At 43.8% G+C, this 72,089-nt stretch overlaps 1 protein-coding gene across 2 annotated transcripts; it reads left to right on the top strand.

Moving 5' to 3' along the window:
* The first annotated feature begins 24,478 nt into the window (after positions 1-24,478).
* KCNA4 (potassium voltage-gated channel subfamily A member 4) lies at positions 24,479-60,959 on the top strand. Of its 2 annotated transcripts, none has more exons than XM_023646206.2 (2): positions 24,479-24,930; positions 27,896-60,959. In XM_023646206.2, exon 2 carries the CDS (start codon positions 28,671-28,673, stop codon positions 30,633-30,635), a length of 1,965 nt encoding a protein of 654 aa, XP_023501974.1. In that variant the 5' UTR covers positions 24,479-24,930; positions 27,896-28,670; the 3' UTR covers positions 30,636-60,959. The 2 variants fall into 2 exon arrangements, with proteins under 2 accessions (XP_023501974.1, XP_070129595.1); XM_070273494.1 differs by lacking the exon at positions 24,479-24,930 and adding an exon at positions 25,521-26,625.
* The last annotated feature ends 11,130 nt before the right edge of the window (positions 60,960-72,089 follow it).

The following is a 72,089-nucleotide window of genomic DNA, read 5'->3' as shown; positions in this document are numbered from 1 at the left end:
GTCCGCTCACCACCGTGCCTGGTGTAAGGACCACAGGACCCAGGACACTGACTGCAAAGTTCCAGGAAGAACTTCTCAGTGACATCTCTCGCTCTCGGCATGATGTAAACCCAGAAGTGACAGCTGCCGTTTTGCCACAGCATGAGGAGGACTTACTGAAGAGGGAGCGTGGAGTCTCTGGCTGCACGTGGCAGAGGCTCGATGATCTCCTGGCCCTCTCGGCTGCATTAGTCAGTACACATGTGCACCGGCACTTTATTTTCCTTAAACGGTTTTGAGTTGGGCTTCTCCTTGTGTTTCAAAAGTGCCTGATTAATACGCAAATCACATCAAGTCGGAGAATAACTGTAATCTATAAGGGAAAACACAAGATTCCTTGAAAGCAATTCAAAATATCTGTGGCAAAAAGGTAGTCATGGTGACAGCCTATTTTTAATAGTGGAAACGTTAACTCCATCTCTTAGCCACGTGTCCAGCCTTGTCTGCTGGTAAAGGCTTCCAGGCAGGATCAGACTGTAAGGATGAAATGGAGCCTGCTGTACTCTTCTGCAAGTTTGTGTTTCTGAAAGAGGAATTATTACCATGAGGAAGGCTGCTGTGAAGCCGTAATGGCTTTCAGAGAAGATAACAGCTATGCATCAATTCACCGTTGTAACCAGAAGTTTTTGTCTGTTAAAGACACAATGCATTGGGTCACAGAACGTTTCATAACAGCGCACTAGCCTAGGTGGTGCAGGGCTGTATCGTCTGCTCACAAATGTCGCCGGTGCTCTGAATTCTTTCACTTGAGAGAGACGGCATTCTGTTCATTTACCGGTCTTGTAGGATGAGTGATTGCATCAAACCAACACATGCCGGTTGATCTCCAACACCCACTTCTTGCTGTTGGGAATAGAATAGGTGACATCATTTTGGATCTGAAGGCAGAACCTTGACACAGCCTTATTTTTGCAGGGGCTAGGAAGCTAATAAATTTACTCTGTACTCTTTTTGGATTAAAGAAGGAAGGTATTCTGCTTGCCTAGAAGAAAATCAAAATTACTCTTTAAACATAGTGAATTTAGTTCTTTTGGCTTTTGTACTAGGTGGGTCATGGTATCAAGTGACAGAAGCTACGTCATGCTCGCATAAGCGAAAAGGGGGAACGCATCGGAAGGTTTAGAAACATGAGAATGGACATCTGAACTGCAAGAAACTAAGGGAATCCGTTGGACCTCACCTGACAGCAAAGATGAAAATCTGAATTTTATCAAATGTTTTTCTGACGTTTTAATAATAATTATACCTTTTTTTCTTGCTATCTTTATGACATATTAATAGATATATTGTTAGCTAGAGTAGACTAACTTCTGCAACAAACAGAATGGAAGAGTATAACCGTTCACAGAAAAGTTTATTTTTATGAGACAGAACCAGAAGGATGAATAAGTTAAGGCAATCCTCTTCCACATAACCATTCGGAGGCTCAGATTGACAGATGCTTTACCGTCTTCAAAATATGGGTTTCAGGGTCCTGGGATCATTTCTATTCCAACCACCCAAGTGGGAATGTTACTGAAACTTAAATGGGTTCCCTCCTGGCGAGTAAATCAGACTCTCCACCAGAAATAGGTGTCTCACAAAGTGAAGTGTCTTTGTGCCAAATAGGAGACCCTGAGGAATCATTTCCAGAGTCATGGCATCCTGAACAAAGGGAAGCAGGGACATTTATTTGGGATGGGGAATGAATATTCAAAAGGGAGAAGTGGGTATGCTCTTGCGCTCGCTCAGTTGGAAAAAATGCTTCCACACACACTGGAGGTGATGGTAATAAGGTCTAAGCTCCTCCAGGAGAGATGTTAGCACTAAAAATAAGACAAAGGTCACAGGCGTAGCGCCTGTGGTGAGGCTTGGTCTGGTTCAGGGTGCCTAGTGATGGCATCTCCTTAACATAAGAAAAGGAAAAAGACCAATTTGGAAAAGCAGTTAAATGCTTCCAAAACCACCCTTGAGTTTCCCAGGGCAACTGGTTGGTGACAGAGTCAGTGTTTCTCATAGACTAGAGACGTAGGGATGTAAGGGAAAAAGTGCCCCAGACCACCAAACAGACAACGAATACTTGATTCCATATTATCGTAACAGGGAAGAGAAACTATCGCAACAGGAGGACAGATTGGACTCTCCTGAAAGTAAAGGCAAGAGTTTTTGAGGGCTGGAGTGTGCTGGGGGAACAGTCCTGAAGGAAATGAAGGTTGACCGGTGCCATCAGGCCACCTGTGTTTGTTATTCACCTCTCATCAAAATTGGGCTCCCACCCTCCCACAGAGACTAGGAGAGAGGGCCTCTATTTCTGATAATTATGTTTCAAAGGGATGGCTCCCGGTCCTTGAGAAACACATTGCCTGAGTTGCAGACGATTTGCATCTCAAAGAGGCAGAGAAAGCATTTATAATTCCAAGTTTTCTAAAGTAAACGCTTTAAGAAAAGGGAGTTCAGGGCCCATAGTCAAGAAGCAGCTTGTCCAAAGCTTAGTTGAGCCGAGGGAGTGTCTGAGCCGCCTGGTGGAGGACGTGTGCAGGGGTGTCGTCAGAGGCTGTGGCAATAGGCGGTTCTAAACTCCACAATGAGGGGCTAGTGCCTGAGTTGGGAAACCTTGTGAAAGACTTTGAAATGGACCAAAAAGATTACTATGAGGTGCTTTCTGTAGAAAAGTAGGTGTTTCCCGTGTGTAGCCTGCCTTGTCACCTGATTCCACGGGTTGTGCCTTCCAGGTCTGTGACACAGTTTACAAGCTTTTACAAAGTAAGTTGTAGTCAACGGATAGCAATTCAAGTAAATCTTTCTCATCTCGTGCAAACGGGATCTGGCTGCCGCGGAAACTTCATTTTCCTTTCCCTTCCACCCTGATAGGAAGCCAGTTTTATGTCTACTTCTAAGTTATTTACACCTGCTTATAAATTCATTTCAGTGTTTCTTATTGCTTATAGACATGTGGTTCTTTGAATGATTGCAGCATCTTACTTGTTCCCTATTAATTAATAGTTAATATAATATTTGATATGTGTTCATTTTATATTTACACGAGAGTCTTGACTATACCTGTTTTGAAAACATTTTTCTTTCGTACCTGTAATAGAAGAGAAAGTATAAGTGTAAGAGGTTGAAAAAGTGGAATCAACATGACTGAGTGACAGGGGCCGGCCCAGTGGAGTAGCAATTAAGTTTGTGCACTCTGCTTTGGTGGCCCGGGGTTTGCGGGCTCAGATCCCAGATGCAGACCCAGCACTGCTCATCACGCCATGCTGTGGCGGTGTCCCACATAAAATAGGGGAAGATGGGCACAGATGTTAGCTCAGGGCCTATGTTCCTCGAGCAAAAGAGGAAGACTGGCAACAGGTGTTAGTTCAGGGCCAATTTTCCTCACACATACAAATAAAAAAAGATGCCTGAGTGACGAATGCAAGTGTTAAGAGAGAGGATAAGGATAAGGATGCTGCTGAATTCTGAACCAGGTTCCTGAATGGCTAATTTACTGTAACAGAAGTCAGGGAAGCAGTGAAGACAGTCTGTGTGCCATAGGAGGACGAGGGGCATTTTCTTAGAAATATCGAGTTTGAGAGGAGATTACAACATCCTGGTGAAAATGTGCAGCCGCCCTTTGGAAAGAGGACACTGGGGTTCTCGAGAGAGGTCCCGGCGAGAGCACCCCTGTGGGATTGTCTGCCTGGAGGTGGCCTGGAAGGTGGGTGATGCCCTTGAGGAAGGGCGTACAGGTGGGGACTGAGGGTGGAGGCTCAGGGGTCACCCACATTTAGGGACAGAATGCTAAGTTGAGGCAGCAGAGCAAGACAGATCCTAAAGGGTGAAATGCTTACTCATTCTTTCAAGTGTCGGAACACTTTTAATCTGTCTTCTGTTTCTCTGAGAAGTTTGAAACCTCATAGATTTCTTCTTCGTGTACCCTCTTCTCTTCCATCGCACATGCTGGCCTCTGGCTCTCCAGGACTCGTTTCTCTCCCATGAGAGTTCTGACTCCACCTGTCAGATCACTTGAATCCAAGCACCCATGTGTGAGTCTCACTCAGAGCTGCCGTTTTAAGCTGTGCAAGTAAGCACAAGTGAATTCACTTCTCTGAGCATGTTTTCTCATATGACAAAAGCGGACAACCATGCTTTCTCCATACGGTAATTGTGAGGAATAAGCGAGGTAACATGAGGAGTGTCCAGCACAGCACTGGGCATTGTGGGGCATCAGAATTGGCCATCCTGAAAAGTGTCCCTTTGGCATGAGGATTATTTTGGGGTGGCTACTTTTAAAAACTGCAAACATCGGGGCTGGCCCCATGGCTGAGTGGTTAAGTTCATGAATTCCACCTTGGTGGCCCAGGGTGTCTCTGGTTCGGATTCTAGTTGTGGACATGGCACCACTCATCAAGCCATGCTTATGCAGCGTCCCACACAGCCCAACCAGAGGCATTCACAACTAGAATAAACAGCTATGTACTGGGGGGCTTTGCGGAGAAGAAGAAATAAAAACTACAGACATGGGAGAAGGTCTGAAAAGCAGAAGTTGCCCTTTGTAACAGATATTTCCATTTGTCAGGAAAATCTCCATCTGCACCAGGAAGAAGGGGGATGACCTTATCTCTAGAAACTCTTATCAATGCGGAAGGCAAGGACTTAGATCTGTGAAATAACTTTACTCTTGTTTACTGTGCTTTTCTGGTGATCTCCCATAACTGACTGCCCCACCCCCAACACCCTCCTTTGTCTTTAGCTGAAGATGATATGTAAGGCGACAGCTTTGACCATTCTGGTTGAGTTGCTCAGTTTTCCTGAGTGTCTCCCATGTATACGTGTTATAAAGCTTTGTTTGACTTTCTCCTGTTATTCTGTCTCATGTCAGTTTAGTTTGTAGCCTGGCCAGAAGGACCCAGAGGGTAGAGGAAATGTCTTGCTCCCCTACAGAATCCAGGAAATGTTCTTTGAATCTAAGTCTGAATTGCCAGCTAGGCTGCCCTGCGATGGCAGGATTCATCTGAAACTTTTGCCTATGGCTGAAAGATTTACAATTATACCACATTTATTGGGGAAGGGCTATTTATCACAATGAAAAATTAGGCTTTTTTGTATTCCAAGAGAATTAACTTTCCTCTGAATTTCACTTTCATATTCCTTTTTTCTGTTTTCTTGCCCTCAGTGTGTCCTGGGAAATATTTTCCTCCTTGCTTGTGCCTCATTTCATGATAGGCTGTCATGAGCTTATAAATACAGACCACGGAAACATCAGGAAAATATGGAATTCTAAAAACAGAGTTCAATCAAATTCAGAACTTTGGTTTAATGTGAATCTTTATATCTTTTTTCCATGGAAATTCTGTGTTGTGGGGGGCACAGAGGTGGCTTGCTCCGAGCTCAGGAGTGATTAAGTAATTTATTCTCTGCCTCTATCAGCATCTGCTTTTTTGTTACATTTTATTCATAAGCTTTTCTTAAAAACATACTCGTAATTGGGACGTTTTATGGCTGATTAGGTGCCTCTTTTTGGCTGTTGAGTTCATTTGAAACTTTCTCTAGGAATCAGCCTGAAAATAACGCATCTTTACTTTTAACTTCAAGACACCCCACCAGGTCGGAGGGGAAAGCAGAGCGTCTGCTGGATCCTGTCACGTTCCCGTCCCTTCCCCTACCGTTTCATCAGGATCAAACAGATTCCACAGTCGGCAGCCGCAGAGCGCAGACACCAGATGCGCACATGAAGCTGTGATAGAAGAGAGCTCTGCAGAGGGAGCCAGGCCTGGGGCGGGCGGCCGGCAGCTGAGGAGAGGGTGGCCCCCGTCATCGAAGGGGCGTGAATATGCTGCCAGGGCTCAGAGAGCAGCTCATCCACTAGTGCTGTGGCCCCAGGCCAGTGCCGCACCATTAGATCTCACTGTAAATGGGAGGGTCAAAGGCCTGTTGAGAAAATCTGTGGCTAAGGAGGCAGAACGTAAAGCACTCTCGTAACTGTGAGACTTGTCAGACTCTTGGCTTGTGCTGAGCAGCCTGGCCTCCACGCGTGTCATCCCAGCAACAGCTCTGCGAGGGAGGGGCTGCATCAGCCCCATCCTACAGGTGAGGAAACAGCCCAGAAAAGTCAGGAAAACCGCCGAGGTTTGTAGCTGGTAAATACCGGAGCCAGCATTTAAACCCGGGTGCTTTGGCACCAAAGGCCGCGCCCGATCATTCTGCTGAAAAGTTCATGCTGCCTTTTAAGTGTCCAATTCCTTTACTTATGAACAGTTCTATCCAGCTAGGGCTCAGTGTTGGAGCAACCATTAGAAACAGGCTATGGCATCAGTGAGCTCGTTAAATCCTGTGTTTTAAAAAATTTATTTTAGAGGCTGGCTCCATGGCCAAGTGCTTAAGTTGGCACACTCTGCTTCAGCTGCCCAGGGTTTCACCGGTTCAGATCCTGGGTGCAGACACAGCACCGCTCATCAGGCCATGCTGAGGTGGCATCCCACATAGCACAACCAGAAGGACCTACAACTAGAATATACAACTATGTACTGGGGGCTGTGGGGAGGAGGAGGAGAAAAAGAAGATTGGCAACAGGTATTAGCTCAGGTGCCAATCTTTAAAAGAAAATTTATTTCACGTGTTGATTTTACTGCATTTTTAAGGCACTAAGCTAGTTCTGTGTTCCTCAGCTAGCGGGCCTGGTAAGTCTGGGAATGCGTGTTGATTACTTATAGATGGCATGCAATCAGAATTGTGTTAGAGCCTTCCCTCCCCGCCCTCCTTCCCTTCCCTCCGTCCTTTTATTTAGTGAATATTTATTGTGCTCACTAAGCTCTGGCAGTGGAGCAATGAAAAGCTCCCTGCATTTAAAAAGCTTCCATTCTAAAAAATTAAATAATAAGTAACTACAAGTATTTCAGAGAATGATTAATGGTGTGGAGATCATACAACAGGACACTGTGTTGCTGACTGGGTAGTGGGATTCCTTTAGCTTAGGTGGGCAGGACACGTCAAGGACATTTGGCCAGTGACCTGAATGATAAGGAGAAGCCCATCCCCCAGAGACCCAAGGTCAGGCCTCCCGGGAAGAAGGAGTGGCCAGCACAGAGGGTGGAAAGAGCTTGGTGTACTTCAAGAACCAAAGGCCCATGTGACTGGCCCACTATACAAGGGAAAGAGAGCTGAGGTCAGTGATGGGGGCATGTCCTGGCCACTTAGGACCTGTGGGTCGTAGTAAGGAGGTTGGACATTGTTCTCAATACCTGCGAGAGTCATTTAAACAGGATGGTGATATGACCTGATTGGAGTTTAAACAGATAACTCTGTTATGAGGAGAGAGAACTTAGGGGGACAAGCATAGAAGTAGGGACGGAGGCAAATGAGGAGCTTGTAGGGTGATGTGGGGTAGGGATGATGGTGGCCAGGTGCGAGACCACTCCATTTGTGATGCTGCTTCTAAGAGGGAAAGGGGTAAGCATGGTGGGCAAGCAATGAACCATGTCCACTCCAGATAAGAGAAGGTGAGGCAAAGAGGAGAATCAGAGTTAAGAAGTAAGGAAGAAAATAAACGGCTTTGTCCATTCTAATTGATAGAGATTTTGGTTTATTGTGACAAAAAGGAGGTTTCGTTGTGAATGTGTCAATCTCCCTGGACCCCTATTTCATCTTCCTTCAAGTCCCCACAGTTGCCATGGCTGAGCGCAACAGCGTTACCTTCTTCCTCCTGCCCTGTCCCCGCCCCTCTCGAGGGCTCCACATCACCAGGGTCTAGGGCAACTTACAGGTTAGGAGGACTTGGTGAGAGCTAGATCTGAGACTCAATGCTGAAGCACTTTTAATAAATGAGGTTTCTATTTCCTTTAGAGCCTGGGAAAGATGGATGTTTAAAGATGAGTTATCATCCAGATGATGGAACATTATTCAGCACTAAAAAGAAATGAGCTATCAAGCCATGAAAAGACATGGAGACACATTAGCTGCATGTTACTCAGTGAAAGAAGCCAGTCTGAAAAGGTTACATACTGTATGGTTCCAACTACATGACTTTCTGGAAAAGGCAAAACTACGGAGAGAGTAAAAAGATAGGTGGTTGCCAGGGGTGGAAGGAGGGAGGGAGATGCATAGGCAGCTGACAGAGATTTCTAGGGGAGAGGAAATCCTCTGTATGATACTACAATGATGGATATGTGTCGTTTGTCCTCATTCATAGAATGGACAGCACCAAGACTGAACCCTAAGGTAAACTATGGACTTTGGGTGATTATGACGTCAGTGTACGTTCATCCTTGGTAGCCAATGTCCCATCTGGTGGGGGGTGTTGATAATGGGGGAGGGTGTGCTTGTGTGGGGACAGCGGTACAATGGGAAATCTCTGTGCCTCCCTCTCAATTGTGCTGTCAACCCAAAACTGCTCTAAAAAATGGTCTTAAAAAAATGAACTATCACAACTTTATATTTTTCAATAACAGTTCTGAGCACTCTTAGTATTTTGGGTTTGATACTAACCAAAATACTAAAATGTACTCATTCTACTAAAGAATGGGTCTTGGGAAGAATTTTATCTTATCTGAGGTAAGAGGTCATGTATAAATTACTCCAGGCAGATAATTTCAAGAACATTTTTATGGTGAGCCTACCACGTGCATGGGACAACATTTAAGATTTAGGAAGGATCAAGGCAAAAGCAAGGTTTTCTTTCTTTTAATCAGTGTTAACCTCACTAGCACAATGCCCTAAAGCTTGCTTGTGCTGACTATTTTTGCAAATAAGTTCAACTTGACAGGCCAGTCAAACTTTTGTTTTCTGCATGGTTGTGCTGCAGGAGCAAGGTTGAGTTTATTTGATAGTCCCTTCCAAATTCAGTTAATTAAGTGGAAAAACCTTAGCAAAACCCAACATTTGTTACCACAGTAAAAAGTTTATTTGGACTGCATTTTTCCCTTTTCTGGACTGGTGGTTCTGGCAGTGGGAATCAGCCGTCCAAATTCACCCACGAACACGTTTCTGTGGAAACAGAGCCACAAATAGAAGCGGTGGTTATTGGTTTTCTTCAGGGGCCACCACCTGGTTTCTGCAGAACTCTTGAGAGAATGTGCCAATTTGCATGTGTGTTTTATCTCCTTTTACCCCCTACCCCTCCCATACCCACGTGGGTTTAGATTAATCCAGGCCTTTCTGTTATTTATCAAAAGGCGGGTGGAGTGGCTGGTCGGATGGAGAGCCTGACCTCCGCTCGGTGTGAGTCTCCTGGGCATGGCGGCTTCTGTGCCAGCCTCTTCTGTCTTTCAGGGGCTCCTCCCAGGCTCAGGCAGATCCTCCACCCTTGGCCAGGCCCAAGCGGAGTGCTGCAGCAAAGGTGCCCTTCCTGGCGCTCTCCAGTGCTCCCCAGCTCCCCCAGTGTTGTTCAGGCTCTTATCCTTGCACCTGGGCCCCCCACCTGCCTGTCACGCCTCTCAGCTCGTGTCTCAGCTAACTCCTACCTACCCAACTGGTGCGCTTTAGACGTTTCTTCCTTTAAAAGGTCTTTCCTGACCCTTCCTTAAGACTAAGTTAGACGCGCCTGTTACATATTTCTGTAGCATCTGTAAATGGTGATAATAACATCCGTATTGTATTTTAGAAGATTGTAGAAGGCTTAGGTTAAATAAAGAAGAAGTTTAGCATACTGTGTTAGTTTTCTATGGCTGCTGTAAGAACATACCATATATTTGGGGGTTAAGCGAATAAACAGAAATTTATTCCTTCACCGTTCTGGAGGCCAGAAGTTCGGTATCAAGGGCCTTGCTTGAGGTGAGATCCCGTTCCTTGGCTCTCCCCGCTTCTGGTGGCTGTCAGCAGTCCTCGGCTGGTGGCTGCATCGCTCCCCGCTCTGCCTCGGTTGCCTCCTCTTCTCCGTGGCTCTCTCCTGTGTGTCTCTTATCAGGACCCTTGTCATTAGATTTGGGGCCTTCCTGGATGATCCAGGACGATCTCTTCATCTTGAGATCCTTCACTTCATTACATCTGCAAAGACCTTTTTTCCAAATAAGGTAATATTTACCGGTTCTGGGGATTAGGACAGAAGACATACCTCTTCGGGGGTCATCATTTCAGCCCACTACACATAGTACTGGCTCCTAAACGATATGGGAAGAGCAGCTATTCATAACGATAATGGCTTCTGATAGAGAAATCGGAGCATCCACATCCCCACTGGCTCTCTCAGACCGCGTCTTGAGCCCCGTGTGACGCCAATTCCCACATCACTGACCTCACTCCTCTATTGCTTTCACCTGAGGACCCTTTTGCTGTCCCTACCTTACCCATTCTTTAAGACTCAGCTCAAGCCTTGCTTCCTCTGCAAAGCCTACTGTGACCAACAGGGGTGATAAGAAAAGCCCCTAATGTTTATCAAGAGCTTCCTACGTGCCAGGATGGTGCAAAAAGCATTCATTTCCCTATTGATACCCCACTGTTCCTTCTTCCTTTGACTTACTATAGCATTTATATCTGCACCACCATAAATGCTATTTAATTACACACTGTCAGATATACTAATTGTAGGCTGTGCACGTGGCCTCTGTATACATTCTTTATAATATATACTACTTAGGTACTATTTTACTGCTGCCACCACTACTGTGGCTAACACTCACTGGAGTGCTTACCGTGGGCCAGGAACAGAGATAAGTCCTTAAATTCTCTCTTTTAACCCTCAAAACAATTCTGCAATGTGTGTACTCCCTTTATTCTCACTTTTCAGATGAAGAAAATGAAGTTTAGAGTTAACTGCTTATAGGCTGTAAGTGATAGAATCAGAATTTGAGCCCAAACCATCTAACTTCAGAGACCATAAAAACTTACATATTATCGTATATATTTGCTACATCAGGGTTGGCCTTGTCTCCCCAAGCATTTCTGCATATTTGAAGCTGCTTAAGGCCACACTCCTGCTTTCTGTAGTTGTGTATTGTGATGCTGAGTCCTTGGAATGAAAGTCTCGTCTTGTCTTGTTTTTAAACGCATTGGATGATTTAAAGAGTTCTCTAGCCAGTGGCTATAAATGTGGTCCCCTTAGCACGCAGGTAATCTCTCTAAAGTCCTTTGCAACGCAGATGTAAACTGGTCGAGAATTAGCTCAAAATGGCAAAAACGGCCCCCTCAGTTCACCCCCCTTTTTAAGACTGTCCTCATCCTAGGCAGGGAGTCAAGGAAATCAGCATAAATTATTGTCCTGCTTGATGCTGTAAAGGTCAGTAAATTAGGGAGCAGTAATAGCATCAGTAGGAGGCTGAGGAGGAAAGAGATACAGACGCTGGACGCTGTGCCGAAGCTCTGCCAGCTCTAAGTAGAGGGAGAGAAGGCGGAGGTCCCCCTGGGACTGCTGAATCTGCCCTTCTTCAACAGCGCAGCCGTCGTCCTCCCAGGACCACGGCCACATAAACAGTGACCTGGTAAGACTTCCTGGTCATTAATTTCACTCATTAAAAGCAAAAGAAGATGACAAGATTAAAATTTTTTTTTCTCAAACTATCTCCAATCAGTTTTCTAGTTTACATCAGCTCAGTTGGAAAACAGCTGAATTATGGCTTTGAACACAACACAGAAAAACGCCATTTAGTTTTCTCCAACTTTGATTTCGATTGAATTTGTTAGTATTCAGTTAATTACTTAGGGATGACTTATCTCCTGTTTCCTTTACAATAACAGAATTTATTTAACAAATAAACTTGAAATGATGAAAATGTTTAAATATTATAATAAGAAATATCAAAATTTTCTGTTAAAATTAGCAAACAAATCTGGCAAACAAAAAAGTGAACCCTTGTGCTCTAGACTTCGGTCCGTTCCTGGCCCGTGGTGAGCGCTCGGGGGAATGTAGCCACAGCAGTAGTGACAGAACTGAAATAGTACCTAAGCAGTGTTTTTTCTCTATCGTACTTTCCTTGTTCTTCATTAAATGGGCGTTAGAAATAAGACGATGACCTATTTTCTTATGGCATTTGTTCACTTCTAAATGGCGATGACGATGGGAGTTGACCATTGTTTATGAGAGTTCACCGGGTGAGAACCTGGGCTCGGAACTTTTCCTCTTGATCATCGGTGATGTTCACAAGAGCTTTATGAAGAAGCCACTTTTTTATGCCCAATGAACTGAGAAGAAAATTAAAAATCAGGGAAATTATGTAATTTCCCCAAAGTCGTACAGGTAGTAAAGGCTAGTCAGTATTTGACTCCATGCAGAATATATAAAGCCCACTGCCACATTCACTGCCTCTCCAGTGATGATTGCTGACACTTTGTTCTTTATGAGTAAACAGTTTATGGAACCAACAATATGACAATGCTGAACTCTATCTGAGCCCTTTGCTCATGGAAAGCAATTATGGTTAAGACATCATCCCACCCTTTGAAGACCAGCCTGTGCTGGTGTATTTTAAAGATAAGAGCCAGTTCCATACTTCCTCAGGCCCCCCATAAATTCCAGGATGACTTTCTTGCTTACTTGCCTCTAAGAATCCCAGAGCCCCTTCCTGTCCTTTGAGATATTCCTTATTAACGAATACCCTCCCTGTTGCAATAGTTTTCATAAAAATCTCCTGTCTGGTACATTTGTCTTTCACAGTTGGGTGCTGTAACTCAGATAGGACCAGATCCAGTTCTGGGTTCTCATTCCCCCCACCCAGGTAACGAGGGCTCTTGGAGCCCTTTGCGGTCTGCTCCTGACCAGTGATTGGCCCTGGTGGTGAGTCTGACTCTAGGTCCTGTGCTGTGGACTCAGATCCATGGCTAGCACGGTAAGGATTGATTTTGGTTGTCCTTTAATCCACACTTGATTTCTGGTACCAGCTTCTTTCGGTTCTGGGGTCTGACCGTTTGGTGGTTTCTGTAAAGGAATTAATAGTTTATAGGGATCTTGTCTCTATCGAGTGAAAGACCACAGGACCCTGGTTTGTTAATTTTTTCTGTTTGTCTATTTTGAGTGCAAATCAATTAAGAGCTTGTACCAACTGGGAAGAGAACAGCTCTTTGATACAGACCAGTGAGTTCTGTATTTCTGTGTTTCTGCTTGACCCGTGACCGAAATTCTCGCATTGAAGCAATATACTTTTTCTCTCTGTCTATATGTTTATGTCGGTCATTCAGAAAGGCCTTTCCTCTCATTGTGAGTGTGATATTTCCTACCTGCAGATGGAATTACCAACTTTCACTATAAGATCTCTTTAAGGAGTTCTATTCTGATTGTCTTAGAGGTAAATTATTGCATATATAAATTGAATATCCCTAAAATTCCCAGAAATTAGGGAAATTGAACTACTAAGACTCAGTGTGCTGGATTTAAAAAGTATCCTTACAGAAATTGAATCAGATATGTCTTACGATTTCAAGCTCACATAATTTAGATAAATCTTTGGCAAATGAGAGTTTTTTTATATTTTGGTTTAATAAAAATAGCTGTGTTTTCTCTGATTTACCAGTGAGCAGAAAATACTTTTTTATTCTATTTGCATATTCCAAGGGAAGACTTGCCTCCATCTTTCTTCATGACTCCCACAGGATTCCTGGTTGTGGTTTACCTGCCTCCAAACGCTCAGGCTCCCTTCCTTTGTTTTGAGACTTTCTACGTTAATGAATGTTCTCCCTATTGTACAATCACCCCTTCATTGTCCTGTGCCTTTCACCTTTCACAGAACCTGTCTCTCCAGTTTTTACAACAACCTTACAAAGCAGGGATCATCATCTTCATTTTGCAGATGAGAATGTCACATTTAGAAAACCTAAGAAACTTCCTGAAGATCATATGTCTTGTAATGGATGGATATTTGCTGATTTTAGAGACTGTGCTCTCATCCTGTTACCTATATATCACCATAAACAAGGCAAATTATTTTTTGCGTGTGTCATATTCAATTTAGGAATGAAAGAGTCAATAACTTCCCCCAGGTGAAGACAAGAGTATATCGTATTTTTCTTTAAGCTTAAAACAGGAACCAAAGGTCATCACTTGGCGGATGTGCACTGTCTTGAGCAGGACAATTAGTAGTGTTATTAAATATGTTATTAATACAGGGACACTGTAGAGCTAAGCCTGAGCACGTGACCAGACCACTACCTACATATACATTAGTGGTGGCAGGAGACCACATGAACTGGAGCTCTCCTGAAAGACTGCACCAAAAACTGTGATTGGGTCCTGGATAGAAGGAACCATTTCAGATCGTCACATATCAAGCCCACTCCTCTGTATGTTGATTTTAAACTTTGGTTATTATTTAAAATTGTTAATTGTTTGTAAAGGTTGGTATGTCACCCCTGCTGAAAATTCCAAATTCTTTTGCATTTTTCAGTAAGTTTCTTGCTGCAAACTCTGCAGCTTTCTCACATAAATGCTTCTACACACAGTCTCAGGCCATAATGAACTTTTTAGCTCTAGTCTAGTTTAGTCTCTTTTTCTATTTTTATTTTTTCTTCTGAGTGAACCTGAACAAATAAGCAATCAGGGTACTATTTTGAGGAGCAACCCTTACATTGTCTGCTGTGTAGTATTCTAAATAATTGCTAGAATGCTCCGTCTCTCAGAAATGGCTCTCTTGGGGCTTTTAACAAACATAGAAGAATATGCATGTGCAAAGCTCTTGTAAGAGGAAAGCAATGGATTGATATTGTCTTCAAAATAACTTTAATTTGGATCCAGTCAATTTTATTGCACTCTTGTTCAAATTATCTGCCTTTAAGTATGGAAGGTTTAGTACCCCTAGTAAAATACGGGGAAAAATTCCATCACGCCTTAAAGAAACCTGCTGTTGTTTCGAAAACTGCATCAACAGTTCCCATCTGCAAATGGTTATTTATTACTTAGTTATTTTTAGGGGTTTTTTTTTTGGATGCATCGCTCACAGTAGCCTCTGGGTGCGTTTGCAGAGTTTAATAATTAGCTTTCCCGTTATAGCTTACGCACAACATAGGAGACAACATAGACACGGGGTGCACTCTGGCACGTCGGCGCACATCCACACGCAGACGCACAAACAGGTGAGTGGGCACACCTGCCATCCAGAGTGTATCAGCCGGCGCGATGGTGCAATAATTCCTTAAACACCAGGAACATTAAGTCCTGGGCAGTGATGAAGGACTGCTCTTTGTTCAGGGATCAGGTCTGCTTCTGGGCCATGCCTATGGGCCTATATGCTTTTCAGGAGGCCATGAAATGTTTACTGTCTGAAAATGAAATTATTAGCTCTGAAGTACAGAAAAAAAACCCCATAAAATACTACGAAATTTTAGTGCAACATTGTCTACTAGTCAGCTGCAACTCAATTGTAAAATAGGTTCCATGACCTCGGCTGTGGGCTGTGCAAGCATTCCCAGTGTGCTGGACATGGTGCCGGGAAGATCCCCTGCAAGGAAGAGCAGCGAGGCTTCCCCGGCCCTCACACCAAGCTGGTGCGGTGCCGCAGAATAGAGCGCTGGACTCGGCTTGGCCCCTGCTCAGGAAATCTCATTCCACCCATAGGCTCAGGTGACGGACTTCCCTTTGGGACACAGGTGACTGGATCAGTTAAGCCAGCAACTTGTGACTTGAGTGGTTTGGTTCAAAAAGATGAGCTAAATCAATCAGATTTCTCCTTTCAGAAATTGTAAAGTATGTGAAGAAACTTTAAGTTGAAAGACCATATAATAATGGGGATAAGTCAGCCATTATGGGGCTACCTGAATGGAGATATTGTGGGAAAGCACAGACTCATTGCTGAGAAGGAAGAGAGAGGTGGGGAAGAGATTTTAGATATATACACAGACCTGACTAATCTCTGTTTTTGGTAGTCTTGGTTCTTCAGCTCTTTCCTGGACTCTTGTAACAGCTGACAGTATCCTTACCGTAAGCCCACTGTTGCATATAAGCTGGCTTGAACTACTTTCTATTCCTTGCTACCAAAAGGACCCTTAGTGAAACACAGGTTGTAACAGGAGAGCACACCCTGCCTTTCAGAGGCCAGGCAGCACAGCCTAGGCTGGGGAGAAGCTGGGAACCGCATTTACAAATCAGGGCACCTGGGGATGGCAGTCATCAGGGCTCTTCGCAAATGTGAGTGATATTCAGGTGTGGAACTAGGAACACTTCCTTGGGCCCAGGACTGTCTCTCTACCCCTAGGAGAGCCCCCTCCCACCCATTCCTAGGCACTTACAGGAGTGCCCGAGTCTAGAATTGGAGACCGAGGGAAGGAAGGAGGGCGATGCGTTTCTGGGATCCCAACTTGAAATGTTGGGGAGTGGTCTGCACAATTAGATCACGTTAGGACTCCTATGCGTGAGATGCTGTTTGTTCACCGGGATCCTTTTGGGAAAGTGTCTGCCACCTAACCGCCATCATCCCACATGTTCAACTTTGGGACCACATCTGCTCATACCAGCTAACAGTTTTTCCTTTCTCTGCCACTATCTTCACGTGGCACGCTTTCTTGTTATGTAGGCCTTGCCTCAAACGTCACCTTCTTAGCGAGGCCTTCCTGAATCACCCAGCTAGAGTTGAAATCCCTTTCCTTCACACTTTGTTACCCCAGATTATTTCCCCCACAGCAGCACTGTTGCCTGAAATGCTCTTGTTTACTTATCCAAGAGCATGGACTTGGTCTGTGTTCACCAGGGCTGTTCAGTGCTCACCCTCATGCCGGAGACAGAGGAGATGCTCAATAAAATTGTGTTGAATGAGTGAACAACTAATCCTGTTAACAACATTCTGAGGAGCTAATGTTGTGGAGGAGGGGAAAATTCCCCCTTCCCCTTCTCGTTCTTATAGCTGGTGGAATAATTAAAATGACATAAGGAGAAAACCGAACAAAGTTTGCACACTGGGAACGGCATAAGCATGAAGAATTCCAAAGACAGTCAAGCAAAATGGATATATATGATGCCGACTCAACATAAGGTTGACATAAGGGAAGCCATATTGTAGAAAAGAGACCATATTGTAACTTTGAATGACCTCTAACTAACTAACCCAGCCGGTTGAGCATCCTCCAGGAGATCCACCTGCTCTGTAGATGTTATGATCCCTGCTTGCACAGGTATCTCCCAGCTGTGATAGGATGATAATTTTGTTCTTTTGAGTTCCTTCGGAATGTGATGAACCCCCAACAGAGAGTCTATCTGGGTGGCTACTCCCAGTCTGCAACACCAGAGGGTCAACATTCCTAACCCCTCCCCTGTAACCCACTGGCCTATATAACTGCTTCAAGATTCGGAGTCCCCCTTAAGATGGTTCTTTTCGACATGAGCCGGCCATCTTCCCTCTTGCTAGCTTATCGCTTAATCAAATGCCCTTTCTCTGCCACCACCTTGCCTCTTCACAATTGGCTTCTGTCTCGCAGTGAGCAGACATGCCCTTTATGCAGTGACACAGATGTCACGGAACTAAGGAGAAGGGGACAGGGGGCTGGGCCTTCAAATGGAGAGGAGGCAATTGACAGGAAGATGAAAAGAGTGAATGTTTGGTAAACAAGTGTTTGCTGGGCCATCTAGAGGCAATGGGACACAGAGAGGACTTCGATCTCAGGGGTCTTGCTGGGTCCTCCCTGTCTACCACGTCTAGTTCATCTTACACGATAGCTCTTTCCCGGAACAGCCTTCTATCCTAAATCCTTTCAAGCAGTTAGGGGGAAGCAAAGTTTCTTTCTGAGTCTTTTGTTTCTTAAAAAGAATCAGCCCAAAATAATCCTCAAGCCAAAAAGACACATTTTGGGGCAGCAAATTGTGCTCCCCTACAATGTCATCTATAGCCATTTTACAAGAAGAAAATCTCCAAATTCCATTGGTTTAGGGTGGGTTTTAGATTACAAAGGCCGAATAAAATTCTACTACTATGTCAGCGACTGGCAGGTCGATCACAGCCTTTCTATTCTTTGAAAGAGAACCTGTAAGAACCGTTCCTACCCACCGTGTTGCTGAGTTTCATGTACCATGGCAAAGTTTGCTGGAACGTACAGTTTAAATATCTGTTCCCTAGTTGCGATGGTGTCTTCGTCAGCTCAGGCTGCCACCAAACATCATAACCTGCGTGGCTTAAACAAGAGGGATTTATTTTCTCCTAGTTCTGAAAGTTGGAAAGTCCAGGATCAAGGGGCTAGCAAGGTAGGTTTCATTCTGAGGCCTCTTGGCTTGTATGCAGCTGCCCTCTTGCTGTGTGTGTGAGAGAGAAATACCTCTCTCTCTGGTGTCTCTTTTCCTCTAAGGGCACCAATCCCCTCAGGAGGGCCCCACCCTCATTACCTTGTCTAACCCTAATCTCCTCCCAAAGGCCCTGTCTCCTGGTACCATCACATTGGGGGTTAGGGTTTCAACAGACGAATTGCGGGCGAGGGTGGGGGGGCACATTCAGTCCGTAATGGATGGTTATTACTTTAAAATATATAGTATTCTTATGGTTGTAGAGCACTTTCCTTAACGTTTTCTTGTATAATACACACACAAGCTTGTGAAACAGGACTAATGGAACAGTTCCTGTTTTCACAGATCAGGAAGTTGGGCTCACAGAGGCTGAGTGTCTTGCTGGAGGGTCTGCAGCCAGGATGCCCGGGAGACAATCGCACAACCCCCTTGTCCGATCCTGGCTCCAGCCCCTCACGCAAGCCAAGAGCAGTTGCTTTAGTCAAATGTTTATTTTTTTACCCCAAGGGCTATTGTAAATCATCAGAATTTCACTATAAATATTATTATAAACTTACTTTCAAGTTCAAACCTATATGTGAATTTGGAAAAGGACTCTTTCTAAAAACCATCTAAAGGAAGCTGTCAGTTTTTGCATATGATCCTTGGAGGTGTCAGCCTATGGTCTCTGTGCTGATTTGTGAAGTTGACTGAGAAATGACCTAGAGGGGCTTCTAGCATATAGAGACCCACTGGTGGTGTGTTGTTCTCGGCCGCCACTGATGAGAAGCCGTGAGGTAGCATCCTGGTCACTCATCCTCTCAGCTTTGTTTGTTTTGGCTTTTTGTTCTAAAATCTATCAGCTGACTAATCCCTGGAATTTTGTTTCTACCCATAGCCAGGAGTGGAGAAAAGTGAGCAAAGAGCAGAAATAACCTTGGGGAGCTTTCTTAGCTGATCTGTACCTAGTAGAAATTCTCCTACATGAGGACGTCCCTCCTACAACGATGGCCCTTGTTTTGGAAAGCACGTGCTGGACAAGGTCTTTCTAACACTCACCCGAATCAGAAGTAGTGCTGGTCTGATGAAGAAGAGCTAGTCAGGGCTGTGACGGGTGCTGGCAGCCTGGAGAAGGCACACACACATTCTTAGGCTGCAGAGCCAGGGCCTCTGTAGGCCTTGGTGCTGCCTGTTCCAGGGGGTGAATGATGCCGAACACAATCAAAATGGGGGAGAAGGGGAAGAAGCCAGAATCCCGCCTATCCTGCGGTCATTGACCATATTTAAAGGGGCCTTCAGAGAGTCTGGAACTCATTTTTGGCAGGAAGTATACCATGACCTCTTACTTTTATAAGAAGGTCCATGTTTAGGCACGTGGGAAAAGCTCCTTGACATAAACCATTAGGAGTTAGACAGAAGGCACGGCAGTGGGAGTGTCTGTAGGGACTGAAACACAGTCTACACCCTTCCTAGGTTTACCTCTGCCCAGGCTTGCTTCTGACTGATGGGTGCCGGCAGACAAGGCTGTGGGTGGATTTCTGGCTGCATCGAGGTTGCTATTTCATTTTAGTGAGGCCCCACCACTGCCCTATTTCCTAACCACACATCAGGAAAGCAGAACAGAGAGCTAAAGGGATGCTGCTGCTTCCCCTTGTCATAGTGTATCTGGCACAGTGGCTCTCAGCAGCAGTGTCACCCCACATTGGTGTACCACTGTTAAAGGCGGGGTGCATGGCAAATTCTGAGTGACTTCAATTAAAGATGGACATTCTTGATCTATTTGCGTTTGGAAAACTAAATCTGAGATAATTTAAGGTTATGCCAACTCAATTTCAGTCACTTGGCTTCTGAGACGCATTCATAGACAGAGGAGAAAGGGACACGATTGTAGCCAGGAAGCCTGGGAATGCCTGCAACTCAGTCTCTCAGTGGATGCCGAGGCTGCTAGTCTGGGTTTGCCCAGGGGAGTGTGCTGTGCATGTGAACGGTATCTGTCCTGTGTGTAGAGGTGGAAGAAGGGTTGAGAATCCTTTCATGCAGTGTTTTGTCATAGACCCTAGTTCAAACTCTTGAGCTTTGCACATCTAAGTCCACATCCCTGTTCTTCTTTCCCATTCCATTGGGTCCCCTGTTCCCCTCTTCCATTCCTTTGGATCCTCTGCTCCCTTTTCCAATCCACTGGGTCCCCTGCTCCCCTCTTACATTCCATTGGATCCTCTGCTTATCTTTGCTTCTCCTCACAGGTGCCATTCTTGCTCAGCAAGCCTCTGCCACGTGGCTCCTTCTGCCCGGAGGCCCTTTCTTTATAGCCTCACTTAGGTGCCACTTCTCTGACCCTTGGTGACTGCTGTCAGACCCTGACCACATGAGTGTGTTGAGTCATCTCTCTCCCCCCAGACTGCCGTGTCCAGCCGGGGCAGGCAGCTCCTGTCTCTCTCCCCACTGGGCTGGCACAGGGCTGGGATCGGAGTCAGGAAGTGAGGGGTCAGTCTTTGTCTCCAGAGTCCATGTTTTCTCATGTAATAAGAAGTAAATATGCTTTTCTTATGTCTTCAGACCTGACCCGTACTGGTATGCGTAAGATGGAATGGGAAGTGGTAATGAACAGTCACTGAAAAATCCATGTACATGGAAAAATCGGCTGAGTGACCCACATTTGATAAGGAATTACGGCTGCTCAGAACATCTGCATCCACACATTTGGGAATGGGAGGCCTGGGAGCAAGGCCCTGAGGACTGTTTCACTCTCACATCCTTCAGAACTTTGAAAGTCAGAGAAGTGAGAGGCTGGGCAAGCCAGTGAAAGAGTGATCTTCTAGTGCTCTCCCAACACACGCACTGGACTTTCTGGGTAACTGGAAGCCTTCTTCATCATTCGTCTTTTTAGCGCATCCTTACTCAGTGCCTACTTGGGGTGAGGCTGCACTGGTTGCTTGGGTTACTGCGCCTGTTTTGGGGGTGCTGTCACAAGCTTCTTGGGAGAGAGAGGAGGAGTAAACAAAACACTGCAAATCACTGGGAGCCACAGTCCCCACAGAGAACAAAAACATTCATCATGGAGTTACTTTAACCCCAAAAGCCTCCTATCTGCTTTGTACAGAGGAAGATATGCTGCCCGTTGCCCCTTTCTATATAAACCAAGGCTTTACAGCGTGGTCCAGAACATCCGTACCAGCACCGAGAGAACTCAAAGCCAGGGAGACATTACTTGTGGTAATAGTGTATTTAGGGGTGCGATAGTTGAAGAATTTTGGCGAGCTGATGACTAAGAAAGGCAAGAAAATAATTTTTTCCTTTTCAAAGAAAATACAGTTTTGAGACTGGGACAGGTAGATTTTTGTTGGGCATGAGCAAAGCATTTTCTGCTACTGTTTATTTATGTGAGTTTGTAGGAATCCTTAAGAGAATTTCAGGCAGAGAAATGGAATGTTTCTTGTTTGCTTTATAAAGAAATTATTTAAAAGGGCAAAGAGTTTCGTGCCTGTGTGTGTGCGTGTGCATGTGCAGATGTGTGTATATGGGAATGTGTGTGTGTATGCGTGTACAGGGGATGGTGGGAAGGCCGGACGAGGAGTATGTCCTCTCCAGCTGGACCCCACCTATCTCTCAGGGTCCAGTTACTCTTGGTCCACCCCAGGGTCACGTGCCCGTGCATTCTTTATTGCAGCCACTCCAATTCTCACCATTCTTCAGACACATCTCCCTTTTCCTTGTCAATCCTTGCTTGCTTCCCCCAAATTAGATGCCCTCCCCCATTCTTTACGTCCCAGGAACACCATTCTCATACCTCCATCATAGTGCACAGCCTCATTTCATAACCTGTCTGTGCATGTGTAATAGGCACTAGTTTGTGAGGACAAATGGACATAGACCACATGGTGTTAGCCACTCTAGCACGGTCTGTCCACAGTGCAGAGTCAGATGTGACGGGCCCAGTTCTGCCACATAATTAGCCATAACTTTTGGGCAAGTTCATTAAACATTGCAAGCCTCAATTTTCTTCTCTCTAAAATAGTGATAATCATAGGACCTACCACACAAGTGTTTGGTTATGCAGATAAAGTTAGATAATACACATGTGAAGAACTGGGCACGAAGCCGGGTCCTGGGTGGGCACGTGGAGGAGTGTTACCCGCCTCGACCAAGTCCTCAGCAAGTAGTCTTCCTAGGACCTGAACGAGCATCTTCTGAGAGCGGTTTCCCTTCAGCTGCATTCTCCCTGGGCACTTTACAATTCACATTCCTGATACCTAAGAAGGGCAAATATTTACAAAGTCCTCAGGCATTTTAAACTTTAAAATTCTCCAGGCCATGACGGGAGCAAACAGTACATGGCACACAGAAGCTTAATTCAGAAAGTTTTAACCTGATCCAATTAAAATGTCCAGGCTTCCATACAACTGTCATCTCTTGCGCATCATCCAATCTCAGTTTTCATCCGCGTGAAAGCATTCCACCGTTGCTCGCGACGGATCTCACAAATTGCTTTTGGGAAACTAGTCCCAAGACCCTGCGCCCTAGCCCTCAGCCCTGGTTCCACCAGCCCAAGAAACACCGTTCTGAGAAGACGACAGTAGCTGCAATCATCTGTGGTATGTAGGACACCGCACAGGGACTGCATCATCTTGTGGAGGTACAGAGGGTTGCAGCCAGTGCAGGGGGTCATTTCCGCTTTCGGAGAAACCCACCCTCCCTCCGTGCTGGAATGGATTATAGGGGGAGCGCACGGAGGCAAAGAGCCTCTCCGGAGCCTGACTCAATTCCTCTGCCAGAGCATCACAGGTCAATTTATTCGCCACAGGAGTTCAAGCTGCACTAGCTGGAGGAAGTAAGGAAAACCAGACCCCACGTCCGTTTTTCTCTTGTTTCTTTCCTTTTTTTCTTTTCACTGATTACAATGCGAAATCTTTAGTTGTTTAAAAAGATCGAAAGAATCAAACAGTAACGAAAAGCAGTCCTCCAGGTGTCCTTCGCTGAGCCAGCAGCGGTTAGGCGGTGAGTGCGGGCCATATCTATAATTCAGTTCGGGAATATTTCTCTTAATAATTAATCGAGTGCCACAAAAGCAGGAGGCCCAACAGGGCCCTCGAACAAAGCTGCCAGCTGGGGACGACAGTGGCGGCCTCGGTGCCAACTGACCCGCCCAAGGTCGGATTTTCTCCAGCAGTCTGGGCGCGCGCAGCCACCGCTTGACCGGCCCATCCGGGGAGCGGGGGGAGGTGCGGTCGCCACCTGAGCTTCTGGCATGTGCGTGTAAATTCGCACTCCCCACCACTAACCTTTCTTTTAGTGGATTTGTGGGAATTGCACATTGACATTCGTGCCCAGGGGCATTTCATACGCCAGCCACCTAAAAAGCAACCTGGAGTCCACCCCGGGAATGAGCACGCTGCGGGTGCACTAGCCTGGCAGGGGGTAGTGCCCATGGGGATGGTGCCCACAGGGTAGTGCCCACGGAGGTGGTGCCCACGGGGGTGGAGCCCTCGGGGGTGGTGCGCACGGGGGTGGTGCCCTCGGGGGAGGTGCCCACGGGGGATGGTGCCATCGGGGGTAGTGCGCACGGGGGTGGTGCTCACCAGGGTGGTGGCCTCGGGGGTGGCGCACACTGAGGCAGTGTGGGTTTGGATGTTCAATGCGGGTGGGTGGTGGTAGAGATCCGACCACTACAGTAGAGACCTCTCCGGAGCCTAGCCTCCCGCCGAATCGCATTTCTTTTTGCACCAACAGGTTCGCCGAGGGCTCCTCCTCTCCTTCTGAAGCCCCGACCCCAGGCCGGGCTTGCACTGTCCCTACCCCTGCGCCCCCCTCCCCCATGGACTCTGCCTCCCTTGCACCGCCCTTCGCCTGGGCCCGGTTCAGTTTCTGCAGCCCTCCGCTCACGGGGCCAACGCTGTTTAAAGTCGGCGTCCTCCGCGCCCCGAGGCCCGAACCCCGAGCTGCAGCCGAAGGTCTATGCAGGGAGGAAGACTCGCGGGGTCCCCACAAACCCGTCATGGGCCGGGGGATGCCGGGGAGGGGAGAGGACGCCCAGAAGCCCTCTGGTGTCCAGACTGGACCCGGCGAGGTCACCCTCTCGATCCCTCCAGACGCTCCCACTCTGCCGTCGGGACCACCTCCTCCCCAGGGGCCACACAGCTTGGGCTCCCCAGCGTTCCCAACCGCTCCCGGAAGCCGGGCGTCGGGGTTAGGCTGGGGCTGGTCGCGGTGGAGTCGTGACTGCGCCCTCCCACCCAGGCGCGCCGCCCCCAGGGCCCACGCCACCGCGTGCACGTCCCACCCCCGGGCCGAGGCCACGGCCCCACGCGCAGGCCCCGCCCCAGCCCGCAGGCCCCGCCCCACGACAGGCCCCGCCCCCGCTGCAGACCCCGCCCCACTGCAGGCCCCGCCCCTCCGGCCCCGCCCCCGCGGCGCGCTCCCGGCCGGGAGGCGTGTGCGCCCCTGCAGCGCCGAGCGCGGGGGGATGCGTACTGCGGGAGCCGCTCGGGCTAACAAGTGCTCGCTGCTGTCTAGGATTTTGCTTCTTTTCCTGGGGAGCCTTGACTTCCTTTCCCAGCTGGCCCTCCTGTGCTGAACTCCGGAGGAGCCCGAGTTTTGGGGTGTTCCCGGGGGCAACCCGACCCCCGCCCCGGGATCCAGCGGCGAGGACCTTGCGCCCCCGGCCAGGCGACAGAACTTGTTCCGTGGATGTCCTGGAGCCTCCACCTGCCTCCCCGGAGTGGTTCCTTCTTCCCGAGATCACTCGTCCCCTCCTCCAGCTGTTGCCGCCGAGCGGGGGGAACCGACACCGGGGATTCTCTTTATTTTTGTTGTGCACCCCGCCTGGATCGGTAAGTGTGGTGCCCTCTGGTCTTTTCTCCGCTCTCCTCTTGGGCTGTTCAGAAGCAGTGGGCATTTGAGGGATAAATAACATCGGGAATGTGACAGAAGGGCATGAATGGAAGGCGGTTAAAAATAACCCAGGAGGTGGAGAGGGAGGTGCAGATGCTGCGCGGGGCTCGGGGCCCACAGGCGTTATCCCGACTCCGGGGATGGGGATGGGGGTGCGCCGGGGGGCCCGGGCTGGAGGCGAGGGCGCCAGGGAAGATGTCGTCCCGGCGAGGTGCGGTTCAGCCTCAGCAGCGTTCGCCTCCTCCCAGACTCACCGGTTCCGTTCCTTTGGGAACAGCTGGTCAGCGGTTTGAATTGCTGCCTCTCCCAACATTTAGGTTTGCGTGCATTTTCTGAGCATTTGAGCCACACATAACGGCTGTACAAATGGCGTGCGTTGAAGTGCATGTTTCTCACCGTGTTGGCCTTTCTGAGTCTCTCAGTCTCTCTCTTTCTCTCCTTCTCTGATAAGGTTCAGGTACCACCCTAAGACAGTTGCAGGAATTAGCACTGAGAGATGAAAACAGCCTTGCTGGGGGTGGGAGGAGGAGGGGCGGGATGCCTGGCTGTTGTTTGGGGGCGCAGCGTTTGGGGAACGCGAGGTCTGCAAAATCCTATTAGTTTGATGGTGACATTTCCTTGCAAAGGTCTCCCCCATAGAGGCTCCTGGGAGTGGGCTTGACTAGATTCTCCCAACGTGAAGATCTTGAGAAGGAGGAGAGATTTTAAACCAGTCTGGTTTGCTGGGTGGAGGATATTTTTTCTTTCTTCTTTTCTTTCTTCTTCTTTTTTTAAAGAGGAGGGAGAGTGAGGTAACTGGTAGCCAATTAAAAGGAAGATAATTTGCTTTTTGTAGGGTGGGAAAGGGAATTAGATAAACAAAAACTAACACACCTAAATAAATAATTAAATGAATAAAATAGAAATTATTTGGTGTAGAACCAAAAGAGGGCAGGTGATGGTGAATCAGAAGACCCTCTAATTCCTGACCTTCTGGGCGGCAGTGGGGCGGCAGAAGTGTGCGTAGTATACAAATCTACAGGCACGTTGGTCTCACTGGGGCTTTATTTAAATATTGTATTATATCTGCTTTGAGGGAGTTGGGGAAGAAGCTGAGCAAACTCTCAGGCTATCTGGCCTCTGAAAGTCTTTAAAAGATGTTGGCCTGACCCTCCAGAGGGAGAGCAGAGGTTCGGAGACCTCCTGCGGGTGAACATTTCAGAGTGTGGGATGATGTTAGGAGTCAGGCAAAGAGGATGTCATTTGAGACACCAGATACCTTCAGAAGTGTATTTTCAGGGCTTTGTGTCCCCGTCGAGTTCGCCTCTTGCCCTAGGAGAATGTGTGCGATTGGGAAGGGAGATGTGACTGAGAAGCCCTCCCTGCTTGTCACTTCATACGACTCTGGTGTGCTGAGGTTTCTAGGCTGCCATGGTTCAGTGAGGAGCAGCAGGTGGTCAAGAGCCGAATCCTGTTAATGGCTCCAGAAAGCCATTTCTCTCATGCTTCCCTAGTGCTTCAAGGAAGAGAAGCTGGTGCCATTCGGATCCCCTGAATTCTGACCGTCCTTATCCTTCCCGGATCCCCGGCCACTCTGTGCATTCTTGAAAGTCCTGTGGGACAGAGTGAATGGAAGAAGCAGAAAGAGACAGGAGGTGGGGCTGGGAGCTTATACGGGTCCTGGCGGAAAAGGTGAATTAGCTGGACCAGGGCAGAGCAAACGAAGGAAGAAGGAAGGCCAGGACTGCCAAGTGACAGTGGGGACAGAGTGGGCTGCAAGGACGATGTGGTCAGGAGGGGGGAGATTGGGAATACAGGCGGGCAGCGAGAGAGGAGGGGGAGCTGTGGATAAAGTATAGGGGAAAGTGTGATAGGCTGAAAATAAAGTCCACACAAACTGGGATTTCAAACAGAAGGAGATAGTCCCTTGAGCAGAGTGTGGGAGGCAGCATTGAGGTGAGCATGGAGGAACGCGAGGAGAGAAGATGATTCTTAGACAACTGGAAATGGGGATTAGCTCCTGGGCTGTGGGTGGCGGGGAGTGTTCTGGAGTCTGAGGAACAGAAAAGCGACAACAAGGACATGCTTCAGGGAGTCAGGGAATGCCAGCTCAACACAGGCCCGTGGTGCGTCTCAGAACGTCCTGGATGTCCTCACGTTCCGTCCTTCTCTACTTCGGATAGTGGTGTCAGGACATAACACGTGTGGGGGCGGGTAGATAGACAGTAACAGCTCAGGTTACTGTCGTGTTATTAATGACTGCCAGCATTTGTTGATATTCATTATGTACAAGGCTCTGTGCTATTCTGTCAGCATCCATTACCTCATTTAATGCTTACAAAAGAGAGATGGGGGAGGTTGTATGATTACCTACACTTTGTAGATGAGGTGACTGAAGCTTGTTAAGTAGTGGAGTCTGGATTAAAGAAAACTGGTTGTTCCAGTTTCTCTAATGCTGAATCAAGACACAGAGGGGTGGAAGGGGACTAAATTCAGAAATATTTTATGAGTGGAAATTTTAAAAAAATGCCTTGAGATCAATGAATGATGGAAGCAGCTGTAAAGTGACAGCATTATTATTGTGGAACAAAGAGAGTGACAACAAGAATTAAGACCTGGCATTAGTGCAAGGGAGGACCGAGGGAAGAGCCATGTGGGTCGAAAGTGGAAAGAGGAAAAATAATTGAGTTGCTGTGAAAATAGACTGAGCTGAAATAATATCCCAAGAAGAAGGAAAGAAGGATGTTTAGTGAGGAGATTGGACAACCTGCCCCAGACTCCTGGAAATTTATGGTCACTTGGTGCTTTACACGGTTTGCTTGAGGACAAGAGAAAGATGTGCATGTGAAGGAAATGCTGTTTGCTCCTTATGACTTGATTCTTCTTTTTATTTTCCCCCTCTGCTTGTTTCTCTTCCTTTTTCAGGTGACGCGCTGCTTCTGCATGATTTTAGCTGAAGGAGGCTCTGCATTTCCTTGATTCCTATGGAGACCTCAGAGCTGGGTTGGCCCCTGCTGACACCTCATCTTGTGCCTTCTCAACCTCCCAAGGTCTTTGCCTCTGTCCATAGCCTGGCATTGCCCCTGGGTCCAGGAAGCCTGTGATGAACTTAAGGGGGGAGCCTGGAGAGTCAGCCTGAGAGGCTTGGAGGGGCAATGGCCGCACATACTGCAAGTCGCATGTTAACGTGGGTCAAGCCGTCACTAGAAGGCAAGTGCTAAGACTAAAGGCTTATTTGCATTTTATTTAAATACGATGGACTGAGCTTTGGACAATTTCCATGGAAGAAAAATATATTCCATCTTCTAGGCACAACTGCTGGCTGTCAGATACTTGCTGCCTTTGAATCTTGCAGCAGCATCACCAGCCACATCCTAGACGTGTTTCCGAATTTGAACATCCACCCCAAAACGGGTGTTTGAGAGACCCCACCACTTCGGACTTGGGCTTGCGAGTGCTAGGTTGTGTATCTCGACCAGCCAAGTTCTAGACAGCACTGTTGAATCCCTGGGAGGAGAGAGCATGGGGCGTGCTGATTTAAAAACAGAAAATGCAAAGCTGGACTGAAAATATCCCTGGTCTTCCAGGCAATCTGCTTAAGGGTTCCAAACTTACCTTAATTTGGTGAGAAAAGAAGCTGCCCTATTTTTCTTTCTTCTGCTTCTGCAACTGGAACCAGCCATTCCCGAAAGCCATCACCATGGAGGTCGCGATGGTGAGCGCGGAGAGCTCAGGGTGCAACAGCCATATGCCTTATGGCTACGCGGCCCAGGCCCGCGCCCGGGAGCGCGAGCGCCTGGCGCACTCGAGGGCCGCGGCCGCCGCCGCCGTCGCCGCCGCCACCGCGGCCGTGGAAGGTTCTGGAGGGGGTTCCGGAGGGGGCTCCCACCACCACCATCAGGCGCGGGCGGCCTGCGCCTCCCACGACCCTCCGAGCGGCCGCGGGAGCCGCAGGAGGAGGCGCCCGCGGCCGGAGAGGAGGAGAGCCCACCTCCGGCAGGGCACCTTCCCGCACTGCGCAGAGCTGATGCCCAGCGGCTCCGAGGAGAAGATCCTGCGGGAGCTGAGCGAGGAGGACGAGGAGGAGGACGAGGAGGACGAGGAGGAGGACGAGGGGAGGTTCCCGCGCGGCGAGGAGGAGCGCGGCGACGAGGGCGCCTATGCCGACCTGCTGCCCCCCGAGGCCGGGCCCGGCGGCGCCTACGCCGTGCGCTGCGGCGACTGCTGCGAGCGCGTGGTCATCAACGTGTCGGGCCTGCGCTTCGAGACCCAGATGAAGACCTTGGCGCAGTTCCCCGAGACCTTGCTGGGGGACCCTGAGAAGAGGACGCAGTACTTCGACCCTTTGCGCAACGAGTACTTTTTTGACAGGAACAGGCCTAGCTTTGATGCCATCTTGTATTATTACCAGTCAGGGGGCCGCCTCAAGAGGCCGGTCAACGTGCCCTGCGACATCTTCACCGAGGAGGTGAAGTTCTACCAGCTGGGCGAGGAGGCCCTGCTCAAGTTCCGGGAGGACGAGGGCTTCGTGAGAGAGGAGGAGGACAGAGCCTTGCCGGAGAATGAGTTTAAAAAGCAGATTTGGCTTCTCTTTGAGTACCCGGAGAGCTCCAGCCCGGCGAGGGGCATCGCCATCGTCTCCGTCCTGGTCATCTTAATCTCCATCGTCATTTTCTGCCTGGAGACTTTGCCTGAGTTCAGGGACGACAGGGATCTCATCGTGGCCCTGAGCGCGGGCGGGCACGGTGGGTCCTTGAATGACACCTCGGCACCCCACCCGGAGAACTCGGGGCACACGATATTCAACGACCCCTTCTTCATCGTGGAGACGGTCTGTATTGTTTGGTTTTCCTTCGAGTTTGTGGTTCGTTGCTTTGCTTGTCCCAGCCAAGCCCTCTTCTTCAAAAACATCATGAACATCATTGACATTGTCTCCATTTTGCCTTATTTCATCACCCTGGGCACCGATCTGGCCCAGCAACAGGGGGGTGGCAATGGTCAGCAGCAGCAGGCCATGTCCTTTGCCATCCTCAGGATCATCCGACTGGTCCGCGTGTTCCGGATCTTCAAGCTTTCCAGACACTCCAAGGGCCTGCAGATCCTGGGCCACACCCTCAGAGCCAGCATGCGGGAGCTGGGCCTTCTGATCTTCTTCCTTTTCATCGGGGTCATCCTGTTCTCCAGCGCTGTGTATTTCGCGGAGGCGGATGAACCCACCACCCATTTCCAAAGCATCCCAGATGCGTTCTGGTGGGCTGTGGTGACCATGACGACTGTGGGTTATGGGGACATGAAGCCCATCACTGTGGGGGGCAAGATCGTGGGGTCCCTGTGCGCCATTGCGGGTGTCCTGACCATCGCTTTGCCTGTGCCCGTCATTGTCTCTAACTTCAACTACTTCTACCACAGAGAGACTGAGAACGAGGAACAGACACAGCTGACACAGAACGCGGTCAGTTGCCCATACCTCCCTTCTAATTTGCTGAAGAAATTCCGGAGCTCCACTTCCTCTTCCCTGGGGGACAAGTCCGAGTATCTGGAGATGGAGGAAGGAGTGAAGGAATCTCTCTGTGCAAAGGAGGAGAAGTGTCAGGGAAAGGAGGATGACAGCGAGACAGACAAAAACAACTGTTCTAATGTGAAGGCCGTGGAGACGGATGTGTGAATCTTGCTCTCCGCCCGCCACTGCCCCTCCCCCAACCCCAGCATCTCCAAATATATTTATGCATAGAGAGTGCAGTTATGAAAATGAAATATGCAAATGAAGCCAACGCATACAGTAGTACGCCATTTAATGGTTACACATGGCATAATTGTTACTAAACTTGTCTTACATATCCAATAAATGATACATCTTGGAGAAGAGAGAGGCTTAAATAGGAGCTAATCTATCTTTATATTTTTTATTAGAATGCAAGAATTTTGCACATTAACTGGAAGAGATGTTAAAAGTAAAGATGGTTCCGTGGAGAGAACGTGTTTGTGTGTGTGCTGCGTGCGTGTGTGTATGTGTGTAAGTAAATTGTCAACGTTGTTAGTAATCGTGCAGTGATGGGGAAAGTTGGCATTTTGAAGTATTTACTATGTAAGAACTAATGAACTTGAGCAGTCATTTATCAGTGCTTTTATAGCATCTCATGTCTTTGGATTCCGTAGTTGTTGTTTTTTAAAACTTGTAAGAATTACTGTGTAGAAAAAAAAAAGCAAATTATTTAATAGAATATAGGTCACAATTTTATCATGGATTTAATTAAAGTTTATTTTTAACTGGAAATTAACTTTTAGAAAGGCTGCAGGGGCCTTTACAAATTGATTATATTTTATTATTAATTTTGGGAAGATATGACAGCAAATGCCTAACAATATGGAAGAAATGAAATCGGAGAAAATGTAACAAGTTTTGTTCACAGATAACAGGACTGGAATGTTGGTTTTTTTTTTTTTTTCCTTTGCACTACTTTATATGCTGGAGACTGAGAGAGACTTCATACTGTGAATGTTTACTAATGTAACAGTTCAATGACAATCATTGGAAGAATGATTTCTTAGTCTTATTTTATTGTTCTCTTCTTTTCTTTGTGTGCGACTAATGGCCACAGAGATAACAGCACATGGTTCCCTTCTCTTTTTAAGTCTAAATAACTGATCTGCAAAGGAACTATGAAGTCAAATTTAGCAACTGAATCTTTGAAATTGGTCTGTTACAATGATGCTTCTGAAACCATACTATTTTAAATATTCTTCTGCCTTTAAATCCAGAATAATTTAACCAAAGTTAATGCATGCACTGAAAGAATTCTTGAAGAAATAAGATGCCCAGCAGCTACAGTGATTATGGCTTAAGAGCTTTCTATTAAACGTGCAACATAAATGCTAGATTTATTAAGTTTTTTCTTTGTGCAGCTATATAAGAGCAGAATGTGGGGGTCCATCTCAGAATTTAGCATTCTGTTTGCTAAAATTGGTATAAAAAAGAATTGTGTCAAAACATTTGGTTTCGACATCACCGTCATTATTTTTATTAAAGGTATTTGTGACACATCTGACTGCGTTGAATTCACGACGAGGTTCTGGAATGTGAGGTAACAGCCAGTGAGGGGACTTGACTATCAAGTCAGTAGGAGATGCAGGTTAGCAAACTCAGAATGCGCAAGAGGCCTTATTTTCCATTGTTTCTTCAACTCTGTTCTTTAGAAAATGGTTGTCCTAAGGTTTGGGAAAAAAATACTACGTAGGGTATCTCTGCACTTAATGAGTTCTGACAACTGTGAACTAAAAAGACCCCCCAAAGACCGTAGAATAGCCTTTCTTCGGCTTTTTAGTCCCAGGCCATCATTTGATAAGAATGTAAATCTTACCTCTCCTTTAATGACATTTTAAATTCAAAGTCAGCCCGCTGTTAGGTCTGAACGCAAAGCTGGACCCTGCTCCCCACGCCTTCCCCAGAACCCTGCAGAGCAACGCCTCTGCAGTTCACCGTTGGGAGAATGAGAAGCAGCAAGCAGGGGAGTCGACGGAACGTGCAGACCGAAGGTCTCCAGGGGACAGTAGAGAGTGACAAAAAAAGGAAATGCCATCCTGTAACAAGACTTCAAAGATGGCATTTTAATATATTTTGGATTTGGAGCAAAAATGTAACAAGCATTAGGCTATTTGGATCATTTGTAAAAGTCACTCTGTTAATCTCTGCACCCCAATTTCCTCATAGGAAAAAGAGGGCACATAAAGCATTTGTGACGTCCCAGAACTCTTACGGAGAGCCAGTGAGAGCATGTGAAGACTCAGATGTTGAGCGCCATGTCAATGCCTGATGTGATGTCTAAATTGCTTTGTCTTCCTCTGGGAGAAAAAGAGATTTAGAACCCATGACTTGCATCTGCTTTGTTAGGATATTGTGAAAATCATGGGTAATTCCTTTAATTTTGAGCTCTTAATAGAAGTTGATTTGCAAACACAAGATAGCCTGTCATTGAATAATAGCTGCTTCTTTTTGGGGAAAGTTTCTTCTTTTGGGGGAAGATCCCAGGCATGTTATGATATAAAAAGTTAACTCTGTAGACAAGGCACCATGTATCTTTTGCTGTCCCCAACTAGGTCAGATTCTTTCTCAAAACAGTTTAAATGTGCTCCAGTGTGGGTGTTTGTTGAGCCTTCTGTAATAGCAATCACAATGATTTGGATGCGTTTGGAAGGAATAACGTATTTCATTGTTTCTACAAAACCTCTTTTTAAAATCTGAACAGTTACATTAAATATTTTTTTTATTTTTTTTTTATTTTTTTTTAAAGATTTTATTTTTTCCTTTTTCTCCCCAAAGCCCCCCGGTACATAGTTGTGTATTCTTCGTTGTGGGTTCTTCTAGTTGTGGCATGTGAGACGCTGCCTCAGCGTGGTCTGATGAGCAGTGCCATGTCCGCGCCCAGGATTCGAACCAACGAAACACTGGGCCGCCTGCTGCGGAGTGCGCGAACTTAACCACTCGGCCACGGGGCCAGCCCCTACATTAAATTTAAATGATATGTATTAGAATTGATAATTCCGAGAATCCGGGAAATATAGTCACTTGAGGATCTTGGGGTTTTCCTTTATTTTACATGGTTTTCTTAAGGGCACAAGGGTCAAGAAGTGGCAGTCACAGGCTTCCAAACCAAGTGTTATCAGGTGATCACTAAATGTACGTATGTTTGTTTGTTTTTTCCTGCAAGATGCATTTATTATAGGCTGTCTGGATCTTGATTCCACACTGAGAAGCAACCATTTAAGCCCCCAAGAATTGTATAGGGCGCTTCTGCGTGGAGCCCTTCTCTTACAGAGACTGTGTGCAGGTAGTGTCGTCGATGCAGCTGTGGAGTTATAGCATTTTTCTAAGTCAAAGCTAGGCTAAGTGCTTTAGTATCATTTGTGAAAATTTTGGACTGAGAAATATGCTTCCAGGGCTATTTGTAGCTGATTTAGGAAACTATCTTCTTAGAGGTCACCATATGCATTTGGTTGCAAGATAAAAGAGAAATGACCCATGTAGAGATTCAAATTCTTGGGATCTGGGATCCTTTAGTTGCTTTCCTGGTGATAGTAGAGGTTACCAGAAGTACAATATTTGAGGGTCATCCTAATCAGAGTCTTTTCAAGGATAGATTCATTGTTCTCTCCTGCAAATGCTTGAAAAGGAAACAGTTATGCATAATGGTTATGGAGAAGAGAGGAGGAGGGCTAAATATTACTTTTCATTTCTGTGAAAGGGAGTTGGGGGTGCCCCAGGAGTGACGGCTGATCGCGGAGTCAAGAGCTAGATTGTTGACCACAGGCACGCCATTTCATCTCCTTGACTCTCAGGGCTTTTTTTAAGTGTAAAATTGGGCTACATTATCACTTGATTCCTTCCAGCACCAACCTTTTGTGGAGTTTGAGGAAGTGTAGACTCACTTGGTATTTCGAAGTACCCCTCAAGGCAGACCAGCCTTCGTTTTATAGCTAAGTGATAGGAACAAAATAGTTTTAAAATTGTACTGTTAGGTAAATGCAGAACCAGGGGTTTGAGATTGAGGGTTTAGAATGTAAAGCTGAATGAATAGTGTGTATTTTGAAGATACTTATTCTAACAACTTATAGAGGGAAGGGATTTGCTTAATAAAAATAACTCCTCAGTCTTCAGTTGAATACGTATGGTGGAAGCTGGTAAGTAAACATTTCAGTTTCTTGCTTGTAGTACAGTCTTGTCAGTAAACAGTGTTTTGACCTGTGCTGGGGACTCATTTTATGCTTAGACACATGTAGTCTTTTCACAAGTGCCACTGCTTTCCTTGTCAAATTTGTTTTAAGCAGAGTGGCTGAAGCTTTGTGAAAATGTTTTCATTAAGCATGTGTTGAGATAGAAGGCAATATATGAATAAGAAATATCTAGGGAAAATAGTCTGAGTTAAGAGATATATATATCTAGAGTTAAGAAATATATATATATATATATATATATATTACATATGTATGAAGTCTTCCAATTTTTAGGAAGTCAGCCAGGGGAAAATTATTTTTAACTGCATTGTAATCATAAATAGGTCTCAAGAGAATCAGAAATGGTGTCTCCATTGCTGATTTTGGGGACCATACAGCATCTTCAGCACCAGCCTTGCAGGTGTCCCTAGGTAAAGTGGGAAGCATGCCTAGGTTCCATTTACATCTGTAAGAGAATATGTGATGTGCTCATGTGCGTGATACAGAGTATAACATCCTTCTTTATATGTTTTTTTTTTATTGATACAGTTTAGAATGATTACGGGTTGTCATTCAGTGACAAAGGGGCCTGTTCCAGGAAATCTTCCTGACCCAAAAGTCATTCTGAATTCTGCAAGGGACATTTGGTGTGGACAAAAGGTACCTGTTGGTTTTCCTGCCTGCAAAGAAACTTGACTCAAAGCACAGGCGCTTCCAGACCAGTGTGGCCACTACAGGTTAGACGACAGTTGTACTTTCTAGTATGGGGATCAGTATTCCTACTTGAAAGAAGGTTGATGGAATGGTTTGTGTTCAAGATTGAAGCAAGCAGAGCTGTTTTTACAGTAAATGGGAATACACACTTCTGAAGTGTAAATTAGGGTTAGGACTGTGATATAAGTTTTATTTCTGACTCAGTTTTCTGTTTCCATAGCAGTCCCAATTTCTTAACAGTATCTTCTTCATCAAAAGTATGCTAATACATATCAGACCATATGGCCCAATTTGAGGTTCAGAAAATATGGTTACTTTATTTATGGGTAAATAAGTTAATCCCAGGACACGTGTCGGGTGCTTTGAAAAACATCGCAGATATTTAGTGAGCCGTGGCTCTAAGTGAGACCTAGCATACCCACTCAGGCCTGTGGGTAGTGTGAAGTGGGGCTGGAAGAGACATAGAAGGCAAGTAGTGGGCCAAAAAAGAAGTCTTGCTCTCTTCTAGGAAAAGATAGGCCCACCTTCACTGGTGGTAGTGTGCTGCCCTGCAGTTAACGTTTTTGATCTGTTTGCTGTTGTTGGTAACTTGGAAGGAGAATGTGTGTCCAGAATACTGGGGGCTAAATGATTTTGATAGTTGGTCCACAGACAGTCAATCTTTACTTCCTGCCCTGCAAATTTTCTTGTTGTATGGATTTTCCATAACTAGTTTCTCATCTGAGGCTGGCTTTACTCAGGCTCGGAACCATTGTCTCCCATTAAACAGTCAGTCCAGAAAATGCAAAATCATATAAAGAAAACAATACAGTTCAAAGAAACAACAAATACACTGAAACTAGAAAGCCAAGCAAAACCTAACGGGGAAGCCACGTGTGCTGTTCACAGGGGTGACCCTTGTCATGGCGCCTCACCGTCACCACCATGTGGTTAATGACATAAAGCAGAAATAAGTTACTGAAAGAATAAACAAGTTAACATTTTCTGTGAAAATGATAGAAATGCCAGCTCTCCTTAGCAGTGGTGGTAATAGTAATTGTTAGGAATAGCTAATAAATATGGAAGACACGGTGGTTTTTTCCAGTTATTGGCATTATGTGGAGATGTTCTTGGATTGCTGTTTCGTGATTCGGTAGACCAGGAGCGTGTCTTTAAAGCCAGAGCATGAAGGCGTTTTTATGCACAGCTGCTTAAGCTAGGCTATGGAGGGGTCCGTCACCTCTTAAATCAGTCAGAGCAGTTAAATAAATATTTGCCCCTGTGGATATCCAGTAAAGTTGTGTCAGTGCTGAGCCAAAGAATTATGTTTGTTTTAAAGTAATTAGATTTATATATATCCATATATTTATATATATCGTATATTTCTTATTCTGGCAAAAGATGCTGTATGTAAGCAAAATGAGTGGTCTGAGGCCTTGAAGAGACTTCTTGAAGTGAAGTGAAAGTGTGTAACTCCCATGCATTCTGGGGAAATGGTGAGACTTAAGGATTGAAACCCTGTCTTTACATCAGGGTTGGGTCTTTGTGCCGTAGAACCACAGGCGTATTAGGGCTAAGCTCTGAGACACCCCATGGATGAGGAGATATGGAGGTTCATTCCCAGAAAGGGTTAATTTTATGTTTTATAGAGTATTATGTGTTTATTTTGTTACGTTTTTCGTGGACATTATTCCCATTTTATGAAGGATCCTATATAGACTGTATGGCCCCACAGAACGGCCTTGTACTCTCCATAAACCGACCTGCTCGAAGCCTTTATCTTCTGCACTTTTGTTGTAGCTGTTGTTTGATGTGACGTCCTTAATTCTCTTAGGTTCAGTTACAGCATTAAAAAAGTGTCAGCTGGTGGTTCTTTTTTGGGGTGGGGGAATTTTCCAGGAGTGCTCAGCGTCTGAGGGCACTCACATATGAAACCATGAAAGAACTGGAAAATCGCGTATCTCCTGGACACCAGGGCTTCGTTGTCTGAAGGCTGTCCGTGAGAGGGGCCACGTTAGTTAACATGGAGGATGCATTTTGTTCTATTTATAAACTTAATTCACTCATACCTGAATAGATGGATGATTCCCCTGGAGAACACTATTGCTGTTGATGGCACCTGAGCGAGTCTTTTTTTCTCCTTCAATTGGTAAGGATCATGATCCAAATGAAGCTTTCATTTGCTATCAGCCAGGGTAGGAAATAATTAATGAGGCTCCCACTGGACTGAAATCTATCAAGAGGTGGTGGAATCTCTAGGGAATGTGGTAGGCTTTGTATGTCTTTGTTTATTTGCCCTTCCTAGTTGGTGTCATTGTTGACATTACTGTTGGGGTGTGGATTTTAATTTTGGATGATTTACCTAATATTAAAATCTTTTGATAAGAAAATAGAGACTATAAGTTCCACACTATCTTATTAGCTTGAGGAGTATCTCTAGTTAAGTATTTTAAGAAATTAATATGAGATTTGGAGATTGCACTCTGTATTTAGAGCCATTTATCTGGAGGGAGATTTAGCCTGTAAATAGTGATTCATTTGTTCAGGTTTCTTGAGAAGATAATGGAATCTCTTTGTTTTTCTTCCCTTTTTCCTTACTTTTCCACATTGAATTTGTGGGTTATGTTCAAACTGGTGGATATAAACATTTTATCTTCTAGCAAACCAAGTGAAAGCCTTGGTTACAAATTGATTAGAGGATGATAAGATTGTTTGATGATCTTTTTTGCTATTAATCAATCTAGAAGCCAATTTCAGTTTATGAGAAAAAGGACGTGGGGAAATGTACATCTACCATATTAGAATCTAGATGACGGAGAAGGGATATTAGGAGTAGATTTTCCTTCTGGGTTCCTACAAGTGGTCTCAGAGTTCTTGGCCTGTTTCTTCCAGGTCTGATCCAGCCAATGAGAAGCTAGTCAACAGCTTTTTTCCTGGAGCAGCAACAGGGTATAAGGAGGAGCCCAGCTAAGTGGGGGATGGGGAAGTGGGAGGGAGGGAGGCAAGGGGCAAGGGGTTATGCCTAAATGAAGCTGTTAGATCGATAGCGAAAGTAGCTAGATCAGTCTGAAAACTGCTTCGTTTGTTAACGCTAAGTATTAATTTTTGTTAATCCAGGAAATCCAGGCGAGTGAACCAATCATTTAGCTGTGGTCCCAGACCTGGGAGGCATGTGTGTGGAAGTCCAATACCCCAGTTCCCTTTGCTGTTAATCTCTGAGAGCGTCCCCTACAAAGCCGTGACTATGGCTGAGAACTGAGGCTGTTTGTCTTACTAAGGATACCCCTCACCTTTCCCTTCAGAGCCAGGGGCTCTTTCACATCTTTAGAAGATTACCACTGGCCCTTGTATTTCACAGGGGATAATCCGCCCCCCCCGTCCCCCCCCCCCCCCAATTCTCATGCAGAATGTTAATGTGTGTTAAACTGAGTGTATTAAAACTGAGACAGAATAAAGCCACCAATGGAAGTCCTGGCAGTGAATGTCAGTAACACAGAGCTGAGAGATGTGTTTATGTTGGTTACCGCCGGCGTGCAATTCTTAGAGGAATGGAAAAATCATAAAATCTGTGCAACATAATTAGAGTGCCTCGCCGCCGCCGTCTGCGCCTTGCTGGTTTGGCTGCTGCTCTTCTTCCAGGGAAGAGGTGTCCTTTCTCTGATAGAGTCCACATACTTCGCAGGCCTCCAGGCCCTGCGAGCAACAGTAGAGAGAGAAAGGGTTGGGTCAGGTAGAGCAGGAGGAAGCATCACACAGTGTTTCAGGTGTGAATCATCCTGTGGCACCGGACTATTTTGACTCTCTCCTGGGACTGAGGGAGTTTGGACCCGAGGGGCTCGGCTCAGGAATTGCTGATGCCTTTTTGTTGGGGGTCCCGCTGCTGGAGATCAGTCAGTCTGGCATGCGATCAGTCCTGCCCTCGTGGCTAGCATAAGCTGAAAATTACATGCTGGAGACATGTTTTCCTTTCGGTTATGAAAGGCTGTAGCTGTGTTATAAGCTTTGCAAGAGAGATTAGCAAGTCGTGCAACTTTCAAAAATTTGACTGCACCCCTGAAAGGATCTGGGAAAGAAGTCAAAGTAGACGATTCTAATAGAAGTTCTGACCCAGTATAAGCTAGTTCACAATCAAGTGTTCAAAGGTCTCCTTTTTAGTTTGTCTTTTCAGTCTTTCCCCTCCTGTATGAAGCCCATTGCTTTTTTTTTTTTTAACTGCAGAGATGGGTTGTAAAGCGCTTGACACCCCATCTCTCCCCAGCCCCCCGCGCCCCTCACCTTCCCTAACAAAAGCCCACATCAAGAAGGCTTCTGCCGTCCTGGTTCACACATTTCTCCGGGAGAGGGTTTTTTGTGTGATCCAGGTAGATGTCGTCCCATTTTGTAAATCAGGCCGTCCCAGGGCATGCCCAGAAGCTTCCACCACACCTGCACCGTGAGTCTGTCGTGTTCTGTTATTATGCTGGGTATTTTCTGTCTCTTGCTGAACAGCTGGGATTTAGAAACAGCTGGATGATTAGTTGTGTATTTTCCATTTTTCGCCCAGATGCTTTATTACTGTGTAGAAACAGCCCCAGTGTGGAATGAGCTGGGAGTATAATAGCAGAAATCTTGCTCTGATGCAACTGTTGTTATTAGGAATTTAATCAAGAAAATTAAGGGCAGACAGTTCTGACTCTTGTTCGCTTTCCAAACACGTTGTCAGACAGGGAGCGCTCATTTCCATCGGTAGGCAAAGTCGGGGATTTACCAACTTGTAAAATGCGGCCTGCGATAGTCCTCCGGCTGCCGGAGCTGGGCTCTGGCTGCTGCGCTGTCTGCTGGAGGGGAACTGTCTACACACGCTGAGCCATCACTTGGGTTTTCCACTCTCTGCTGGCGCGAGGAGCTGACAGCGCGGCAGGCTCCAGCCCTCTCACTCACCAGAGTCTATTTTTAGGTTGGTCCCTTGGTGACTAACTTCAACCCTAGCTGGAGGGTTGAAATTCAGAGACAATGTAATGTTTTATTATCGCGATTTGCAGGTTTATAAAACTGTTTCGTATTGTGAAAGGGACAAATTTAATTCAGGTGCTGTTTGTCTGTTCCTCACCCAGGGCTAAAATTAGAATAGAAGGGCGCACAGACTTCTTTTCCTTTACCCATTATTTTGCACCAGATGTTTGTCGAGCTCGTGTAGGTGACGGGGCCGTGCCTGTGTTCCCAATCTCTACACGTACAAACACTTCAGAGAGTCACGGTCCCTGAGGAAGGATTTTTGAGATATGGTAAGATTTGTTTTTCTGGATAGCAGCTTTCCCGTTTACCTCTCCCCCCCCAGAATCTATGTGCGTGACTGGGTGTAGTTTCTCCTTGGAGAGCGAGTTGCCAGGCTATCATGCTTTAATAAGACTTTTCACAAATTCTATCCTGTGTTCTGCAATGTGCTTCATTTTCTATAATAGCTTCTGTATAAACTGCACAGTCAACGGGACCCAATTCAACTTGCCCATTTTTGATGATTCTTGCATGAGCAGTAGCGATAGTCAGTGCTTTCAAATAGTAGGGATGATTGTGAAAGAGTGTTTACTTCTTTTAATCCCCAGGATTTATATTTCTTCTATCGAATAGCATGTGATTAAATTATAACTGAGAGAGAGACAGAGAGAGAAGCAGATTTGACTGAAATAATAAACATCTGTGGAATAGTAAGCCGTAATCGTATTTTTAATTCAAAAGTAGGTTTTTTTTCAGGACCTTGGTTTTTCTGCCCCCACAAAAACATTTTTCTTTTCTTAAACTCATCTGCATCTTTCTCCTTTGGAAAGGTATGAGAACCACTGATGGAGCATTTGAACATTTTGACTTGAGTAAAGACCTGAGTTTGTTTCTTGGATAAACATAAAAAGAGTTATTCTTTTTGTGGGCATTTCTACCAAGGAAAGCCAAATAAAATTGGGTTGATGACATGGCTAAGTCAGGGCAGTTGAGGTAGACTTTCGGATTTTTCTGAGGGATTTTTCTTCTGTCTGCATTGATCAGATCCCATAGGGTTTGGCCCAGGTTTCCATTTGCTTTTCAAGATGATGTCTGATCTCTTTCCCTTGGAGGTAAAGCCTTCACAATTGAAATGCAGTTCTAATAACATTTTTTTTTTAATTTAGCTCTCTCCAGCTAGCTTTAACTTCTTAAGAACAACTCGGACTTCTATGAAATGTATCTTAAGGACTATCTTGTTTGTTTTCTGAGTGTTCAGAACATACATTAGAGACCCTGGCTTTTAGTCTTCATTCAAGCCAAACAACCATTATCTTTAATTGAAGCTGCTTCTACTTGAAGCCAAAACAATTGGTCGCGTCAGTGAAGAAAAAATAAAAAGCCAAGTTGATTGTCTGGTATAGTGAAGTCATTGATTCAATTCTGCTTCATTAAAGCCATTAGTATCAAACATCCTGGATTCTCTTTAAATTTGGGGAGTTTTCAATTGCTATCTATTCTGTCAGGGAAATACCGTTAGTTGTAAAACCATTATCTGGTGTCACTTTAGCAAACTGAAACTATTCCTGTGCCTTAGAAATATGACATTTGACACATTAAATGCAAATGAACTCTTATTTATGTGATTTATTAAAACTAAGGTCATTTTTTCCTTCACAATTTTGCATGAAAGTATTTGCAAACGTTGAAAACATATATTTTAGCCTAAATTAGTGGATACGTAGTTAATACTCTAAGATTTTTAGGCGAATAACTGACTTGTTCATTATCATAATATGAAGGAGGAATGACTCTGACAGATTTCTTTTACACGTTGAAATATGAAGATGGAAAGGCATACATTTATTTACAATTTCTGAAAGAGACTGAAGGAAATGGATGTCAGAACATTCTGTGTGCCTCATTCAGAAGTACTTGAATGGAAGCTAAGTGCATTTAAAATATATTTGAATTTTTCTATACCCAAGCAGAGAGTGTAATTTACAAATGTGATATTACATTAAGTAGATTACATTTCTGAGATTTTTAAATAAATTCATGTCATATAACATTGCCTCTATTTAAGGCCTATTTTTTAAAAATCATACTAAATAGTCTAACAGGCCATGTGTGAATGTCCGCAGAATAGAGTTCGACAATTTGAAAGCCTGAGTTCCTCCCTGGAAAAGCAGTATGTTTTCAGAAGTAAGTCTGTTTATGTACACAGTTGAGTATGCATCTATTCCCCTATCTTTAAATTTTCTTTTAGATCTTCTTTTAATTTGGCTCTAGGTTTCCCCTTTTCTGGTATCAAATGAATGGTTTTTATGGCATTAAATAATCATTATTCAATGATTTCTATGAGAATGAAACTCTGCGTTAAAAATAGGAGGAACTAATAATCAGTACAGCTTGAACCCTAGAAAATTAGCGCATAAAATAGACATTCCTCTTGTCATGTAGAGAACTTTCTCAGTAATCGTGTTTTTTTGCTTTTTTAAAATTTCAAGCTTACGTTATTTCACTAATTAGTTATTGCAGCCTGGTCATGCTCTTTATCAAACCCTGACTGTTTGCCATTGAGAAGTAAACCTTTTGGTCTCCACACAATAGTATTAAAAGCATCTTGTAATAAAACTCTCACCAGAAAGATGGTTCCGGTTCTGTGGCAGGTATTCAAGAAAGCTCTGTGATATTTAATGGAAAGTACAGACACTTAAGTGATTCAGTTTCATTAAAACAAAAAAAAAGAGTCCAGGTTCTTAGCAAGTTGGATGTTGCCGCAGCTCCGGTCTGTCAAATCACCTTAGTTGCCTGATGTTAATTATCGGTGAGCGGTCAAACGAAACATTGGGGAGGAGGTATAGAGGGTTTTGCTGTTAAAGAAAATAAATGTTTGTGTTTTTCTTTTGACAGCATTGTTACTCCTTCAAGCAAATCCTAGTTATAGGTAGTTCTTGGTTTTCTAACTAACAGATAAGAAGAGTAAGAAGTTCAGTCAGATTAATCATGAAAAAGCAAAATTTGCCTTTGTGTGTTTGTGCTGCTGGCTGTTATCTTAGAAATCCTGTCATTAGCATGCTGGCATGATCACATTTTAATAATGCGCTAGTTTCCAGGGCAGCCTCGCTGACAGTGTAGGTTGTGTCCTTTGCAGGCAGCTACGAGTTAGCGGATGGGCGGACGTGGTCGTGGATGTGGCCACTGTCCATCACTGCTAGTGAGGAACCTATCTGTGCTGAAAGTTTTTATTTCTTTCTCAGATTCTCAGAGGAGAAGAGTGTTTAATTTTCTTTTATTTAAGGAATTTTTATTTTTTAGCAGAGCATACCCAACCCATCTTTGAAGTGGAGACCGTGTGGCAGTCGAGGGTTTGGGAGAAACAGATGTAGGTTTTTGTAGTTTTGGCCACTTAGGTTTTTTGTCCTCGTCCAAATCAAAAGGTGTATGTGCTTTTCCTTGACTGGGAAAAGTGGCTAATGGGTGCCTCTTATCTGTGTGAAGTGTTTTAAAGAGTCTCATCCACAGCCGAGGAAAGGGTCTCTGTTTGTATTCATGCTGGTGGAAGGAAGCTTTGTGCTTCGCCTGGCTTAATGACGTTGGAAGCTTGAGGCTCAAGGTGTGGTGTGCTCCCTGCGCTCCGGCCATTGGTAGGAGGCCCTGGAAGCTTTTGAATGATTGCTTTGGTTCGCTCATTCACGAATGAGCCTTCACGCAGGTGGGGCTGACCACATTGTTTACTCATTGCTTTTGTGGATGCTGTGCAGGTACTTTCATATTTTTCAAGAGCACTATTAAAGTGTGTTTATCTCATGCTAGTGTTTCAGAGTATAAGACAGTGTAATGATCACATGTAACTGTGATGGCATGTGATCGTAATGAATGGTTATTGTAATTAAGGCCAGGGGAGTTATTTAAATTTTTTTTTACTAAAATATTACCCTGTTTTGTTCTCAACATGTAAAACAGAGAAAAGGGGGGAAAAAGATGTTTTGTTATCCTGACTCTAACTCCTTCCCTAAGCGTCTTTATCCTACCTTGTTTTAGTGATAACGTTTTTAATCCGAATTGTTCTCTCCTAACATGACATCAATACCTTTTTCTTAGTGTTGCTACGTAGTTGTTTATTTTTATTTTTTTCCATGATTTTGTATCTTCACCATATTCTATTGATTCAATGTGTGTAGTTTGTAGTTTATTTTTTTCATTATAAATGAAACTGTGATGAATATCTTTATGAAAATAATATTAAATTTTTTTTTACAATTTATTAATATTTATTTACTGTTTTCCCAGAGGAAGTTGTTTGTTTTTTAAATAAAGGGATTTTAATTTTTAAGCGATATTGCATTCTTTTCCAGTATAGTGTAATATATTAATGAATTTAGTGAGGCAAGAAATAAATTTTGAAAATAATTCATTTGCTGTTCTCTACAGTTTAGTAAGCTTTAGTCATTTAAATATTATTGATAGTATAATTGCTATATGTTGACCTGAACTTTTATTCATATAGCAAATGGTTCTAGGTGATACGTGTTGCTATTGCAGCTCAGGACAGAGTGGCTCATGTTGGTTCTCTGCTCTCCTTTTCACCTGGCTCACCATGACCAGGTGAATTCTCTCCCTCTCTCTTACCTGAAGGGCCTGCTTCACTCCTCTCTCCTCTCTAATCCACTGTCACTCACACCTTTCATGTGACAGCATACTGTCCTGAATTGCCTGATCTCTGTGTGGCTTGTGAATGGTTTCATGGCAATTTCATCATGGATATATAGATATATGTGTGTGTGTGTGTGTGTTTTTGGTGTGGAAGATTGGCCCTGAGCTAACATCTGTTGCCAATCTTCCTCTTTTTGCTTGACGAAGATTGTCCCTGAGCTAACATCTGTGCCAATCTTCCTCTATTTTATATGTGGGATGCTGCCACAGCATGGCTTGATGAGTGGTATGTAGATCCACGCCTGGGGTCCGAACCCGTGAACCCTGGACCGTTGAAGCAGAATGCACGAACTTAACCACTACGCCACCATGCTGGCCCCGTTCATCATGGATATTTAGTAACAAGGTTTTATCTTTAGTTCTGTTTCTCCTCTTTCTCTTCTTTATTCTCTTCTTCCTTCTCCTTCAATTTATTTTTCTCTCTCTCTCTCTCTTTTTTTTTTTTTTTGAGTAGCACCTAGTTTTCCACTGACTTGATGGTTCAGTCCTGAGGGACAGATTACAAATGGGAATCCCTCTGCCCACTTCTCTCTTCTCCCCTTCTTGGAATTGGAAGGTCCCTTAGAAGAGCTTAAAACTGTTCAGATCAGAGCTTACCAGCTTGTCTCCTGGTAAGAAAATTGAGCTGCATAGACTACTGAGATTTACAGAGAATAAATGTCATATTCTTATGGTAGTTGTCTCTGGAAATAATACAGGTCATTCCTGGGAATGCTGATTCCTGCTCTTGTGCTTATCTTTGGGAATGCTGGTTTTGGGGAATTGATCCAATTAGATTAGAGCTGTTTCCAATTATTCCTGAAGCCACCTTTTGTGTTAGGAAGAAATTGTAGAAATAAACAAGGTTCGTTTGTTTTTTTCCTGTTAAAGATTTGAAACAATTTATAATGTCTCACGGACAGTTTGCCAACTGCATTTCTTCCAGTTGTACCTTGATTGTCAGAGAGAGACAGAGAGGTCCTGGTATCTTCAACTATAACTGTGGGGTTTTAAGGGTCAGTCATTTCAGAAAGGAGGCAGTAAAGCCAGAAGCCGAACCTCAATTTCTACAACAAACAAGCAAACAAAGAAATATCTTTTAACTCATTATGTGAGACAGTTATGAACAAGGCTTCTGTTTTTGAAAGCTCCTTGGTTGTGTTTGGGCTGATCTTTGTGCCCTGGCATGGTGGCACCAGTTGTTAAAATGTTGAAATGCAGCTGTATTGATTAGTATTACTATTGATTAGTATTGATTAGTAGCCACCTGATGTTCTGCAGCCTACCAAGTGCCCCAGCTCTTGGCCCTCCCCTAAATCTCCTCAACGTCCATGAACTAAAGAGTAGACTCCTGGGCCCCTGGGGGACCTCCACAACTCAGCTCCCATGCTAAGGCTGTGATTGATCTTAATTGCTTTCCCAGTCGTATCTCTATCTTAACTATCATTCCTGATACGAGACCAGTCTTCAGGTGACCCAGTACTTCTAGCATTTTGAGTTCTAGCGTCTCTGGATTCTGTTTCTGATACCAACTTTGGCTTCAGGTCTTATAGATAATTTTACTTTTTCGATGCCTTAGTCTACCCATCTGCACCCTGAGTCTGCTGAAACTAGACTCATAGGAATGGCAGATAAATCTCAGCTGGAATTTGTAAAGTGCTTAAAGATTTTCATTACAAATTGGTTTACATAGGACTATGTATATCAGTTAGCCTTTTCCAGGTATCAAGTTGCTCGAAAACTTAGTGGCTTAAAACAGTAGTTATTAGGCAAGGTTCTGTAGGTTGGCCATTTGAGTTGGGTTCAGCTGGATGGTTCTTATTCTGGTCTCCCCAGAGCTCCCACATGCAGCTACCGTGAGCTGGGAGGTTTACTCTTGGCTGATCGATCCCAGATGGCCTCAAACACACGTCGGCAAGTAGATGGGAGTGATCAAGCCATGTGTCTCGAGCATCTGGTGTGCCAGCCTGGGCTTCTTCCCAAAGCAGGTGGGTTCCAAAAGCAGCAAAAGAGGGCGAACATGAGTAAGCACTTCTTAGGCCTCTGCTTGCATCTTGTTTCCTAATGTCCCATTAGCTAAACCAGTCCCAAGGCCAATCCCAGATTCCAGGGGCACAGAAACAGAGTTTACTTTTTGTTGAGAGGAGCCCAGAAATGTTTGTGGCCATTTTTTTTCAGTTGACGACAGCATGTGACCAGATTTCTTCTGATTAAGAATCTACCCCAAAACAAATGTTTTAGAGATAGCTGTCCCTGTCCATGAAGAGAATGCATGGAAAAAAGATAGAATATTTTAATTTGTTTAGCCTGCTTTTCAAATTCTTCTGCCTAGTAGGCCTTGGGACATTTATGGATCGTGGATTATATGTGCTTGTGAGGGCAGTAGTTTACAAAAAGTGCTTTCAAGTTATTTTTATCACTATTAGTTTTTTTAAAAAGTTTCCATCCTGAGAAAATTATAAGCTTCAAGAGATAAAGTGTTCATTGCTTCCTTTGCAATTCTTTCCCAGTCGAGTGGCCTGCACGTAATGTTATTGGCTAGTATATAGGCTCCACTGGCTGGACAAAGGCAAGAATTTCACATGAACTGTGATTACATCATTTTGTTTTGTTTGCTTCTCACTCTTTGTACTTTTTAGTGGTTGTTTGAAACAGTTATTTGAAAAAATGAAGCTTTGCAGTAACCTAGGTTACTTCTCTGTGCCTAGAATTATGAGCAAGAATGTTGCTTTCTCTTGTGAATTTAAAGCTTATCTCTTGTGAGATTTGATTAGAAAGTGCGTGTCCAACTTTGCATCTTCTTATATGTGGCACATGCAAATTTCACCAGACAGTAAATCAGTTCTAGTCAGCTGCCAATGAAACATCTGGTATTGAAATGTGCTCAGTTTGATATCCGTTGAGTGCAGTAGCAGACTTCTAACACATTTTCAGTGACTTTAGAGCGTTTATACTGGCTAATCACTGACATCAACAACACTTATGTGACACCTGCTACTTATCTTACTGTGCTCACCCTAAATGTCTACGGTCATGGGTCAACAAAGCCGGTATTTTTTCTAATGTACCTGTGAGGGAATGACTTGAGAATTACTGTATTTTTTCCCCTTCTTGTGGTATATAGATGTCTTTGCAAATGCATTTGATGGTCTTATCTATCAGCAAATTGTTAAATAATGTTCCAGGGACTTTGGAAAGTATAATTAGTGGAGCAGATAAATCTGCTTATTTAGCAAAGTTCTCATTACTTCCCATAGTCATGTAATAATAGTCACTTTATTCTCTCCGTTGCTGTGGTTGTGTAGACATGTATATGGTTGTCTCTTTTTCCCTTTGGCTCAAAAGTCTACATTCTTTGTTCCTATCCATAAAGACTGTGAATACTTCCTTTGCCATGTTTAAATTTCATACCTGAAAATGAATTGCCTTTTTTTTTAAAGATTGACACCCGAGCTAACAACTGTTGCCAATCATTGTTTTCTTCCTTCTTCTTCTCGCCAAAGCCCCCAGTACATAGCTGTATATTCTGGTTGTGAGTGCCTCTGGTTGTGCCGTGTGGGACGCTGCCTCAGCATGGCTTGATGAGCGGTGCTAGGTCTGTGCCCAGGGTCTGAACCAGCGAAACCCTGGGCCGCGAAGCAGAGCACAGGGACTTAACCACTAGGCGATGGGCCTGGCCCCTGAAAATTGCCTTTTCATTCGCAAATAGCCATTAAATGGCAAAGTGGGTGCTTTGGGCAACATTAGAATTACATAAAAACTAAAGACATTCTTTTCTGTGGGTACCTACGTCAACTAAATTTCTTGCAACAGTCACTTCTTCATACACATAAGGCAACAGAGCTCTTGTGGTACTCTCTGGGTGCATATAGACTACATTTTTAATAATAATAATAATGATGATGATAGTAATAAAGTAGGGTTTTCTAAACACTTGTTTGCTGGAAAATAGGCATATCCACTGCTTGGTGTGAGTGGCTTCCGTTAATACTCCATTTTCAGGGATTTCTACGGGAAGACCATGAAAAGTATAAAGTGCATACTTAATGAGAGAAGATTTAGTAGTCAAAAGTTACGTCCTAAATTCACCTTCTGTTTTCCCTCAGAACATTTATCTTGCTTTTCATGTAGGAACATGCGGTCTGTGTATAGGTCATTTCTTGTGTGCTCTTTGCCCAATGATGTGGTTGCTAATGTTAAAAAGTCAAAGAAAAAATGTCCAGGAAAGAGAGGTGCCAGGGACCAGGCTGGGGGATCTGGAAGAAGTTGCAGGGTGGAAGACTCGTCCAAATCCGCAGGGCAGCCTTGGCCTCCTCCTCTGTGCTCTGCTCAGTTGATGGGACTTGCCCACGTCTCTTCACGTTACTGTGAAATGGGAAGAATCCCGTCCAAAGCCAGAGGGGAGCCAGCAGCTGTTTCCTTGCACCACTGATTGCGCCGGCACCCTCATTGGCCTCGGCCGTCCTACTCATGAGGTCTTCAGAGTCTCAGCCTTCTTCCCTTTGATGGTGGAGCCCATGAATTTTCTCCAGTGGCTGTGAAGTAGCTAAACTAATAGGTGAACCTCTGAGGAGACAGGCCCACCATGCGAATCCAACTCTTTAATCCCATTATGGTAAATATACAGTGCTTGCTAATTCATCTTGGAAAATATGTCAAGATCAGCCCCACACCCTACTTTTTGCTATTCATTACTTTTTCTTTTAAAATCATCTCTATGGAGGTATAAATTTTGTACAATAAGGAAAATTCACTTAAAGTGTACAAATCAATGAATTTTAACAAGTGTATACACCCATGAATCCACTACTTCAATCAAGAGGCAGACGTCTGAAGCCTGACTCCAGAAACCAATGCCATTTTGTCACTATGGGTTAGTTTGCGGTTTCTAGAATTTTCTGTAAATGGAATCAGACGCTCTGGACTCCTTCGTGTCTGGCTGCTTTCACTCAGCGTGATGTTATTGATCTATCCATGGTGTTGCGTGTATTACTGGTTGGTTTCTTTCTACTGCTGAGTACTATTTCATTGCATGGATATACCATGTTCGGTTATCCATTTACCTCTTGGTGGATGTTTAAGTTTTCTAAACCCTGTGTTGATGTTTTTTCACCAAATTTTCCTCTTAGTGCCACGTGCTAATTCTTTCATGTCCTTAACCCTAGATTTCATTCATCTTTTGTCACTTACTCTCCTGCTTGGATGTATTCTTTCTCTATGCACTACAAGAAACCAATATATGATTAAAAGTTGATATAGGATGTGCATATATATGGAATTACTTAATATTAAAAAAATTAGTTCTTAATTATTTCTTTCCTAAGGGAAATTGCTTCTAATCAAGGATGTGTTATCTTTTTCTCCAGAGGGCACTTTTATCTCTGGGCCATTTTGTCACTTTGATGGCAGCAACGGTCAGGATTCCTGTAGAAATGCATGCTGACATACAGGTAGACCAGCAGTCTGCTGACAGAGCACTTCCTTGGATCAAAGAAACAGCATATGACATTTAGAGGGATTTCAGTTATACAAGTTGATAAATGAAATGTGGAGTTTTCCATGTTCCCCATTTGAAATTTAAGCTCTTTTGAGACTTTCATTCGTTTTTCTTTTCTTTTCTTTTCTTTTTTTTGTGCTGAGGAAGATTTTCCCTGAGCTAACATCCACTGCCAATCCTCTTCTTTTTGTATGTGATCCACCACTACAGCATGGCCACTGACCATACTGTAGGTCCAGGCCTGGGAACTGAACTTGGCCGTTAAAGTGCAGCACACCAAACTTAACTACTAGGCCACCAGGGCTGGCCCTCATTAGTTTTTTATTTTTCCCTGAGGAAGATTAGCCATGAGCTAACATCCACTGACAATCCTCCTCTTTTTGCTGAGGAAGATTGACCCTGAGCAAACATCTGTGCCTATCTTCCTCTACTTTGTATGTGGGACGCCTGCCACAGCACAGCTTGACAAGTGGTATGTAGGTCTGCGTGCAGGATCTGAACTGGCAAAGGCCAGGCCACCAAAGCGGAATGTGTGAACTTAACTGTTGTGCCACCTGGCTGGCCCCTCGTTAGTTTTTTAAAGTGACAATCGTCTTATCCAGAAGTTGCATTCACGAGGGAGCTGCAGCCTCTCCACTGAGGCAAATTCCTGAAGACCAGTTTCACCTCTGCCAAACCTAGCATAGCGACTGCAGTGAGGATCAGTGTGGGTTTGGGAGGCCTGTTCTTTTGCTTCTTTCTTTTAGGTCTTTTTTTTTAAATCTCCAGACTTAGCCTCCTAAATCAAATGGTAATGTCTGAGTACATTTCCACTTTGAAGTTCCCTGGGGCCCTTTTCTTTCCTGTCCTCTCCTCTTCTCTCTCTCCAGTTTTCTTCCTCCTTCATTTTCCATCTGCATTTACATTTCTCTCTTTTTCTCCCTTTTTTCCTCTAGCCACAAACACTCTTCAAGGAAGGATTGAATACCACCAGAGAAATTCCTTCAGTTCCTCCTTGACCATCTTGCCTGTGAAACTTTGCTTTCCTAACACAGAAATCTGGATGATAGTGCTGGAGTGAGTTCTGTATCCTATCCCCTGGCAAAGCTCCTAGTACCGGTCCCTGTGGGATTTCTGTTTTAGAAGCTGCCTTAGATCTTTGTGGCATTGTTCAGTTTGCTTTCCTAAAAGGATTTCAGCCAAATGCATCACTCCAAATGTTTTGCCAAAGTGCTTGACCTCTTCATCATGTAAAGATTATGTATGTAATAATACAAACGGATCTGTGTATGTGTATACTTGAATACGCACACACACACACACACACACACACACACACACATCTCTAAACAGCTAATTAAGCCTCTGAAGGCACCTTCCTCTTCTGCCCCAAATGCATTTCCTCCTTCCTGTTCGTAGTTGCTTTGACTGCACTGATTATGTGAAGCTCCTGCCTGCTCTCATTCTGTCTCACGTGAAACTAATCACAGCATTCTTTAGCGTGGTCACGATGATGGGACAATTAGGCAGTTCTACTTGTGCTTCCAATGCAGACTGGGACCCTGGTGAACCAGTTGGCCAGGTTGATGGGTAAATGGGGCAGCAGGAGAGGTGGGGAGAAGAGGCATTGATGGGCGGGGTGGGTTGTCTTTGATCATTAATAAAATAAAATTGCCATTTATTATTTGATTTACAACCATATTAGCAATGGCTCTTATGGAAGGGAGAAAACACATTAGACTTGGCTAGTGGACAGTTAAAGGTTTTGTAAAATGGTTATAATTTGGTAGCTATCAATGATCTTAAAATTTAAAAACTCCACTAATAGCATATGATATAATCATTCATTAATTCAGTCTTCAACTAGTATTTAGTGAGCCTAAATTATATGCAGAATCCTGTGCTGTGTCAGTGCGTAGATGAAATATATTCCTGATTTCAATGTGTATTCAGTCTCCAGCATTAATTTATTAATTTATCATTCAAAAAGCTCTTAGTGAGTACTGGTAGGCACTCATTTATGAGCCAACGAATATTTGATTTTATGGAGATGCATACAAATCAATAATACCCCCTTGAGCTTACAGTTTTGTGACAGACTTAGGGACAAATGATGGTCGCTGTGGAACATGCTATAGGGAGCTCATGCCCAGGGCCATGAGATCTTAAATTCCTCGTTGACGTGGCATTTCTTTTCTACCAGAACTTTATGGAAAACTCATGGGGGAAGAACACTAATTTTGTCAGCTAATCCCATTCCATTGCTTTAGGAAGGCTTTTGTTTAGAGGAAAACACACAGCTTTGATTCATGGTTATTTTTATTTTAAACTCTTACAAATATGTATTTAGAACTGTAGTTTAAATGTTCTTTGAATAGTGTTAATTTTATTTTCTAACTTATTTTTGAAATAATGTTTCTTATTGGAAAGAAGCATTTTATAGTCCATATTTAGAGAGATGCTGGGAGAAATTGGTGAGAATCAAGTGAAAGCAGGGTTGTCCTCACAGATGGTGACACATTTTTTTGCAGATGATTCTAAAATTGGATATTGGAGTTTACAGCCAGGGGTCTATCTTTGTTAATCTCTCTGATTTCTTCATATATCACTAAGTTGACATTTATCAGCTGATTACTATATTGCTCATAGAGATACAGCTTTGGCTGTTTCTCAGCATCTCTCTTGCAACTGTGGAATTTCACTTATGGCATTTTTATCTTTAGGTAATTGAGTTAAATGAGAGAGCGTCTAACCCATTGCTGTGTTTTCTCTCTCTCTCTATCTCACACACACACACACACACACACACACAAATGTAATATAATGGGCCCCAGTTCAATAATAATAATATAATTCTTCTCATAGAGATTTCCAGGTAAGCAGCTCAGTTAGGCATTTATTTTTAAGTTTCTGCTCTTGGCTTCTGGGGAATGGCTTTTGAACAAAGTGTTTGTCTGAGTCTCAAATAGAAGAGAGGTTGTCTGGTACTTTGTCAACCAGTGTCTGGTCTGATGTAGAGTCTAATGAGAAGGCTGACTTCATATTTCATGATTGTGCATGAGTATTCTCTCTGAATTAAATCGGGAAAAATGCCCTCAGCTCTTCTTTCTGAAGAACATTACCTGGTACTCCCTAACCTGACCTTGCCTTCTGCCCGCATGGTTTCCCACGGATGGGTATTGAAGGCTGCTCTGTGGAGCGGGTGAGATGCTGTGGTAAACAGAGAGTCTAGGCCATCCGAGCATGCACAACAAAGATAACACATGCAAAGGGACTAAAGTGGCACCTAGTGCATGATAAATGTGCAATATCTCTTCATTATTACGATTATCATTCTCATTACTCTGCTTCGCTTTACATGACTGTCTCGTGATTATGTCATATTAAGTAGTTTAAGTATTTCTCTGCCGTTCCCTGTAATCATTAGCAACAGAAAATTTCACCTTTGACTATATCAAACTCGCAGATGTGAGAAAGATAACGGTATCTTTCCATATTTTTTGGTGTGTCTGATACAAATGGTATTGACATGCATATAGGTCTGTATTAGTTTCCTACGGCTGCTATAACAAATTACCACAAATTTCGTGCCTTGAAGCAAGACCTATTCATGACCTCACAGTTCTGGAGGTCAGAGGTCCTAAAGTCAAGGTGTCAGCAGAGTGCCTTCCTCTGGAGGCCAGCTGGAGAATCTGTTCCGTTGCCTTTTTTGGCTTTTAGGAACTGCTCACATTCGGAGGCTCCTGGTCCTCTTCCATCTTCCAGGCAGCCATCACGTCACTCCAACCTGGCTTCACATCTCCTTCCCTGACCCCAACCCTCTGCTTCCTTCTTGGCAGGAGCCTTGTGATTGCCCACCTCGATCGTCCAGGGTGGTCTCCCCACCTCCAGAGCCTTAACCCAGTCACGTCTACAAAGTCCGTCTCACAGGTTCTGGGAATCAGGATGTGAATATCTTTGAGGTCCATTACTGTGCCTGACAGAAGGCAGTGAAAACCATGACCGTTACTTGTTGGGTACAATCACAGAACTTTAGATCTGAAAAGTACCTTAGGTCACTCATTTTAGAGCTGAGGAAAGAAAAACATGGCAGGAAGGATGTACTACCTGAGACTGAAAACCAGCTCTCGGATCCCTAATCAGATGACTTTTCTACTGTGTTTATGCAGCATTTCTTAAAACTGTGCCCTTTGGCCAATTAATTAGTTTTTGATTAAGAGACCCTACTATAAAATTCCAAGTAGTAGTTTTAAAACTGAATTTGAGGTCGCTTTGAAATCTGAAGGCCGTCTACCCTCTTGGACTTCGTTTTTGACACACTTAACAAAAGAGCTGGATACTTCAAAATTAGTTCAGTGACATTTTTTAAAAAGGGAAAAATACCTTAGGGCTCTCCCAAGAAGCTTATAAAGTTTACAACTGTGGCTCCAGTTGAAATTGTGCAGCCCAGAATTCTTCCTCCTCAGAGGGGAGAAATATGATCCTTGCGAATATTCTCATTCAGGCCACAATTAAGAAACTTCCATGCTGAAAAAGGTAAACAGTTGATTTTTCTGGACAGAGGGCATGATTAGAACCGTGCTGTTGCTTGTTTTGGTAGACTATTTAATGGGCTGTCGCGAAAACTCACGCTGCCATTTAATATCCTGCATTTCATCCGTGTAGTGTACCAGGATGCTATAGTCGATTTGAACAGTGTGTTCTTATGTACAATATCTGTGGTTTTTATGGGGCTCACTCAAGGATAAATTAGAAATTGGCTCACTGCCTCTATTTCATTTTTCCTTTTTACTCTTTTTGCAGTTAGAATTTTTACAGTTGTAGAGGGTACATTTGGTCATTTTGATGCTGTTTTATTTTCTGGGTTGCATTTCAGAAGATGACCTGGAACATAGACAACCGATGTTGCCGTTCACATTCACTGGACGTTTCTGAATTACCTAACCAAATAAATAAAGATTTATGGAGCATCTCCTGTGTTCAAAGAACTGTGCTGGGGAGATCAAGATGAACTAGACACAACCTGTTATAATGGGAAAGCCATCAACTTCAGATTCAATTTTAGTTCCTATTTCCTTTCCAGCTCTTAGTAAAGGTCGGACTGTGAGCAAATACTTAGCTGCTTTGAACCTGTTTCCTTGTCTCCAAAAGTGGGAAAATGAAACCTATCTCAGGGGGTGTTGTAAGGATTAAATTGAGGTCGTGCCTGGGAAAATACCAAGTCCAGTGCCTGGTGCAGAGCAGGAGCCTCCTAAGTGTTCTTTTCCATCTGCAAGGAGCTTGCTGTCCAGTAGGACAGATGAGACGTCTATAAATAACTGGTACAAGGCAGAAGTGGTAAGTGGCTTGAGAGAGGTCCAGATAAGGAGCTTTTGGAGTTCAGAGATGAACATGTTTTGGGGATCAGAGAGGGCTTCATGGAGCATTTTTTGGCATTTTAGCCGGCCCTTGAAAGAGGAGGAGGATGCAGACATGTGGAGAACCAGGCCCTGTGATTTATCTCCTGTCTCCTGGTCGATGTCCCCCCTGGTTTGCTTTCTGTGCCATACCTTAGACATCGTCCAGGGCTTGGATTTTCTGGTTCTGTCTTTTTTCCTGACTTCTGGCTACACTCGCAAACCATCAACGATTAGTACTCTTTCCTGCAAAGGCGCCCGGGGTTGATGCTTTTACACTTCTCAAAGTTACATATAATTTAAATCAAATCATTTTATTTATTTTTTAAGAGGCTAGTGATTTCTCCCTGCAGTAACCTCTGAGGGTGAGATGGGTCCAATGAGAGTGAGCTCATGTCGTTGGTTTGCAGGGATCCAGGCTAGGTTCCGGGCAAGCCCTTGATGGGAATTATTAGTGGTCCGCAGAATCAAGATTTTCTTTTGGAGAAAAAAGCAATTGTCAGCTTTGTTTTTCTTTTAGATGTGTGATGTTGGCAATCCTGTCTCCCACAGTTGCCCACACAGCTGGTTCCATCCGTGGGACTCGGCATCATGGCCCTTTTTAATAGCAGCGTGACCTCGGTCGGCCTCTGCGGCTCACTGAAGACCTGATTTAGAAAATCGACTCATTTTGCACAGGCTGCTGAGCCGCTGTTTGGCGGTGATGCCTTCCAGTGACTTACGGCTTGAACTTGATTGAGTCCCAAATGTGGCATTTCCTCCTTATTTACTTCCAAATTCATACAACCTTTACCAAATTCGATTCAACATACTTCCTACTCTAGTTGTTGAGTGACCACATTTTCTGAATCAAAGGTTGGAGTATATTATATGATATAGGATCCAGTTTTGGGGCCTAAAATATCTAATGTATCTGTGTGCATATATGTGTGTTGTGTGTGTGTATTACTCAAACCTGGTTGGTTGCTATGCCTTTATTACTGTTAAGTGAACCCTTTTCTCTTCTTTGGGTCTCAATTAAAACAAAAAATTTAGAGAGCCAGCCCAGTGACATAATGGTTAAGTTTGCATGCTCTGCTTCAGTAGCCTGGGGTTCGGAGGTTTGGATCCTGGGGGAGGACATAGCACCACTCATCAAGCCATGCTGTGGTGACATCCCCCATAAAATAGAGGAAGATTGGTACAGATGTTAGCTCAGGGCCAATCTTCCTCACACACACACACACAAATTAGTCTCCTTTAAATTGCAGCATTGAACTTTTGGCCCCGAGGTGGGTAAATCTGATTAGATTATAAAGTATTAAGTTCCTAATTATTAATAGCTGTTAATGATATAGGAGGATGTGTTTAACGTTTGGGGGAATGTTGAGATAAGTGGTTGTATGGTTGTTTATTCCTAATTCATAATAAAACATACCTGAAGGCTCTGTTAAGTTTGGTTTGGGATTAGACAATTGTTTGCTGATGTGGCTTGGTTCTCCATCCTTGACTGGGATCCTCCACTCTCACAAAGAATCACAGTCTCTGAGATCTTGGAGATGCGGATTCAGAAGGGCAACATCTGCCTCCCCAGGCAGGAGCCTGTAGCATTATTTTTTTCCTGTCCTTCCATTTGGGATCCAACAAGAAGGGGTTTGGGGGAGAGCAGAGACTCCGCCCTTGACCCTGTGATCAGGTGTTGCTCATCAGTGCAGAGAGATTAGCGATGCAGGGGTGACAGTGTGTGGGATTTCCCTGGGTCCATGGCTACTCTCAACAACAGGTTGAAGGTTTTCCTTAGGCCAGCTGCCCAGAAGATAAAAGCAAAACTCATCGAAAGATTGGGCTTTGTGAAATTTTAGAACCCTCGGATATGTCTTTTGGAAGAGGTGGAAACGGAGAACTTGACAAGAATATAAATGAGTCTATATGGCAGGTTTTGCCATACGTGGGGGTGGAGGGGTTGGGTGGGAGTGTAAGGCCTGGAATGGTTTTCTTCATCTGTTGCTACCCTGCTTTCTCATTCTGCTGTTGTCTTACCCCGTCTTAAGCTCTGTCTGCTTTATTTAAATATATGGATTTGGGTGGCACTGAATGGTAAGTCCCATTGAGCATTGGGTAGTCCCTCCATTTGAATAATTTAGTGATTACAGTTTTCAGGGATCAATGATGCTCTTATTGTGAATCTATAAAGACATACCTATATTCCTTTATCCTTATCTTTTGTGTATTTACTATAGGTCCTTGCTTTGTGGTTACCATGAGGCTTACATATAACAACTTATATCTATTACAGTCTATTTTAAATTGATAACAACTTAAGTTGGATCCCACTCTACAGCTCAACATTTTTACTCTCTTTAAAGCTATTCATAAATGAGGACAGAACTCTTAGTATTTGTGAGTCATCTTGAGCAATAAGAGAACTCTGAGAACTTCTCATCCTACAGCATGGGGCTTTTATTGTCAAGCTTTTAGGATGTGCTGCTGTATTGACATGGGTCAGTTTCAAATTCTAGATTTTTATCTGCACCTTGACTCCACGTAAATGTACAGGGGCCTTGTGAATACCACCTAAAGTAACAAAAATTCACTTTGATGCAGGTTATTCTGGGGCCCTAGCCAAGATTTTCATTTTTCTTTTACTTCTTCCATTTTAACCAGATATACCCAAAGGGTTTCACTGTACCTCAGTCTCTGCATAATGTGGATCCCAAAGGCGAGGCAGGAGGAGGCCTTGTGTGCGGAGTATTTTTGTGGGCTGGAGGAAATGACAGTCTATAGCGGTTTTCCCAGAGGACCTTATAAGCAGTTAATCATTATTAGTCGAAAAAAGGGGTCATTTTTGAAAGAGTGAGTTAAACAAAGTACAGCTGTTTCTTTGGGATGGCACTTCTCGGAGCCCACAGTGTGCTCCTGTGTAGGGTGAATTTCCGAGCGGCTGTGTGGACTCTCTCCCATTTTTAAACATCACCCCCACACACTCCTTTTATTTTTTTGCAGAGCATCTCCTTGGAGTTTTGTTCCACAGAACAGAATTTGGTCAATACTGTTTATCGGATCTAGGAAAGAGAAGTTTTGAAAATTTTTATTAAAACTCTGTAACGTATCTCTTGAGTGTGGGCTTCGGAGGGTCTAGCTCAGGCTGCTCACTCTTTAATGTGCCTGCAGACTGGCTGGCTCTCCTGTTACTATGCAGAATCTGATTCCGCCAGTCTCAGCGGGGGCAGTGATTTTGCATTTCTAACAGGCTCCCAGGTGACACTGATGCTCCTGCCTCTGGAACATGCTTTGAGTGCGTCAGGGTATTCCCAGGTGGAAACTGTTAAAACGGTCTCTGTTCCTGGAGCCTGGAGGTGAGCTGGTTAGGGAGGCATTTCCTTATGGGACTGGAGGTTGGAGCTGAGTGCATATGATGCAAGCCAGATGATCCACTTATAGATTACTTATACTTTGTTTATTTTTCCTTATAATTTCCCCTGGTTACGAGGGATCCACACACTCTCATAGATTTAGAATAAGACAGCGAGTAGCTCTGTGCTTTGATACTTGCTGTGTGTGTCTAAAGTATTCCATGGCCTCTTGAGAAGTCTCTGGTGGGTAGGAGAGTTTGGGTTTCTCTTCTGTAAACAATAACTTGACTGTTAAACACACACCTAGAATGCTTAGTTAGACCTACTCGTTTAACCCCTGACTCGTCTCTACACACATGCACCCAGCCTCGGGCAAAGACTTAACTGGCTATGTGAAAGTGATCTATTAGCAATTCAGAAGGGGTTTTAATGTTTAATCTAAGGCTTAGGCAACAATTCAGGTTCGCCTCTTGGGCTAACTCCACTTACTTGTTCTTTGACATCTACAGGGATATCTGTAGGAAGATTTCAAGGCTATGGTTGGAACTTGATGGGAAAGAATGGCACAATCGATTAGCGATGTCTGTGCTGGTATGGGAAGGGGGAGATCTCACAGGAGCTCAGCTGCTCCTTTGACATCCCTGATACAGCAGTAGGTTATGCTGACGCCACGTTGCAACAGACGGTCTTTGCGGCTTGTGATTTGGTTAGCATCTATTGTCAAATTCTTCAATATTGGTTAAAGCTATTATGAAAATGATTTGCTTCAAATATCCTTTTATTTTCTTTAGTACTAAATTTGCTTTTTAGGCTGTATACTCAGAGTAACTGGGCCAAGATTCCAGTGAAATATCTGGACTGTACTAAAAATAAATGCAGTGTGATTTCTCTCAGCCCCTTCTCAGTGCTTGGATCGACTGCTCCTCAAATTCCTTGCTGGCAAATTCTAATAGAGGGCCTGTGATGGTGAATTAGTTAAGATTTATTTGTAATTAGAAACTCCTGTTTGCAAAAAATTGATGGACATTAAATGTCTTTTCTGTAGGTTAAGCATATTTTCTGCAGTTTTGAGTTACAAACACCTTCTTCATCATTGTTACAAAATTAAGCTTTAGTTTAATCCATGGTCATATAAAAAATTTCTAGTTAATTGAGTCTGAATTGTGATTTTATTATGTTTCTAGAATTGTGTAATAAAGCATTAACAGTAACAAGATGCTTCCTTTGTGTTACACGCGGTTTGTTGGAGCAGAAGAGAGGCAACATAATATAGACACCCAGTGTAAAAAAATAGACAGATTCAAAGTATCTAGTGATTTACTCAACTATAAACTACAATTTTTAAAGAGTGACATAAAATAGCCTGGGCATCTGTGCATATTCTTGAGTACATATTCTTGTTGTTGTTGTTGGTATATATTGTTGTGTTTTGTTTTGTTTTCTTGTTACCCATAGAAATCCAAGTAAGAGTTGTTCTGGTTTAGTGATGGGAAGTCAGGGCAGAGAGCTGGATGAGCTATCCCAGTTATGAGTTGTGTATAACCTGTTGGGCTACTCTTGGTCCACCTCTTCATAAATTTAGATGGCTGGCTCCGACTGCTATAACAAGGTATGTATCATGGCTCTATAATGTAAGAATGCAAATCTATTATAGTTGTACTACTGTAAATTCGGCGCCTGTTGCTGTATAATTACGATACCTCATTTGAAGAAAATAAAAAAGCAAATTCAAATATGTGTACAGAATATTGTTTTCTCATTCGTTTATTAGGAAAGATGAGAATGTAGATTACCAGGCAGAAAAAATGGAGAAATCTGTGCCAGAGCCACTTGTAAGCTTATGCTTACATTCTTACCTTGTGTATTTGCTTTCACGTAGCTTTCTATAAGTCACATTGTCTGATGCATGAGGGAGAAGGGATCACAGCATGATGGATAATCCTCTTTGAGAGCAGGGACCATGTCTCTTACATTTCTCTCCCCGAACAGCCTGCACAGGCTCTCTGCAAAGCATATATCTTGATTGTGGAATCCCCAATCACGTCTATTTGTCTTTCCGCTGTAAGCAGGCATAAAATCACACAAAGACCATAATCAGGGTCTATAACATGAAACAATTTAAGGGAAAATGTCAATCGAAAGTTATTTATGGTGAGGGAGGGGAAGAAGAGAGAATCAATTCAGTCAAAACAAGTGCTAAATCAATTATTGTAATAAAATGTTGGTTATACAGTTTGTTCAGATCTTTAAATCTTACTTTTAAAAAGTGAATACAATTCCATTCTTCTTTAGTTTGTTGGGTATGGATATATACTTTCCTTGAGTGTATTTTTACTGCCTTGTGTGTCGCTTCTCCAGGCTCTGCGTTGCTGTTTCTTAGGCAGCCCTGGAAATCAGGGATAGATAAATGGCTTATCCACTTGTAGAATCAGCTCTCAGTTATCCAGCAGTCATTACCACTTGGGAACAAAGCGGGAGTTTGGGGCCTTAAAGAGAAATAAAAGAGGGTTTTTGAGTTTTAAGTATCACTATGCAATACTTTATGTAAGCAGGAAGGTATTTTCACGGTGCAACTTGATGCCAGGCAATTTATCATGCATATATAATTGGTGCCTGTGGTCAGCCCATAACGTGGTTGTCTTCTGTCTCCTTCAAGAGAGTGATGGGGAAATAGCATTAGAATGTGGAACTTATCCCTGAATCTTAATTAAGTTTGCTAAAGAGCTACTTAAAAAATTTTGGCAATAGATTTGAACCAGTAGCACTGCATTAATTGAAACACAAAACTCAGGTCGTCTTTTTCCGAGGTCAGAGAAAAGCTTTAATGAGTTAAAATATGCTATTCGTCACATGCAAGGATTATGTATTTTACTCTATGCACAAAATAAAAGTATTGGATATTGTGATTTTGTGCTGTAAGATAAAGCCCTGGACATTTATGGTGGGCTTAAATTCATCTAGAATAGACTTTTCTTTTTGGTTAGCCACCAAACCCCATTTTGTGGGCTGAACATCAGTGTACTGGGAGAGACTTCATTAATCTGCTCCAAGTCAGTGAGTGGATCCATGTTAGCAGAAATTAGATTCTGAATCCTGTGCTTGGGTCAAGTGGCTCCTCAAGGCGACAGTGTATGCTTATCAACTTAACAAAAACAGTTAGCAGATGACATTGCTTGGTATATGCCAGACACTGTGAAGCACTTCATATGCATTATGTTGTTTTATTCTCGAAATGATAGAGAGGAATATATTATTATTCTCTGCATTTTTTAAAGATTATGAACTGAAGTTCAGAACTTGTCCCAGGTCATGTGGGTGGTAAAAGATGGGAACGGGATATGACCCCATTAGTCTGCGTTCAGGGTCCTTGCTTCTAATCAATATGTTATGCTTCCTGCAATATATTAATTCAGAACCAACCAAAAATTTAGATGTTCTGAACAGAACCATAAGTCTTCGTTTCAACTGTGGTGGGATTCAGTTCTTTCATAGGATGATATATGGGGTGTAAAATGCAAAATACTGCATCTATTAACGTATTAGATGAGACAATTTTTAAATTGCTTTTTAATCCTGAAAGTCAATGAATTAGTAAAAACAGTTTAGTTGAAACCATTTCCTCTTAGGACATATTTCAAAACACTTTTCAAGTGGAAAAGCAAATTCAGCTCCAAATTTAATTCATATCCAAATTTATCTTTTAAAAGCAATACCTAATTTTCTCTCCAAATGAGCTTATGGAATATATATTCAAAATGAGCAGACACTGTTTTCTGAAAAATTTTCATTTATTCTCCTAACAGAATCCAGAAATCCAATGACGGTCTCAATAAAATCTAGAGTTTTCCCTCCCTTTTCTTCTTCTTGTATAAGCAGAGCGCCGTGGTGGGAAAAGGGGGTTTAATTAATTTGAGACAACATGCTACAGCATGTTTACTGAGGTGCTGTCCTAAGTGATTAAAACAAAATTGCTCTTGTCAAAATAAATGAATGAATTTGATGAGGCATTTTCCTTTATTTTGCAGATTTGTTCCATTTTATCACTAATTCATAAAATCCACAAAGGGTCTCTAGTTATCCATGTGGTTAGTTCAGTTCTGCTGTCATTGCACTGCTGTGAAAGGGAGATAAAGGCAGAGCGTCTGCCAGGCCAGAGGAGCTGGGAGAGCGCAGGGCTGCAGGCACTCTGAACGAGGCCCGTGCCCCACTTGGGGCCAACGCTGCAGTCATCATTAGTGTTCAGTATTTGTATGTGAATACTGACTGTAGCAGTGATTTTCAACATGGGGACATTCAGAAAGTATGGGAAGCATTACTCTCATAATCGGGAAACAGCGCTAGGCTGCTGTCTCATAATCCAAGCTGTGGAAAGTCAGGCTTGACCACGCGTTCTGTTCTTGGGTCTTGGTAGGTGTTCGCGCGCGAGGCTGAGTGTTGAGCAGGATCATCCTGCGTGTGACATACCAGATTTGCAAGTATCAGAAGAGGGCTCAGCTTAAGAATGGTTGAGAAATAGAAGTGACTCATCCAAAATGATGTCAACGTCCCTGAGTCTATAGAGAAAAGGAGGTAACATTGGGAGAGGTCGTACTGTAGCTAGTGTTCCTAACTTAAGCCATTCAAAACACTGAAGTCATCTGTCTGTTGAGTACTTACTGTTTTCAAGGCTCTGTTTTAGATTGTTTGGGAATACAAAAACGAAACATCCATGGATCTGCCTTCAAGGATCCTGTATTCTAGTATATGAGAAAAGATATTTAAATAATTCCAATAGGATGTAAAGAATACTTGTTGAAAAAAATTCAGACAAGGTTTTTGGGAGGTTAGAGTACGAAGTCTTTGCCTCTGGCTCTGCGGGGGAAGGGTGCAACTGGCCAGACCATGAGTGAGAGGCGGGTTTTGAAAATATGGACATGGAGGAACAATTCCAGGCTGAGGGAATTCTAACAAAGACCCAGAGGTGCAGAGTGGTGCCTAAGTTTTTGGGACATCATATTCTTTCCTTTGGCTGGAGAATAGTTATAGGAAAGGGTGTAGACTGGAATATTAGTTTAGAACCTGAACTTAGGATCCTAGATGCCAGTTAGGCATTTTAACTTTTTTGAAGACACTTTGCAGGGGTGAGGGGAGGCTGTTATGGAACAGGAGAGGGACATTATAACTTTTGTGCTTCAAAAAGAGGAATGTGCACTAAAATGCTATGGGGAAGGAATTTAGAGTTGGGCAGATTGGGAAAAAGCCATTGCAACAGTCCAGGCAGAAAGCGTTGAAATCCTGAAGTAAAGTAGTGATGTAGGAATGAGAGGCGGTGGGGTAGATGAGAGGGTTATTAGGTAACAAGACTGACAAGATTTTGCGTATAATTTATTGGGACAGATGGGCAAGGAGCCAGTTATAATTACAGATTCATGTCTGGATTATGAAGAGCCTGTTCATGCTATTGGCTGGAAGAGAAAGGGGCAGGTAACGTTGGAGAAGGGAGTTGGTGAATCTCTTGAACACACCGAGTTTGAGGTGCTGGGGCCTATGTAGGTGGGGATCTCCAGTGAACAGTCCCAAGGGCAGTGTTTGGGGTCCAATAATGTGTATGCAAAAGGCCTTAGGAATAGTAAATATCATTTTAGAATCTTAACGTAGAAAGATAGAATGGTTTCTCTAACCCAGAATCATCATGCTGAAAGTCGAGACCTGATTCTTAATGTGGAGGAGATATCTGTTGAATTAAAGAGACTCGTATTACAATGAAGTCAGGGAAAGATTTTAATAAGCGGGCAAAATATCTCCAAATGTTAAAAAGTTTAAAAGCATTTGGGCCCATTAGAAGACAACAGCGCCAATGATGGCTACTCTATATTAGTGTTGCTGGGACTGATACTTCCATTAATAGTACTGAGAGCTATTCATGCCCTGTGTTGAGTTGGCGTGTGCTATGTCACCGGGCTGTCTGAGTGTCAGGACTTCCCATGTGCTCTTCACAGCACCCTGTGAGGTGGGCCATTGTTCTTCTCACTTAACAGATGAGGAAACTGAGGAGGAATAAAGGATAAGACTCTCGCCCAAGTCACATGGCCAGTAAGTGACAATATTTACAGGCACAGATTCATTCACTCAGCTGCACAGACAGAAATGGAGGCAGCAAAAGCATCCCTGTCCTCTGTAAACACCGATTCTGCCTGGAACAAGGGTGCCGTTTGAAGACCCCCAACTAAAAAAGAAGAAGAAAAAAGGAAGGATCTCTTAGTTGTCTACAGAAATCTTATGACATTTTAAAATGAATTTGTTGTCAGTGCCTCTGAGTGGCCTGTAACATAGGTAGCTGGCCTGATGGTTTCAGGGTGTGCTTAGAAAAAGGAGATGGGGACTGGGGCAAAAGAACTCAAAGTCTTAAAACACCTGTATTTGCAGTGAATCGTTTTTGGGGGAGTTAATAATTTTGAAGGGTTGTTATTTTGTCTGCGACTCGGGCTCTTTAGTGGGTGGATGGAAGGTCTGTTTCACTGTCCTTAGGGCCGGAGGTGGGCATCACTGACAGCGCTGTCCCTCCAGGTGGGGCTCGTGACAAGACAGGCCCCCTTCCGCTCCTCTGGCCTGTGGGGATGGGCTGGGGCAGGGTCTCGGCTGGTAGGGAGCCTGCAGGAACAGTTGCTGATTGAGAGTCTGCGTTGTGACTGCGTGGCCATTTCTGCGAGCGCTGGGTCGCCTCGTAGGTTTTTGGCGGTTGGTTCAGAATCACAGCTTTGAGCAGGGGCTTAGATGTCTCCTCCAGTCACCTTGACCTCCAGCGAATCTCTCCTCTTCCCGGTTTATACTCACCCAGAAAGGGGGTTAGCAACTCCTGCCCTGCCTTCCGTGCGGGGCGCTTGGAAGGTTGAAGTCAGATGGTAGATGGCAACGTGAGGTTTAAGTCGTAGAGCAAGAGTAAGGAGGGGTCGCCTCCAGCCTTCTAAAGCTTTTAATTAGAAATGTAGTTTTTACACAAGTCGTACATGTTAAGGGTTAAAAATCCCAAAACACAAAAAGACATATTAAAAACTATGAGTGTTTTTCCTCATCTACTTCAGTTTAGTTCCAATTCAGTTTCCCAGAGATATCTACTATTAACGTTTTGGTGTGTGTTCGCTTAGATTGTGCGTGCATGCGTTTGAGCATGTGGGTATGTGTGTCATATTAAGCATATATTCTACAACTTTTTTTATTCACCAATAATATTTTCATCTTCCCGTGAGTGACACATATCCACCTCATATTTAACAGTCCTGTAAGATCCCGTAATGTGATTGCATCCTGATGTATTTCATCAGTCTCCTACTGAAGGGCGTTTTGGTTGTTTGCTTTTTCTCATTATGAGTAGTGCTCTAGAAAACATCCTTGCAAGTAAAGCTTTGGCAATGTGTGCAGAGCAGATATTTCTGTAGGAAGTATTCTAAAAAGTGGAATGGGTTAGTCAAAGAGTATACCCATTTAAAGTTTGATGAATACTGTCAAATTGTCCTCCCAAAATGTTGGAACAATTTATTCAGACCAAAATATGTCTAAGAATATTTTCCTTTATAACTTCACTAACGCTATCAGTCTTAAAGTTTTGCCTATGTGAAAACCAAAAATCTTAGTTTCACATTGTTTTAATTAGCTTGAGTCCTTTTTCACTTTCATTAGTCCTCTATAATTTTCTCATTGGGAATTAGAAAAGAGCCTTTGCTCTCATATTTCCTGGGATCATTATGATTATCATTGTTTGTTGCTTGGGTACATGGGGGCACAATCAGCAAAGACACAGACCTTTGAAACTGGTGGTAATAACAGTGATGCTATCTAGTAATCATAATTCCCTAGAAATTAGGAGTGCTCTCTGGCTGGTAATGTCTTATGAGGTTGGGTTCCACCAACATCTAGGTCTGGGTTCCACCATTTCTTGGTCGAAAACATTGGGCTAAAGGCTTAGCGTATTGATATCAATTTCCTCATCTTTAAAATAGAGACAGGGCTATAGCCCTCTCAGAGAATTGTGAATAATAAAATTCAACAGTGTTTTGGATCATGGTAGGTCCTCATTAAATGTGTCAAAGCCATCACAAATGACTGTCAAGCCGAAGGCTCCTTATGCTGAAATTATCTGAAGCTGGACTTGAGGCTTTCTATGAAACCTTCGTGTGGTCTTGTAGTGTTCACTCGTATGATTACCAGCCCTCATGAGTAGAGGCCCAGTGCAGCCATGTGTCATGAGCTCAGAGGTAATATTCTAGAACAGAAAATCTGGTCATCTCAATGTTAAACACAACACTGGGATGATACGGCCACAAAGATACAGAAGGTGCAAACAATCTACAAACTAATAGACATCTAGGAGAATAGGTTCTTTTAAGAGTTGCGTGGGTCTGAGACTTGTGTTTCAAGGGGAACACTAGCCTTCCAGGGTAAATACATATTTGTTCAAGTACAGAAACTCTTACATCACTTTTCAGGATGACTTGTTTTGGGTATTAGTCACAAGCAATTTGTCATTTTGACCTGGGTTCCTCTTAGCCACTACAGCATTTCAGAAATCTGAATGATGTCTCTAAACTCTGCGTGTTTCAGCTTCTAATAGAGCATTAGGAAACATGATAAAACAAACTTGGTGAGAACCCCCTATCGTACTCTCTGAAGGTCAATTTAAGCATCTTTTTATTCAGTCAGAGCATTCTGTCGAACACCCTCTTGGGTAGTGAGAACACTGTTGCACATCAGTCGTAGGAAGATGAGGATCACTTTTGACCTGAGGAACAAGGAGACAAGTGCTGGGAGCTAAGGCAGGTCAGGCCTCATGGAAGCGGCAGGGAGTGCGTGTTGAATGAAGATTCCTGGGGGACGCAACATGGGATGTAGGTTTGATGGGCAGGCAGTTCACTGAGGAGTGAAGAAGGCAAAGGGGGGTTCGAAAGAGGGAAATAACCAACTGCTTTCTTTCCTTGAAACGCTTCTAAACATGGTATTGATTAAGTTTCGATCTGTTTTCTTCTCTGCTCGTGCCTAGCACAGAGTCTGGGTCGATGACTTGTTGTGGTCAAACGGTTGAATATGAGATGTGGGGGAGTAAATAAAAATAACAACAACAAAATGCTGGAAGAACATTCAGACTTCACGTTTAATGTGGTGGGATTTGCGCTGGCTTCTTGGAATATCATTTTGAGGTGGGGTTTTGGAGTCCTGTGCTGTGTGAATGCGAATGAGCGTAGCGGTTAGCGATGGGATTCTGCCGTGGACAAGGAAGGAGGGAGTACTGTCACAGGCTGTTCTTTGCAACACTCCCCATCCCATCCTCTGCTCTCCACTGGCCTCCAACAGATTCATGATTCGGTGATTTTGTACTGTGTGTAGGCACTGGAAAACATCATGGTGGCTCACCACTGCCCATAAATTTAAGCATAAAATGTGTACTGTAACAATCAAGGCTTTCCAACTCCTGGCCCTGGATACTTTTTCTGTCTCTTTGCCAGTCTCTCATGTTAACATCTTTATTATTTCTATTCCCCTCGAAACTTTTGAAAAGTCATCTATCCTTCAATATTTACCTCGTTTGCTACTTACTTTGGTAGCCATCTCCGATCACCTGAACTGATCACCGACTTAGATCTGCTGTCACCTTTACTGTCTGTATTATTATTAGGGGATAAAGCTCACATGCCTTTTTATGTTTATTTGTACATTTACTTGCTCTATCCCCAGGCCTCATTGTGAGCAACTTGGGATCTTGAAATCTCTGACGTATACATTTTGAATTTTATATCATCCTTGGACACAGTACCTGACACACAGAAATGTCAAGAAGTATTTGTTGAATGAGTGAATGCACAAATAATTTTCCATGCTTTGGTTTCTTTCCATTATACATACAGTTTTAAGTGACCTCTACTATGTTGAAATCTTACGTTTTTTCCATGTGGGTAAAATATCTTTTATAAAAATTAAAATACCTAGGAAATTTTTCACAAAAGAAGCAATATTACTTTTTACTCACAATATGAAAATTCCTGTCATGTGATGATAGTGGATTAGGTTTTTCCTCCCTCCTTTATAAAGCTAAATCCTAATTAGCCTAATTCATCTATTTGATCTTTTAAGAGGCTTATTTAATTTTAAAATATGCATTGTATTTACATTAACTTACTGGCAATATTTTAAATTTTAATATTTATCTCCATCATCAGTTATTCAGCTATTTTTCAAAATCTTGATTTTTCTGGCAGCCCATTAACAAAAAGAAATATATTTCTGAAGGGAAAATTCCACCAGGGTTTTCATATTTTATGAACTCAAGTTCATGAAAAGGAAATTTTATGAGGATAATCTGCCTCCTAGCAATTACTGTTCCTGCTGTCCATCTCACTGTGTACGTTTTATATTTGGGGAAATTTATGCTTCAATTTCCCTCCCGTTTGATACTCTACCTGGTCAGCATCACTGTAGTATGACCCCTGGGGCTGGCCCTACCTGGTCAGCATCACTGTAGTGTGACCCTGGGGCTGGCCCTACCCGGTCGGCATCACTGTAGTGTGACCCTGGGGCTGGCCCTACCCGGTCGGCATCACTGTAGTGTGACCCCTGGGGCTGGCCCTACCCGGTCGGCATCACTGTAGTGTGACCCCTGGGGCTGGCCCTACCCGGTCGGCATCACTGTAGTGTGACCCCTGGGGCTGGCCGTGTGGGAAGTTTCAGTCCTACTGACCAACACCTGGAACACCCTCCTCCCTTTTCCAAACCAGAGTCATTTGTTCTCTTTTTTTCCCATTGTTGTCATTATTCCATCACAGGAGAACCCTATTTCTTGCAAATTTTCCTTTCCGTTGTGTTCTAAACCCATCCCTATCAAAATGCACTAAGTTTATATTATCTGGTCAACACAATAAAAATGACTACACAGTGACTTTCATTTTTTTACCCCAACATATTACTATATGTAATGCCTTAAAAATTCTAAAACTTCCTATTACCTCACAAAATCAGGATTTTAGTAAGTATGTTTTTGGTTTATACAATAAAACAGGGATAAATTAAAATTGGAATTATGTATTTTGTTCTCGTCGCTTGATCTATAGGGATCTTATAAGCTCTTTGAGGGCGGGGCTGACGTGTTGACTTGCTCTGCGTGGGATGGGGTGAAGTCTCTGTGAAATGCTCCATGAGCACTTATGAAGTAAGAATCAGAGAATTACGGAGGTCCTGAGGAAGTTTACGGGATTATCTGCTTCAACCCCTTCATTTTAGAGATGAGAAATCTCTCATTCCCATATTCTTCCCCCAATATCCATACCTTGCAGTTGAATATGAAAACATGCCAGAATTAAGTTTTTTGGTATGTTACCTTTAGTTTTGATGATGTCATATTACGTTTTTTTCCTAATTGAGGTGGTTAGAGATACAAAACAAACACATCTCTCTTGTATATTTAGATTGAATTTCAGTTCTTTTCACTCAGTTCTCTGTTGACTCAGATCCCTGAGTCTTTCCGTTCTCAACTCAGCTACTCCCACTTTAATCCCAGCTGGCAACTCCTCTTGCCTCCAGCATTAATTTTAAATTCCCTCTACTCGAAACACAATATTGTGATCTCTTCTTACCCATCAAGGAACACTTACCACAAAGCACAGCTCCTGGCAATCAATGTCATGCCAGAAAATATTTCTTACATGGGGCCATTCCTTAGACCTGGTGGCAGGTCTCTAAATTACATAAATCACCAAGTTGTGCATCTAGTCCCAGCTCTTCCTTGGACCGTGAAGAATGTGAAGTCGTGTAAGAGAGAGAGGGGATTTTATTACAGTCATACAAGCAGTAAATGGGAGAGAAGAGGTCTGACTCCAGTGTCCTTGACTCTGTCGTCTCCTTCTTTTGCCGTCATGGCTTCCTCTCGGGAACAACCCCCAGAGCGCACGTCTGGTCACATTGGTTGCTTGGATTTTCTGGAAAAGTTATTTGAAAATCATCTATTGTGACATTTCCAAAACTTGCCATTTTAATACACTTTTCTCCATTTCAATATCTAAATATATCTAGCTTGTGCACATAATATATTCGCTTAGAATTGTGTCTAGACATAGCAAGTAGGTACTCAATAAGCTTCAGTGATTATTACCTGCAAATTAAATCTCTGCAAAATTTCATAAGCTTTTGACTTGCAGGTCCTGGAGGTAAGATTGGAAAGATTTATAGGCTGGAAACCAAATAAAAACTTTCTCAAGAGTTGCCATTCATTTATTCCACAAATATTTATAGAATGTTCGCTGTGTGGTTGCCACTGTCGTAGGCTCTGGGGATAGAACCGTGAGCAAGATTTAGATGGTTTTTGCTCTTGTAGGACTCGCATCCCAGTGCAGTAGCCAAGCAAAGAACAGGCAAGGAGGAGAATAAGTAAAATAGATGAAAGTATAAAGTTAAAAAAAAAGAAAAAACCCACAAGGAACAGAGTTAGAGAGGAACAGAAGGGACCTACTTTAAATAAAGTTTTCAGAGAAGGTCTTTATTTAAGCGGGTTTCTAAAGAATGGGAAGGAGCGAGTCATGAAGTAGGAGGTGGGAGCATCCCAGGCAGGGAGGAATGTGCAGCGGTAGAAGAGAGCTTGGGGTGTTCAAGGCACTGCAGGTAGACCAGGGGAGTGAGTGTGGTGAGCGGGGGAGGGTGGGCGTTTAAGGGGAGAAACAGGCAGTGGCTGACCATGTTGGGTCCCGGTGATCATGGTGAGGAGTTTGTTTATTCTGCAAGTTTCACGGAAGGGCACTGCGTGATTTTGAAGCACCCCTGATCTAATACAGTGAAGCATAAGAAAGAGAGGATTTCTGTTCTGTATGTCATAAAACCTTCACGTCGTTTTTTTGTTTTCTGAGCCA

The sequence above is a fragment of the Equus caballus genome, chromosome 7, assembly GCF_041296265.1.
Source record: "Equus caballus isolate H_3958 breed thoroughbred chromosome 7, TB-T2T, whole genome shotgun sequence".
In the NCBI taxonomy this organism is placed as follows: domain Eukaryota; kingdom Metazoa; phylum Chordata; class Mammalia; order Perissodactyla; family Equidae; genus Equus; species Equus caballus.
Note: the sequence above shows the minus strand (reverse complement) of the source record. Positions and strands in the feature narration are given on the sequence as shown.

Excerpts from the sequence above, each read along its gene's own strand:
- KCNA4 (XM_023646206.2), top strand. The coding sequence starts at position 28,671 with ATGGAGGTCGCGATGGTGAGCGCGGAGAGCTCAGGGTGCAACAGCCAT.